The sequence below is a fragment of the Mytilus galloprovincialis genome, chromosome 11 (genome assembly GCF_965363235.1).
Source record: "Mytilus galloprovincialis chromosome 11, xbMytGall1.hap1.1, whole genome shotgun sequence".
In the NCBI taxonomy this organism is placed as follows: domain Eukaryota; kingdom Metazoa; phylum Mollusca; class Bivalvia; order Mytilida; family Mytilidae; genus Mytilus; species Mytilus galloprovincialis.
The window spans coordinates 3,814,595-3,886,683 of NC_134848.1; the positions used below are offsets into that span (position 1 = coordinate 3,814,595).

The 72,089-nt window shown below is 33.5% G+C and overlaps 1 protein-coding gene across 1 annotated transcript; it reads right to left on the minus strand.

Moving 5' to 3' along the window:
- Positions 1-6,354: 6,354 nt before the first annotated feature.
- LOC143052013 (uncharacterized) lies at positions 6,355-56,105 on the minus strand. The gene is made up of 7 exons (XM_076224987.1): positions 55,989-56,105; positions 52,556-52,631; positions 29,882-29,998; positions 27,301-27,417; positions 23,613-23,741; positions 20,520-21,686; positions 6,355-11,025 (listed from the first exon to the last, which is right to left on the minus strand). Exons 1-7 carry the CDS (start codon positions 56,103-56,105, stop codon positions 10,508-10,510), a joined length of 2,241 nt encoding a protein of 746 aa, XP_076081102.1. The 3' UTR covers positions 6,355-10,507.
- Between the last annotated feature and the right edge of the window lie 15,984 nt (positions 56,106-72,089).

The window sequence follows — 72,089 nt, forward strand, 5'->3', positions numbered from 1 at the left end:
GACATGGACATCTGGTAGTTAAATGATATCTTGTCATTCACTGGCTGTCGACAACAAAGACTTGTTTTATTTAAAAGTCATCCCAACTCACCCAAGCAGAAAGTATTGATCTATTTTCGATATTTATATGCTCAAATGTACTGGTAATTTTAAAAGTATTTGTTTTGCTTTTCATACTTATATACTCATGTGGATTGATAATTTTCTTTATATTGTTGACACTGTTATTATTTATACTGAACGACTTTAGAAACGCAACACTCATTTTGTTAATTTTTTTTTACCAAATCTTGTTTGATTCTCTTATAACTTATTTATATGCTTATCATACTTCTTTCTCCTTACAAAAAATCAAATCTGACTTACCTGTGGTTATTGAACATACCGAATTTTTGAAGTCGCACGAATTTCTTAAAGCGAAATTTTGGACCCATGAAAGATTGTTTCAGGTTTTTTTGCTTTGTGAAACAGTTCTTTTAATCCTTTGCCTCACTTAATTCAGTTTTAAAATGTTGCATCTTCATTTTCCCAAGACTGAGAAATAAAAAAAATGAATTAGCCCTTAAGAATACTGCAATAATGAAAACATAAACGTACTGCAACCATACTTTAAGACTTCAGAAACTCGTCTTACTGTCCTTCCGACAACGATACAAGTCGACAAGATTTGTTGCTGGCCATCAATGAACAGATCAACATGTAGTGACAATAAAACGTCAACAGAATTTGAATACGCAACGTCATTTGCAAAACATGTTTACGGCCGCAACGTCAACTGCTAATCAAATTGCCGAGTGCCATTGAGTACAGATTCATGCCATAAATGTTTCCCATCAACTGAATTGCCAAAGAATCGACTGAAGGAAAACCTAAAAAGCCCTCAAGTTCCAACCGCATAATTGCCAAAACCAATTAATGGGTGAACAAATGCAAAATCAGAAGGTGTAAAACAGAACCTAAAACATGTCAGACAGAATTTGTTGACCTTTCTGACAATCATTTTGGCGTTTGTAACAGGCAGTCATCGCTTTTGACGGTGACACATTCATTCCAAAATAACACAAAAATAATCTAGTGTTGCGTTTCTAAGGTCGGTCAGTATATGTTGATGTTTTATATGATTACGGGATATTTTCTGGTGTTTCACCTCTTAATTTTTACGTGGCGAGGATCTTCAGCGGTATCCAAATTTCACAGATAGTAATAGATTATGGACCATACACCGGAAATTCACTTACGTTGCAAAATATGATTCAGCTATAATAAATGATCTTATAACAAATATATTTATTTTTATTTGATTAAGATGTATTGTAAACATATCATTACATTCATGGATATATATTTAAAAAAAAACACAGAAGAAGTGAGTACAATTTCAAATTGTAAGGGGACGACTATTCCTGATTCAGTTAAAATAAGGGAGGGGATGGCTATGCTAGAAACTTTTGAAATCAGCATGAATTAAAGAACCTTAGTGAGCACGCTCACATACCCCACGTCCCCACATTGTCATTGGAGAAATAAAATATGTGTAAGAAAAAAAAATTGAATAATAATTTCCTGTCAATATTCACATCTACATAGTATGTCCTTATTATTTACAAAGTTTCATGAAATCATGTTGTGTGGTTTCAGAGGAGTTGCGATGAAAAACTGTTGCAGAGGTACATTGAAAGATCAAAGGGGCGTAACTCCTAGAAAAAAAATTGAATCATAATTTCCTGTCGATATGCACATCTACATAGTATGTCCTTATTATCTGAAAAGGTTTCATGAAATTCTGTTGTGTGGTTTGAGAGGAGTTGCGATGACAAAAGATTGCAGTAGTACATTGGGCAAATAAGTTCAAAGGGGCGTAACTCCTGGAAAAAAATGAACGTAATTTCCTGTCGATATGCACATCTACGTAGTATGTCCTTATTATCTGAAAAGGTTTCATGAAATTCTGTTGTGTGGTTTGAGGGGAGTAGCGATGACAAACTGTTGAAGTAGTACATTAAAGTAAATAAGTTCAAAGGGGCGTAACTCCTAGAAAAAAAATTGAATCGCAATTTCCTGTCGATATGCACAACTACATAAGATGTCCTTCGTGAAATTCTGTTGTGTGGTTTGTGCTTTTAATTTACAGTGTTCTTAAAGCAACACACGCCGTCAAACACGTCCCATAAACGTCCACAGATAATATGAAGTTTGAATTATAGCTCTTCTTCTTTTATATAAGCTTTGGATTTCGAATATTTTGGCTACGAGCATCACCGAAGAGACATGTATTGTCGAAATGCGCATCTGGTGCAGGAAAATTGATACCGTTAAACAGTCATTCCCAAATAATGGGTACAACTCGAATGTAGACACTGTTAAAAAATAAATTTCAACTGAGCAGAGAGAGCGTGCTATTTTCTTCTGTGTCTATATCTAGTTTGTCACTTTTTTAATTTTTACTTACACCATTTTAGTTGTTTTCAAGTTTTAGCATTTTTTGTAAGACAAGGTAAGTCTGAAGGTATCGGAGGTTAGTGTTGTATAAAATCACCTCAAAAATTGCATTAGAGAAAAACACAAGATGTAAATCAAGGATCATGTGAAATGGGTTACATTTACCACCATAACAAAATGATTTATATGTATTATTCTGTAAATATTGAAAGCAAATACCAATTTTAAGGTCTGAATTAATATAGCGTTTAATAAATATTCAAATTAGTAGTTTTCACAACTTATTAAGTAATGAATTTAAACTAATGAAATGTTATGTTGTATAATATTCTAGTTTCATAATACAGCTTTCCAGGAAAAAACCTATTATATATGTTTTGAATCACTGGTATGTATTTGTTTATGCCTGTAAATCCACACCCCCATCTTTGTCACGGAGGTTAGTATCAAACCAGTATCTAAATGCTGATACATAGTTACACTCAACTCTTTAATGCTTTTTTCTAAACAGTTTATTGACAATACAAACTAAAAATATGTTTTCTATCAAGTTATATGTTTCTTTTAGTCAAATGGACTTGTTGTTGTCAAAATCTCCCAAACGATTCATGAACTTTCTTTCAGAAATATTTTTTACCTAAACCGAATAATGTTTACCTTAATTTTATATTACAAGTTACCAAAAAGTAAAAAGTATTTACTATATTAGAAATACAATATAATTGTTCACTGCCATTATATTATGCTCGACTATGAAGTTTTGGAGTCAATAAGTTTCATTTCGAAAATTTCTATCCTCCGTAACGACATTTAAAACCTCCATAACGGACAATTCCAGTTCTTACCAACAATAAACATATAAATGAATGTAAATATTGGAATTAAATGACATACAAGACAACAGAATTAAAAAAATTCTTAGTAAATCCTTAACGAAGAAGAGTAAAGTCCTGTTAGAGAAAAAAACTTTTTTCAATTAAATTTCTATCCTACGTAACGTAAATCAATGATGTCGTCTATGATTGACATCACCTTTTGATATTTATTAGTGATAATTGATGGACTGATTTGGTATCTCTAACAATGTACAAGGATTTTAACTGTAATGATCGTGTTTACATGCATGTTTGGAATTTTTTATTTGCATAACCTGCGTTACATTGATGAGTCCTAAATAATCTTGAAAATGTGTGCTATACACCGCTGTTAAAGTTATGATTGTCGTCGTATTTACACAAGTTGTGCTGTAGACTATTTTATATATACGAAAATGGGTAATTAAACGTTAAAATGTTGCTCACATAATAGGGAAAAAATAAGTTAACCTACCTTTCTCAAAACAATATTTTTTTTCTCAATATCTGTATTTTGTTTGTCTGTTTCCTTTATAATAAATGCTGTCTGCTAAAAAAAATTGACTTTCGGCAATGTCAGTAGCCGCTGATACTAATAAAAAAAAAGTCTGACAACGTAACTGTAAATAACTGTGTCACGAAGGTTATTTAAACGGAGGCTAGTTTTATTTACATTATACATGGAAATATGTAACAATATTGTTGTGTTGCTTTCTCAAAACTGATTATTGAGAAGCTTTATGGGGGCTTTCAATGTAATAATCACCATTTTGAGTTGTCCTTGGTTAGTACGTTCCAGAATACGCGTTACGTATGTTAGATTCTTAGATGCGACAATCGAAAAAAAGAGAAAAAGAATAATTTTTTTGATTTTTCGTTTCATTGCAATAAAAGTTAAAGGCAGGATTTTAAAATATGAAGTATCAACTTTGCTTAAAGTCACTTTGGGCATGTTTTTCAATCATATATTTATGTTTTGACTGTACCTAATGATACGTTACGGTGGGTTATACGTTTATCGGCGACATTGGTTAAATGGGTAAATCAAAGTGTATATTATAACTTTTGATTCTAAAATATTTTTGTGGTTAAATATCAATATAGTGTCAAACAAGAGGCTGTCACAACGACAGCAAACCGGATTTATTAACATTTATTTGTGTCCTGGCAATATCACAAGAACCATAACTGATGAATGCTGAAAGTGAAAATTGTCAATATCAAATTTGACCTCCATTTTGTAGTCAGTATCAACATATTAAAATTTGAAAAGCTTAGATTGAATGGTTCATTAGTAAATGCAACAACGTGAATAGAAACGCCATCTTTCAAGAACCATAACTCCTGAACGGTAAAAGTCAAAATCGTCATTATTGAACTTGACCTCCATTTTGTCATCAGTAGCAATATATTAAAATTTGGGAAGCTTTGGTAGAACAGTTCATGCGTAAATGCACGGACACGACTGGAAACTCCATTTTTCAATCTTTCAAGAACCATAACTCCTGAACCGTAAAAGTCAAAATCGTCATTATTGAACTTGACCTCCATTTTGTCATCGGTAACAATATATTAAAATTTGGGAAGCTTTGGTAGAATAGTTCATGCGTAAATGCACGGACACGACTGGAAACTCCATTTTTCAATCTTTCAAGAATCATAACTCCTGAACCGTAAAAGTCAAAATCGTCATTATTGAACTTGACCTCCATTTTGTCATCGGTAACAACATATTAAAATTCGGGAAGCTTTGGTAGAACAGTTCATGCGTAAATGCACGGACACGACTGGAAACTCCATTTTTCAATCTTTCAAGAACCATAACTCCTGAACGGTAAAAGTCAAAATCGCCATTATTGAACATGACCTTCATTTAGTTGTCAGTAACAACATATTAAAATTTTAAAAGCTTTGGTTGAACGGTCCATGAGTTAATGCACGGACAACATTTGATTGCCACCCGCCCGCCCGCCGTACATCCCCAAATCAATAACCGACATTTTTGTCACAAAAATCCGATTAATAAAAAGCGTAAATCTAATCACGATTCAGATGAAATTAAGTATTTTAATTCACACCGATATTTGAAGTTTTTCTTGGCGACATTCGGAATTCGTGTGATTTCCGTATTTGGAATAGAAAATCACACAAATATATTTACGATTTGCATCACAAAAGAATATGATTGTACTTAAGTATACATATTAATCACTTAAAACACGAAAAAGATTATCTGTTACATATATTCTGCTTGCATTTTGTGATTATTTGACGGCGACACTAATTTTGTAATTGTACCCATTTTTTTGGGAACGACTGTAATGTTATTACATGCATAAATCGAGTTGACACATGTTTATACAATATGAAATCACAAATCAGTATCTTTAGGGTGTTTTTTTTATGAAAGTCTGACAAAGTTGGCAATAAAAAAAACATCAACCAAAGAAACAAATGTATACTATCTGTCAAAATTCTCGTCCTGAATATGCATGAAGTATTTGTTAACAGTTCAGTTTTTATATTTCTGACAATATTAACGGTATCGTTTTAAAATTGAAGGGAAAACAATACTCATTAAGCACCGGTGATATCTTCAACTTTTGATGTGTAGTCGTTCGCATTAAACGTGCATCAAGAAATTGTTGAGCAGAGCCTTATACTCATACCGGGTAAATTCTACTGTTTATTGACTTCAAGTTGAGACTTTTGACAAGAACAAATACAAGACAGTATATTATATCAATGAAAATCAACATGTAATGGTATAATTGTAAAATCCATATATCTCACTTGTCATCTGTAACTCTCCTATTTAATATATCTACAGTAAGTAACAATATTCCATAATTATTTTGACTTTTCGTTCGAAACCACCAGTGAAATACTTGGTATCTATACAGTTCGAGTACATATCTTTTCACTGATATATAAAATAAGTCATTTCTTTGTCAAGTTAAAACTTAAGTAAATTGATGCATACGACAGAAGAATGTTTCTTAACGAAGGGAAATCGTGTAAGGTACAACAAACACAACATGGAAAAATAAAGACTTAGGAATAAGAAATAAATGTATCACTTTAATCACCAATCATAATCTACATTATTCACAATAAATACAAGAAACTGAATGTAAATTTAAATTGGATTTGTAAGCGTCTAACACTAGATTATAAGCTTGTTTTAAATGTTAACAATACTATATTAAAATTGTAACATATTACAAAGTACCTTACTATGAAAACTATAAGACTTACAAGTTATTAATTATATATAACAAGACAATCGTTTATAGGGATAATTGTTACTACATCTTAGACGAATCCATTAGTCTGGACAAAATGTACCTGCACATAAAATAATATAGCTGTTTGTTAAGTAATAAATGAAGATTTAATTTTGGATAGAAATATACAGAACGCTGACAACTTTTTTTTTATTTCCTGGCGAATATTAATTAGTAAAATTAATTATTTTTATTTAAATGATAAATGCACTTCAATAACTTTAATTTACCAAATTCACAAAGTATTAATGCTGACAACATTATAGTATCCACATTATGTACTCATTTCAAAATAACAGGAAAAAGAAAAAGCAGGTTCCAAACAAGAATGTGTCTTCAGTACACGAATGCCCCACTGCACTTTCATTTTCTATGTTCAGTGGACCGTGACATTGGGATAAAAACTCTAATTTGGCATTAAAATTAGAAAGATCATATCATAGGGAACATGTGTACTAAGATTGAAGTTGATTGGACTTCAACTTCATCAAATAAAATTGAGAATGGAAATGGGGAATGTGTCAAAGAGACAACAACCCGACCAAATAAAAAACAACAGCAGAGGGCCACCAACAGGTCTTCAATGTAGCGAGAAATTCTAGCACCCGGAGGCGTCCTTCAGCTGGCCCCTAAACAAATATATACTAGTCCAGTGATAATGAACGCCATACTAATTTCCAAATTGTACACAAGAAACCAAAATTAAAATAATACAAGACTAACAAAGGCCAGAGGCTCCTGACTTGGGACAGGCGCAAAAATGCGGCGGGGTTAAACATGTTTGTGAGATCTCAACCCTCCCCCTATACCTCTAACCAATGTAGAAAAGTAAACGCATAACAATACGCACATTAAAATTCAGTTCAAGAGAAGTCCGAGTCTGATGTCAGAAGATGTAACCAAAGAAAATAAACAAAATGACAATAATACATAAATAACAACAGACTACTAGCAGTTAACTGACATGCCAGCTCCAGACTTCAATTAAACTGACTGAAAGATTATGATTTCATCATATGAACATCAGGCACAATCCTTCCCGTTAGGGGTTTAGTATCATACCATCATAACATATATGAGAAGAACATAACCCGTGTCATGCCAACAACTGTTTTTAGAATAAATGTGTTTAGTTCCGATGCAAAGACCTTATCAGTGACTCAATATTAACGCCAAAATATGCAATCTTTAAAAAACTACCTTGACCAAAAACTTTAACCTGCAGCGGGACAGACGGACGAACGGACGCACAGACCAGAAAACATAATGCCCCTCTACTATCGTAGGTGGGGCATAAAAACTAACTTTAGATTAGACACATTTGTTTTAATTACAAATCCTACCCATTATTTATAATACAAACAAATATAGAAATGTAATGTTTTTAAATTTAATGGTTTAAGTCTTCGAATAAACATGATGAAGAAACCAAAACCAAACAAACAAACAAGTTTAACCAAAAAATGTGACCGTGGCTGTTTCGGTTCTTATGCATCCTTGGCTCTCAAATATTAGGCTTTGACCTTTCTTAATGAAGATAAACCTAGAAAAGCGCTTCGGATGCATGCAATTTTTAACGTGTTCTTTTCATTTCTTATCAGGTTTAAAGTTCTAAACATAAACTTTTCTGAAACCATTATGTTGAAACATTGCTAAAATAATTAAAAAAATACTTAGTTTAAGTAGTAACATCATAACTTTATCTATTATTTAATTCATTGAAAAATACCACAAATAAACAAAAACACAATTGTTAAAACATAGTATGCATAGTAAAAAAACATAGTATGCATAGTAAAAAAACATAGTATGCATAGTAAAAAAACATAGTATGCATAGTAAAAAAGCATAGTATGCAGAGTAAAAAAAACATAGTATGCAGAGTAAAAAAAACATAGTATGCATAGTAAAAAAAACATATTATGCATAGTAAAAAAACATAGTATGCATAGTAAAAAAGCATAGTATGCAGAGTAAAAAAAACATAGTATGCATAGTAAAAAAAAAACCATAGCATGCATAGTAAAAAAAAATACCAAGCGATAAAGGCATGAAAGCATGTCACTTTAAACTGAAGTAGAGGATACAATTCTTAATCATTTAATTATATATATAATTTTATTAATATCATATAAACTGCACACACAAGTTACAAGTTTAGTTATTGCAAGATGGTTAAATGTGGTGTTGAGCTTGTGTAGTATCGACACATCCGAATTCTTTGCTAGCTCATATAAAGTAGCACAAATAACCAAATCATATTCGTCATGATTATTCCTAAGTTATGTACATTTATTGAAGACATCTAATTGGACTAATGCAAAAACTTTCTTTCGATTTCAAAACAGAGATTGTTCCATTTCCTTTTCAAATACAGTGTTGACAAAAGAGACTAAAAGACATTTTATGTTTATATTAAAGCAGTCATAGGAAGTTTTACTGATCATCGATTCAAAGAAGTCTAGACGCATTGATGGAATGGACAATTGTTTGAACAGTTAATTTTATAATGTGTGATTTAAGTGATCGACATTTTCAGTTATTTAAGTCTTGCATGACTTTGTGGGTCTTTTTCATTAATAAATGTTTATTTTGAACTATTTTTTATTTCAAGTCGATTTAATTTGTTTATTCTTGGAAGATTCACATTAAACATGAGAAAGCCCGGAGGCTTTATGATAGATAACGGTCCTTCATCCAAACATCACGGATTTGACGGATGTGGGTCATTATTTAAATAAGCCGTAAGTTTTTGAGGTGTTAATTTCCCTCTCATAGCCCACCTACATTTAAACGCACAAATCATGTGCAATTACTACATTTTAACTCATAAATCATGTGCAATTACTACAATGAAATTTCCTCTTTTTAAAGCGCATGGAGATAGATGTATCGGCTTATATACCACTTTACCAATCACCGCTGCATGAAAACTTTTATTGCTTTAAATAGCAAAGACACGTGGCTAGTTTGTTGACAAATATCCGGAACATGAGATGTAAGTTTACAAGTAAGAATATTGTTGACGGCTAGCTCGAGTTAGGTGGAGGAGTACCAATTTGAAATTATAAACATTACATAGCTTTTTTGAATAAGGTTCTTTTCAAATATATTAACGATATTTTAGTAATGAAGAGTTGTAAACAAGTTTAGGTTTACTTTACTTCGCAATACACATTTTACGTGGTGTTTATTTCAAGCTTTAAGCACTAGATAAATGAAAATTTTGTGTGCAAATCAAAACTTGTAGATCCGCAACTAAGAGAATATATGTTAATGTCCAACCCTTATATTTCATTTCGGATTGACTGTTCAAATTAAACAAATAAAAAGCAACGGCAAGTGCCTTTTCCGTTAATATATATGGCTTTTTTCCTCAATAGATAGAAACAAATTTATTTAATTTGCAAACACATTAGCCTTTAACTATACCTTAACGCTGATAAATATGGTAAACAAATATTTCTTAGAGAGTCCTCTTACCCAACCCAAACCTTCAATTTAGTAAGACTAATTAGATATTTACAAATGATTTGTTGATCAATCAATATTTTGTTTTCCGTATTGTATGAATGTTATCGATTACTAGTATATGTAATAGCCAAGATTATAAGAACTTTATTATTCTTGTTTCCAAACTTAAGCAAATAGTATAGTATAGTATGTGATGTTCTTGTCAAAAGCATTGTTGTCTCTATAAGATTCATTCTTAGCTCTATGCTTTATGTCTGAACGAAGCGGATATACCCATTTAAGTTGACCAATAAAGGTTTTCAGACTTGCTTTCGAAAAAATGTAAAAATCAAAAGTTGAGGATGTTTATATTTGTATCTAGTTTATATGATGTATATTTCATGGCTTATTATTTGAACAACGTGAATTTTGTATTATTCAGTTCTATTCAAAATAGTGTATGATTCAATTATACTATTTTATATCCAAATGAAAAGTTTTCAGTATATCTTTCATTGGCGTTACAATAGCTCCACCATCGATACCTGGATGATTTGCAATAGCCATTCCAATACAGCCGTACCTTTCCAGTGAATTGTCACAAACATAGATACAAGTTCCGGAATCCCCTGGTTGAAAAGGAATATGGGTTACCGCTATCTGATTATACATGCGACGAGAGAGTCTGTATCGTGTGCGTTCCTTGTCTACTTTCCTTAAACGAGTCTCTTGTAAATGGGCATCGTTACTAAACACCGGAGCGTTGCTGCTAAAAGTGGAAACGTTTTCTGATTGTACGATCCTATTATATGTTTCAATTACTGTTTCCATGTCAATATCGAATCCTTCAACTTTTTCTTTTGTCGAATGCGTGTTAACAGAAATACCTGACACTGCTCCAACAGTGACATTGATAAACTGTAGAGCCGATTTTCCATCGAATATCTTCTCATGATCTAACCAGTTCTCATTGAGAAAAGGTGATTTCATACCTGTTATAAAGAAATATGTGTTTAGAATTGAGAAAGTTGACAAATAAATTAGAAATATGCTAGTCTTTCTTTTATCAATTCAATCTTATATTTACTTTATCGTGTTTTATCATACAAGAATTAGTCTCTAACACGGAAACGTTTGTTGATTTTTTTATTTCACCTTTTAGTACTTCTTCTTGTATACAAACATGCAACATGCAACAAAAATATGAACACATTAAAAATATGTTCAATCAAGTTATACAGCTAAACCAAAGACAGTATTTTATTGTGCTAAAGTATTTGCTGTAAACTTATTTAAATTTGAAATGAAAAACGTGGAATACGGTGTTTTTTTTAAATGTCTACCATTTTCATTTCAAATTGTGAACAGCAAATAAGTTATAATCAAAGAGCTGAATAGCTCTGAGCGGAAAGATGGCCCTTGTCTCTTCTTTTTTTGGGGGAAAGGGGGGAAAGGGGGTATCTTTTGATAGTCTTCATATAAAGAATGAAAAAAGAACAGCTAAAACATGTACAAAAGTTGACAATCTTGAATTCAATTGTTGTTTCATCTAATTTTGTTTTTTACTTTCATGACTTTAGGATTCAATTGGGACCAAGAGATCTGCATCTTCTAAATCTAAACATTCGATTAAAGTTGATAGTTAATTATGTAAAATTCAACTGATTTCTGTCATTTAACAACAACTACAATGTTTTCTGAAATCTTAATTGTGTACCACTGATCTGCAGGCTAGGCTATTTTCCCATTTTTTGTGACAGTACTCTAAGATTTTTTAATTTTTTTCTTAAGAAAGTTAGGACTGAAAAATCCATTTAATTTTAAATTTCCATTGATAAAGTTCCCAGTTACAACTCTCATCACAGGGATACAGGTACTAATAAAAAATAATATGATTGATGTAAACTGTGTGAAGCTTGTTTCCAGATACTACATTTTGAAATATTTGTTAATTTCATGAATAACTAAGTTTAAATTATAAAATGCATTTTTTTTTAAATTTTATTTTTTTACCATTACAATGATTTACTTGTTGGTACACACAATTTAAAGTTTTAATGGAAGACTACTAATCATGCTAATTGTATACTAAATGTCACATTTTCAAGTTTTATTTTAGTGGATAATTACTCATCAATTGATGTGCTCCTGATTTGGAGGAAGATTCACAAAACAGAATTTTACAGAAAAAATGAAAAAAATCGTTTCTCTCCCCAATCTCATGTATCTCCACGAACTTTTACTTTGAAAGTTGTTGACCTACAAATTAAAGTATTGCATGTTGATGATTGAATCATCTACATCAAACATAATTATGTTTACATTTAAAAAATAACCATTTATCATTTGTGCACAAACTCTGAGAGTGATTTAAATAACCAGTGAAGGATATCCCTGCTTCTGCATAGTTTGGCATTCCAACAATGACGTCATTATAAAACATAATGTAGGTTGGATATATTTAGAATATCTCGTCATACTGATTTTTCCGGATTGTAAAAGAAACGTAAATAGTGTAAAAGACAGCTCAAAATAGGATAATTTCGCTAGAAACAGAAGGGAAATGTGTAGAAAAGTGTTTAAAGTCAATCTATTCATTTGTGTGTTTCCTTCTCATCAATTTCAGTAAGATTTTCGGGGGTTTTCCACGCTATAAAAACAAAATGAATGATGTGAGGGAATGTCACTCTGGTCAACCCCATAGGGGATTGACGGCTTGAAGCCGTCTTTCCCCAAAAAACAGCCGGAAGATACCAAAGGGACAATCGGAATTAATTTGTCTTAGAGAAACCGAAAAACCTTATGGCAACTAGATGTGTCAAAGCGACATGAATGGCCCCGTCTCAAAAAGTTGAAAAATCTGCAATTTTAATAACACATGTGGACACACACATGATGGTAGTCTCACATATCAAAAATCAGCTCAAAATCTGAAGGCGTATAGAAAAATGTCCGTATAACTGTGATTTTCAAAAATTTTCAAAGTTGTAAACCCTAAATTTTGGCAAAAATTAGCGGAGCGGAACAAAACTTAAACTTAAACTTGATCTGTAACTCATCATGGTTAGCTTACATACCAAAAATTAGCCCAATATCTGAAAGCATTTAGAAAAAAGGTCCGTATAACTGTGATTTTCAAAAATTTATCAACGTCCAAAGCCTGAAATTACAGAAAAAAATTAGCGGAGCGGAACGAAACTTTAACTTGATCTGTAACTCATCATGAGTAACTCACATACCAAAAATCAGCCCAATAAATGAAAGCGTTAAGAAAAAAAGTCCGTATAACTGTGATTTTCAACAATTTATCAAAGTCCATAGCCCGTAATTTCGGTAAAAATTAGCCGAGTGAAACAAACTTAAACTTGATCTGTAACTCATCTTGGTTAACTCACATGCCAAAAATCAGCCCAATATCTGAAAGCGTTTAGAACCAGGTGCTCCGCAGGGAGCAGCTTTATACGACCGCAGAGGTCGATCCCTGAACAGTTGGGGCAGGTATGGACAAAACATTTAAGCGTGATACAGCTCTGAATTTGGATTGTGATCAAATTTTTGACATTATATGGGTTTTTTGCACCAAACAAATGTCAAGATTTTACAAATCAATTAAAGATTTGTTCTTCAAACTTATTTAAATCTAAAATTAAATAGTTGACACAGCATAGGTTTCTAACACAGAATGAATGTGGTCTAATGAACTTAAATTTTTTTGGCCTTTGAGCAATTCACTATGCTGTTGAATATTAATCCTGTCAAAAAAATGTTTGAAGAAATTTTCTTTTTATTTATGAAATCTGAAATGAGAACAAGTATGGACACAATTTTTAAGCTAAAAAAAACTTCATCAGCAACATTTTATATTGGCAAATTTCCAATGAAGTTATTTACATAAAGTTATTGGCAAATAAAAATAGAAAATGACATCATAGTCATGTCTGGCAAATTTCCAACATATATTATCAACTACTATTCTATACAAAGAAAGATAACTCCAATTGAAAATTAATTGCTATTTCACAATATTGTGCAATTAGATATTTCTTGCTTTTGTGCAATACTGTGCAATTGAAAATTTCTTGCTATTGCACAATACTTGATATGGAATCCTGATTTGGACCAACTTGAAAACTGGGCCCATAATCAAAAATCAAAGTACATGTTTAGATAAAGCATATCAAATAAGCCCAATAATTTAATTTTTGTTAAAATCAAACTTAGTTTAATTTTGGACCCTTTGGACCTTAATGTAGACCAATTTGAAAACTGGACCAAAAATTAAGAATCTACATACACAGTTAGATTTGGCATATCAAAGAACCCATTTATTCAATTGTTGATGAAATCAAACAAAGTTTAATTTTGGACCCCCATTTGGACCAACTTGAAAATTAGGCCAATAATTAAAAATCTACGTACATTTTAAAATTTAGCATATTAAAGAACCCCAAGGATTCAATTTTTGTTAAAATCAAACTAAGTTTAATTTTGGACCCTTTGGACCTTAATGTAGACCAATTTGAAAACGGGACCAAAAATTAAGAATCTACATACATAGTTAGATTCGGCATATCAATGAACCCCAATTATTCAATTTTTGATGAAATCACACAAAGTTCAATGTTGGACCCTTTGGGCCCCTTATTCCTAAACTGTTGGGACCAAAACTCCCAAAATCAAACCCAACCTTCCTTTTATGGTCATAAACCTTGTGTTTAAATTTCATAGATTTCTATTTACTTATACTAAAGTTATGGTGCAAAAACCAACAATAATGCTTATTTGGGCCCCTTTTTGGCCCCTAATTCATAAACTGTTGTGACTTCAACTCAACAAAAATCAATCCCAACCGTCCTTTTGTGGTCATAAACCTTGTGTTTAAATTTCATTGATTTCTATTTACTTCTACTAAAGTTATTGTGCGAAAACCAAGAATAATGCTTATTTGGGCCCTTTTTTGGCCCTTAATTCCTAACCTGTTGTTACCAAAACTCCCAAAATCAATCCCAACCGTCCTATTGTGGTCATAAACCTTGTGTCAAAATTTCATAGATTTCTATTCGCTTAAACTAAAGTTATAGTGCGAAAACCAAGACAATGCTTATTTGGGCCCTTTTTGGCCCCTAATTCCAAAAATGTTTGGACCAAAACTCCCAAAATCAATCCAAACCTTCCTTTTGTGGTCACAAACCTTGTATTAAAATTTCATTGATTTCTATTCACTTTTACTAAAGTTAGAGTGCGAAAACTAAAAGTATTCGGACGACGACGACGACGACGCAGGACGACGACGCCAACGTGATAGCAATATACGACCAACAAATTAAAATTTTTGCGGTCGTATAAAAAAAGTCCGTATAACTGAACTGTGATTTTCAACAATTCATCAAAGTCCATAGCCCGTAATTTCGGCAAAAAATGGTGGAGCGGAACGAAACTTAAACTTGATTTGTAACTCATCATGGTTAACTCACATACCAGAAATCAGCCCAAAATCTGAAGTCGTTTAGAAAAAAAACACTCCGTATAATGGTTTGTTGCGGGATGACGGAATGACGGAATTACGGAATCACATGTGCAGCAGGATCTGCTTACCCTTCCGGAGCACCCGAGATTACCCCCAGGTTCGTGTTGCTCATTTCCGAGTTTTCAATGTTGTGTTTTGTGTACTATTGTTTGTCTCATGGTCTTTTTTTTCTTTTTATCCATGTCAGTTTATTTTCGACTTATTAGTTTGAATGTCCCTCTACATGACACTACACTAAGAACTAAGAATAGAGCAAGAGAGTGGTCGTAGATATTCTGGAAGAATACAGAACCATGGGTAGATATTTTTTTTCAATAAATTTACATATAATCAGCAAAACAGACTTAAAACTGTAATCTTCAATGCGACACACCATACCTTAATTATTAAAAAAATCGAATATATAAGAAAAAAAATTCTTTTGTATTCTTGTCCTTTATTTTTGCGTATGTGCGTTGTGTATATACCTTTTTGTGTTTTTACATATTTGTTTGTTTTTATAGTGATAAAGATTATAACACACTGTTGACTGCTGTACCAAATTTTTGACATTTTTACCTAATATGTCTGTTTGTTTTGTTCACACAAGATTGTCAATATAATGGAATTGTATCCGACTGTCATACAGGTGGGAGGTTTAGCTAGTTATAAAACCAGGTTTAATCCACCATTTTCTACTTTAGAAAATGCCTGTACCAAGTCAGGAATATGACAGTTGTTATCCATTCATTTGATGTGTTTGAGCTTCAGATTTCGGTATTTTTGTTATTTTACTTTTTTCCAACTTAACATATAAAAAAGAAGATGTGGTATGATTGCCAATGAGACAACTCTCTACAAGAGACCACAGTGACACTGAAATCAACAACTACATGTCACCGTACGGCCTTCAACAAAGAACAAAGCCCATACCGCATAGTCAGCTATAAAAGGCCCCCGAAATGACAATGTAAAACAATTTAAACGAGAAAACTAACGGCCTTATTTATATATAAATAAATGAACGAAAAAAAATAATATGTAATACATATACAAACGACAACTACTGAATTACAGGTTCCTGACTTAGGACACATACATAAATAATGTGGCGGGGTTGAACATGCTAACGGGACCCCAACCCTCCCCCTAACCTGGGACAGTGGTATAACAGTACAACATAAGAATGAACTATTAAAATTAGTTGAAAAAGGCTTAACTCATCAGATGGACAAAAGAAAACAAGTGGATGTCCTTGTCATATGTATCTGTTTACAAAGTTTTGTGCTTTTATTTCCAAATTTATACATTGTAGCGTATAGTAAGGTATAACAGGCCGCGACATGACAAAATGTAAAACCGTTCAAAAGGAACAACCACACTTAGTTCAGCCACATATGCTTACCCCTCCCCAAACTAAGATATTTGAGTTACGGCACAACATATGAAGAAATAGTAAAATCAGTTGGTAAGTGGTTGACTCATCACATCAACACGAAGCACAAAAAAAAAAAAAAAAGACAAAAAACACAAAGTACCGATCTAAGTGTACTGAATAAAAAGCTTTATAATTTCATGTATCCGAAGCGCTATTCTGGAGTTATGTTTATTAAGAACGCACAACACCAAATATTTGAAAGCCAAAAAATTATCAGTACCGAAACACAAGTGCTATATGACCAAAATAGACCTGAAATAGTATCAAAATCTATTTTAGGTCAAATTTGCGAGGGAAAATGTTAACCTTAGTTTCTTAATAATTTCTTAATTTATAAATTGACAATTCAAGAGATATAGAAATAAGTATATGTGGTATAATTGCCAATGAAATAACTGTCTCATTAAAGTACAGCTGCATTAATTACTGAACTGATGACACCCTTGGAGACTTATCATCTACCGGCAAAACCTAGTTCAAAGCCAATTACAACTACAAAATTAATCTTTTTTTATCCAGAATACAATATCAATCCGGATTTAATTTAATGACGTCATAAACAGCCCGAGAATAGCGTGACTGTGTCCATTGCAAAAATGTAAGTGCTCATACCTAAATAGCAACACATATTTATTAATGATTTAATCTGTTGATAAAACACTCTCTAGTAGTACGTGTGAAAATTGTACTCCATGATCTTCCTTTAGCAGTGCATTGATAATCTTCAGGAATAAATATATTGAAAGGTTAAATCAGTTTACATGGATAGTATTTACATTTACGAGCTGCAAAACAGGATTACCGTATCAATAAGCCAATAATATCACGTGTAAAAGGATTCTATATGAGTTGCAGCAAATTACTTTGCATTCAGAGTTTGCAAACGGCAATATAAATAAATATGCAAAATTTCTAAATTATTCCAAGATTTGCATACACATGTAAAAACACCAGATTTTAAAAACAAGATAAGCCATTCTTGCATTTACAACCCTGTAAGTTTTACTTGAGCCACAGTAGGACCAAGGTTGGAGAATCGCATATGATATTGTAATCAAAAGTTGACTGCAGCTCACTAAAATCTCAAATTGGATGATATTTATTTTCCTGTAGAGAGAGAAAGTCAATAAAATATTTTGATTTAAACAAAATGCATGTTCATAATGCTAATGGGCTGTATATTTTCCATGGCCAAAAGATCCAGATTACTAAGAAACCGTTTATAGTCATACCAAGGTGAAAAACGGGATGTACTAGTGAGCAAGAAAGATCTATTAAGACATTTTGAGACTAAATCAGATCAAACCTAAAAAGTAACGTTCAAATTTGTCAGATCGTTCAGATCGTTCAGTAATCCAGTATGATACAACGAGTTGCATCATTCTGCTTGATGATACATTTTAGAAGAACAAAATACATATATATTCTAGAATTAAAACCGTAACTTTAGAATAATTAAAAAATGAATAATTCGTGTACACATTTAATAGAATAAGAATTAATTAAGTAATCTAACAATAACAAAAATAAAAAAATAACAAAGGAGTATTTTGTTTTCATTATTCGAAAGTACGTTTTTAATTCTAGCACATATATTTACTTTTTTAATCTAAAATGTATCAGTAGTAGTGTTTATATTTTAATTTTATGAAAATACAAGGGTTTCTTTACTTTAACTAAATTAATATAATCTGAATTTTGATATTACTGTACAAAACGTGAAGCAAACCGGTCTATAACTATGCATTCATAGACTGTAGTCACATTTTTTTGTTTTCCTCATTATGCTGATGTCTTCAATCAGACAAAGTTGTACATGTACTCAGTTTAGGATTAGGTTTCACCTATTTTCAGAACTGTCAGAATAATTTTTTAAATAAAAACAGTCAGTGTCAAGGAATTAATTGCCCAAAAATATTTTAAAGTAGAACTGTCAAATGTGCAGACCAGTTCTAAAAATCGTAAATTAGAGCTAACAGTTAATTACAATTTTGGGTAGAATAGAAAGAAACTAAAACAACCAAAACTAGAGGCTCTCAAGAGCCTGTGTCGCTCACCTTGGTCTTTGTGCATATTAAACAATATATGGACACAGATAAATTCACGACAAAATTGTGTTTTGGTGATGGTGACGTGTATGGTGATCTTACTGTACTGAACATTCTTGTTGCTACAATCATCTCTATTTATAATGATAATGGCCCAGTAATTACAGTGGAAATGTTTTTTTTTAAATTTACCAAAATTAATGAAAAATGTTAAAAATTGACTATAAAGGGCAATAACTCCTTAAGGGGTCAATTGACAATTTTGGTCATGTTGTCTTATTTGTAGATCTTATTTTGCTGAACATTATTGCTGTTTACAGTTTATCTCTATCTATATAAATATTCAAGATAATAACCAAAAACGGCAAAATTTCCTTAAAATTACCAATTCAGGGGCAGCAACCCAACAACGGGTTGTCCGATTCATCTGAAAATTTCATGGCAGATAGATCTTTACCTGATAAACAATTTTATTGGTGTCAGATTTGCTCTAAATGCTTTGGTTTTTGAGTTATAAGCCAAAAACTGTATTTTACACCTATGTTCTATTTTTAGCCACGGCGGCCATGTTTTTTGATGAAATGGGAATTAAAACACAAACTTTATTCTAGATACCCTAGGAATCAATCAGATGAAGTTTGGTTTGAATTGGTTCAGTAGTTTCAGAGGAGAAGATCTTTGAAATAGTTGACGACGACGACGACGGACGGACGACGACGACGGACGGACGGACGACGACGGACGCCAAGTGATGGCAAAAGCTCACATTTCCTTTTAGGAAATGTGAGCTAATAACACTTTTATAATCTGTAACAGGGTAGAACTATGAAACACAGCTCTGGGTAGAATTTCTACTGTCATGAAATGTTATAAGACAGTCTGGATATTTGTTCTGCAGACAGTTCTGATACAATTAACTTGAAAGTTTTCGACATATTTTAAGGGAGGTTAGGATTGATCTCAACTGTACATAAGAATGGCTGTTTCTTTTATATACATATGTGACACATCTTTGTTGATTAAGAAGTGGCTTTGCCAAAAAACAAACTGTAAATGTAAAATATGATAATTTTCAGCGTTATTTGACAGCCATCTAATATAACAAATATGAATGTAAATAAACGTACAAATCAAAGCCAATTTATTTAAAGTAAAGTATATTATTCTTCCCTGAAACCACTTACTCAATCGGGTCTCAACAATCGTATACTATCATCCCACTCTATTTTATACGTTTATTTACATTAATATTTGTTATATTAGATTGCTGTCAAGTAACGCTGAAAAACTGCAATTATTATATTTTGCATTTACAGTTTTTTTGTTTGTTAAGGGTTAGAGCTTTACTGATAGGTATGTTGACATACCTATTAGTAAAGCTCTAACCTAAACAGAGTAATGATATTCATACCAAACCATTCGAACTGTTTTTGTTTCAAGACAAGGAAATCAAACTCAAAACTTATTAAAATAATAATAAAAAAAGGTACATACCAAGGCACTGCAAATTATGTTTATTATTGATTTTGTTCGCAATGAAGTCATCCTCATCAATCTCTATACCCTTTCTTAGTTTAATCAGCGCGGCATCGATGCTTGTTTCGCCTGGACTGTCTGTTTTGAATTCAATGTATCGTACTTCACCGCAACATTTAGTTTGGGAATTATGCGAATTTGGTAAAGTTTGTACATAGTCGATATTAATAGCTTCATTGCTTGGAATGGTCAGATTATGTCCACTGAGATTATCTTTATTTACTACAACATGTGCACAAGTTAAAAATGTGATTTTACCAAGAACTTTCACAAATCCTCCAAGTGTACCACTAAAATGTTTAGAGGTGATTTGTTCACCAACACGTAATCGTCCTGCCAAAAGAGATTCACCTTCCAAAACATCTGTTTTAACATTATTTATGAATTTTGGAAAGTGGTTTTCCTCAACAGGTATTAAACCTTTACCTCTGCAAAATAACTGAACACACGGACGATAGTTTTTTATACCATCTTTCAATGTGTACACTGACTTACAGATTAATGTCAAATTACTGTGGTCTTTAAATAATTTTGAGGCACATTTTCCATCTATATTGAAATTTTCTGGGAAACAAACTTCTACAGATGCACTTCCTGTGAACTTAGTATTTCTGTACACGTGGTCCTTTACTTCCTTTTTCATTTCTATTCCAGCTTGAGACAAATACTTTATTTCTATGTTCCAGAATTGTATTGGAAATACCTGAGAAGTTTGTTCCGTCTCAATCAAAATGACTAGATCTTGTGAACAGAAGTTAAAGTCTTTACAATTTATGTTTTTACAAACAACTGCTGGCCAAATATCAAGAAGAGAGTTAATGTCAAATGAAAAAGATTTTAAAAGTTCTTTGATGATAAACCAAGATATAATCTTTGTGATATATTTGTCACCTTTTCCAATAGCCATTTTCAATGCAGGTATGATTACATTTTTTTTCTCTTTTTTAGCTCCTGTCAAATAAGCTAATATCATGTAGCATGCCATGTTTTGTTGATGTTGAACTGCAGGCAAGAGCCAGTCTTCGGGACCGATCAGGTTTCTCTTAAATAATGTAGAAAACATCAACAATATCTCGAATTCTTTCTCTTTTAAGGCTAGCAACGAGTTCATGTACCTCGATATTTCTACAGTTAAATAAATATATTTACAAGAGTTATTGGTTACATGATGTAATAACGGCAAAAGTAAAATCACAAAAATACTATGGTCAAGTGAACGTTTACTATAAATACGTATTTGTGTTTATGTTTAATATGATTAAAACCGTTTAGTTACAGCCTCCTCAGAGGAGCAAATTCGCTTTACTCTGAGAGCTTGACTGTACGGGATACTTTTTGTACAGTGTTTAGGGTGACAGCTTTTGGGAGAAAGGTACTGATATTTATCTGTAGGTTCACAGTAGAGGTCTTTTGATATGACACGGTCCTTTATAGACGTAGTTGTGTCTAAGAAAGATATTGTAGAGTTGGAAATTTCCTACGTCAATTTAATTGACTGGTGGACGTTGTTTGCACGTCTGATAAAATCATCCAATTTTTGATGGGATTCAATCCATTTCATGTCAACATATATATATATATCTATCAATGTCAACAATTTTATCTACACGATGTAATGTAATGAAATATATCCTTTAATAAAAATATAGATTATTATATAATGAAAATGATATTGGCAAAATTTCTGTTCAAAGGGAAATAACTCAATCATCTAATAAGTATAACTTTTGGCTACAAAAAAGTCGACAACTCAACAACGAAAAAAACTAAAATCGTGAAAATTGAACATGACCTTCATTTAGTCACAGGAAACAACATATATAAACTTGAAGAAAAAAAATCGTTAAAGCGTTTGCATGTTTATGAACGGACACTGTTTGGAAGATGTCCGACAGAAACGCCTAACATCCCCAAATCAATAACCAATTTTTTTCCTTCGAAAATCCAGTTAATAAAAAACGGTATGTCGATTTGTTTTTTTCGTCGTTTGGTGCTGTATGAATTACATATACTCACATTTATGTTTTATGCATACGGCATTTTGTGATTTTTTTTATTGGAATGTTAAGTCCGTGGTAGCGTTTTCCGAACAAGTATGGGAATTCTTGGATTCAAGTCCCGACAGTGACTACGCCACACAAAAAACTTTAAAAATAGGTTTATACTTTTTTTTCCAAAACTGTGAATTTCTCTACTCATATGTTCGTACCCACCATTGTATTTTATTGTTTGTATATATGTTAATTTTGAATTCCTCTAGATCTTGTTACACGCATGAAATGTGTCTTACAGGGTAAATGAACTCTTAGCTTGTTGATATGTAATTTAGGTATTAAGCATTTCATTTGTTTGACATGATATTGAAATATCAATCAAAACAGTTATGTGTGGGGCACAGTAATTTGTTGAAAATAACAATAACGAATAGCTGTGTATATAAAGGATAACAGTTACATGTGCATTGTACTTTAAAGAGCAGATTCAAAACAGGTGCGATGTAATGTTAATGTTAAGACTTTGTTTTAATTCCCTATGTGGTTATATTGAAATTGATACTATAGTTTTAAAGACTGTATAACTAGTTTTACAAAACCTTAATATGTGTAATCCAAAGGTTGCTAGTATTGCCAATATCTAAATATATACAATAAGAGCAGAAGAAATAATTCGTCAGTCAAAAAACCTTAATTTTTATTTTTTGTAAGAAGATGTTTAAGTAATTCATTTTAACATTTCCATTTTACAAATCATCCAGGACAAAATGCAGGAAAGACATGACAGTTCCAGAATTGCTAAATCTCTTCAAATAAAGGCAACAGTAGTATACCGGTGTACAAAAGTCATAAATCGATAGCGGGAAAACAACTCAACTCGACGCACCGTGGCCTAAAGGAATTCAATGTTACAACAAAAATTTTCAAATGAGATCTGCAATTATGATTTCTTTTAGTGTCCTTATTTATCTTACTTAAACGAAATGTTCCTAACATTTGTGATGTAAAAGAAAATGGACATTTTTTATAAATAATTCATGAAATTAACAAAACATACCATTCTGTCCTTTTGACATAACATCAAGTAACCATTTGCCGTTGTTGCTGCATGTTCGAATGCTTTCACATGAATCAATATTCACCATGTTTCCATCACAACTAAAAACAAGTTTATAAAACCACGACCCTTTAAAAAAAATAAAACGTAATAGTAACATGTGATGTGTTAATAGTAATGTGGTAAAATAACCTGACATATTGCATTAGTTAAATTAGATTAAGATAAAAAGTTTTGATAAGATTTTTATAAGTATGTCCTAGTGGCTTTTGAACTAGGATTCAAGTAGTTGAATAAAAGCCTGCTGGACCTTAAAAATACCAAGATACCGCGCCAATGTGTTGCCTCATAAAGTATATCTATCTAAAACATGTAAGACAATTACTTTCGAAACCAAGAAAATACTTATATTATTAAGACGTTTTATTAAACGGAGTGGCTATTTGTCCGGCTAGCCGGACGAATAGTGCCAGGGCTATTTGTCCCGCCATTGCAATGCGCATGTCATTTTATGTGCGTTCGAAAGTGTGTGTAATATTATCTTCTGTAACACCAGGGGACGCGTGTAATCTGATCCCTGATTTTCAATTTAAAGATCATGGCTGAAAACGGTAATATCAATATTTGTGGTAAATTTAGCATTTTTCGGAATTTGACAGTGGAAATACGATAGAATGAACTTCAAAGAAAAATCTCCAAACTCTCACTCAAAATATGGATAACTTTTGTCAAGGGGTCTATAATTTTCTTTGGCAGCTACAGACATAATAATTTTGTACCTTTTTTCAGCTAGACAAACTCCTCAACTCTAACTTAAAATGCACGAGCCAAACACGCGTACGACCCGAGTTTATTTTACAACTTAATTTCTAATTTGAAGTAATACGTATGGAATATATATATGATTTTTTGTCTAATTATAATTCATTATCCACTTTGGACAATATACTAATTTGAAGAAAACAACAATTTAAATTACCAGTAACAAGATTTGGCCCTAACAATAAAGATTACAAACATTTGCTACCCCCTGGTGCTGCTGAAGATAATATTACACGCACACAAAAACAGTGACATGCGCATTGTATTGGCCGGACAAATAGTCCTAGTACTATTCGTCCGGCTAGCCGGACAAATAGCAACTGCCTTAATTAAACTAATGATATGAATCACACAACAACAGTTCAAATGGTAATCAATAAACTTTAAGAATTACTAAGGCTGAAATTCTAAAACAATTAATTGTATAAAATTAACCTGCAAAACAGAGAGTCATCGTAATACTAAAAATGCACATGTATGGTATAAACAGCTTTAGCTAACAAAAAAGCCAACCTAGCGAACATAAAAGATATGATTAAAATATAATCAACCCCCTAAAAACTAGTCTTAGACATTCTTGATCTATCACCATCTAAATCAGTAGCCAATATTCATATTTTGTTATCACTTTTACATCCCTATTCACATATTTATAAAGAACAATTATTCTATTTAAAAAGAATACTGTTCAAAATATAAACAATCTTATTAACTTATTCGAAATTTTCCTCAATATATTCGTATAAGGCATTTTTTTTTAAATGTCGTGTCTGTGCTCAAATATAACTACAATCACATGCATATTTAATGTTGAATTAGTGTAATTAGAAACAAACATACAACAAAACAGCATAAAAACATATAAATCAGTAAATTTGGTAACTCAGATGCATTATATAATATAAAGATAGCAATAATGATACACAGTGACTTCAACTTTTATCGGCTTGAATTAAGGGTGCCAACATTTCTTCTTTTATACATAATACTGAACTGCCATTTAAAATTAGTAGTTTTGTTAACTCAAGATGGTTTGTGTAAAAAAATCAACCCTGTTCATATTTGTACTTTTTAATGAAAATTATATGGCGGTACATGTATCATAAATTAGCAAATTTGGTAACTCTTGATGGATTTTATTATGTAAATAACAGCAATATTGATGCACAATCACTAAAAAGTGTTGTCGACATTTATTTAGATTGTCAACATTTCCTCTTTTTATTCAAAATAATGAACGGTCATTACAACAAAAAATAAAAATCTCAGGACCGTCAAAAATATTGGCCAGCATCAGGGATGGGGTAATCGTAATCTGTAATGGTAATCGATTGTAATTGATTACATTTTTTGAAGTAATCGACAGTAATCTGTAATCGAGGACATTTTCGATTACAGCAAAAATTTGGATGTAATCATCGATTACTTTTCGATTACATTTCGATTACTTTAGTAAAATAGTTTGATGAAAAATAACCTATTTCAGAGGAAAATATGTATGTTATCACTTTGTAAAATTATGCATCAACAATACTTGAGAGTTAAGCAACTGCCTTATTTCTATCTATTGTCTCAAGCTGCATTATAAGTAACCAGATCCCCTACCTAAATTAACTTCATATCTAGCCTTTGAAACAAATGGATGAATGTGCTTGTCAATAATTCAAGAGCTTTAAAATTTAAATAAGAAAATAGATTTGAAATAATAAAATAGATCTTAAATAAGTAATGTGTCTGTCTTTCGTTAAGTTCTGTACTACATTTTTAAAACTAGTAAGCTTATTTGTTTTATATTTCCTGAAAACATTATTTTCATTAAGAGTTGAAATTAAAGCTTAGAATAGATAAACAGTTGATTTTTTTAAATGTTATGATATACATGAATATAAATTAAATTAAAAAAAGAGCAAAAAATCCTTTTAACAATGAACCAAAGGCAATGCATAGCAATTCTTTTTAGAAATGGATAAATGTATCCCTTTGACACTAAAATATATTTTGTGTATAATTTGATTGAAGAAGTTACAAATTTCTTCTTGCCTTTACTAATGAGATGATCAAAATCTTCTGATCAATAACAACCATACTTTGTTTCTATTTCAATTATCTTATGTCTAATTAAGAAGGAAATTTACAATATGTAGCCGCAGGTTATAAATTGTACTCCAGTGGCAGTTAAATAATCTGTAATTAGGGTGGTTATCCAAACAAAAGGTTTAAATCATGCATGTCATTATAAAAATAAATTTTGATCTTAAAAATAAGCTGAACTAATTAATTATTCTACTTTTTTTATATTTCCTTAAACATTATGATTAACTATGCTAAAATATTTTTTTTTATAAAGAGTAAAAACAAAAAAGCTAACGCAAGTCAGTAAGAAAGCTAAATTTTTGAAAAACAATAAGTTATGAATAAAGTGATTATTGCAATGCTATGTCAGACATCTTACATTTATGTTGAAAGTCAAAATTTCAAGATTTTTTAAATATTTCTAATCTTCATCAAGAGATTTGATCAGAAAGCAGCTATTAACTTATAATTTAGAAACAATGCTTTGAATGATGCATTTTGTAAAGATCTTAATTTCTTCTATACAAATGTTGAGCAATATAATTGTGTTTTACTCATGTTATTTTTTGTTGAAATGTTGATGTATGTAATTGACAGTAATCGAAAAGTAATGTAATTACTTTTGATAAAGTAATCGATTGTAATCGATTACATACTAATATTTGAGTAATCGATTATTAATCGATTGCACAAAAATCCTTCATGTATCGTGCCCATCCCTGGCCAGCATCAACCAACACTGTGCATTCCTCTTTTATACACAATAAGGTCTAGCAGATACACAATATTATACCTTTTAACTGACTAGTCTGTTCTATTTCAGATTTGTTCTTGTTTTTCAACAATGCTGACTTAATATCAGGGGTACCACTTTGTTTAGCCATCTGAGGTTTCATTGGATCTTGCCTGTCTAATTAATGAAGTGAGAAATATATTACCATCAGATTTGTTCTACGTTTAAGTGTCATACTAGACTTAAAGATTCTTCCATAAGGACTTCTCAGTGTAGTAATATACATTTGACAAGTTAGGGATGTTCTCCACTCGTTAAAAGAAAGTTGGCAACATACTAAGTTTAACTTTTTTTATAAACGACATTTTCTATTTTATTAAGCAGACCTCATTGTATAACTTCGCAGATGACAACACATTATCGTTCTATAGTCCTGTCAGTATTTCAATATGTCATTGTGTTGATGTTTGAGTCTGGTGATATGTTAATCTGTAAGTGTGTCAAATTTCTTGTCTGTGCTCAAATATATCTACAATCACATGTATATTTAATGTTGAATTAGTGTAATTAGAAACAAACATAAAACAAAACAGCATAAAAACATATAAATCAGTAAATTTGGTAACTCAGATGCATTATATAATATAAAGATAGCAATAATGATACACAGTGACTTCAACTTTTATCGGCTTGAATTAAGGGTGCCAACATTTCTTCTTTTATACATAATACTGAACTGCCATTTAAAATTAGTAGTTTTGTTAACTCAAGATGGTTTGTGTAAAAAAATCAACCCTGTTCATATTTGTACTTTTTAATGAAAATTATATGGCGGTACATGTATCATAAATTAGCAAATTTGGTAACTCTTGATGGATTTTATTATGTAAATAACAGCAATATTGATGCACAATCACTAAAAAGTGTTGTCGACATTTATTTAGATTGTCAACATTTCCTCTTTTTATTCAAAATAATGAACGGTCATTACAACAAAAAATAAAAATCTCAGGACCGTCAAAAATATTGGCCAGCATCAGGGATGGGGTAATCGTAATCTGTAATGGTAATCGATTGTAATTGATAACATTTTTTGAAGTAATCGACAGTAATCTGTAATCGAGGACATTTTCGATTACAGCAAAAATTTGGATGTAATCATCGATTACTTTTCGATTACATTTCGATTACTTTAGTAAAATAGTTTGATGAAAAATAACCTATTTCAGAGGAAAATATGTATGTTATCACTTTGTAAAATTATGCATCAACAATACTTGAGAGTTAAGCAACTGCCTTATTTCTATCTATTGTCTCAAGCTGCATTATAAGTAACCAGATCCCCTACCTAAATTAACTTCATATCTAGCCTTTGAAACAAATGGATGAATGTGCTTGTCAATAATTCAAGAGCTTTAAAATTTAAATAAGAAAATAGATTTGAAATAATAAAATAGATCTTAAATAAGTAATGTGTCTGTCTTTCGTTAAGTTCTGTACTACATTTTTAAAACTAGTAAGCTTATTTGTTTTATATTTCCTGAAAACATTATTTTCATTAAGAGTTGAAATTAAAGCTTAGAATAGATAAACAGTTGATTTTTTTAAATGTTATGATATACATGAATATAAATTAAATTAAAAAAAGAGCAAAAAATCCTTTTAACAATGAACCAAAGGCAATGCATAGCAATTCTTTTTAGAAATGGATAAATGTATCCCTTTGACACTAAAATATATTTTGTGTATAATTTGATTGAAGAAGTTACAAATTTCTTCTTGCCTTTACTAATGAGATGATCAAAATCTTCTAATCAATAACAACCATACTTTGTTTCTATTTCAATTATCTTATGTCTAATTAAGAAGGAAATTTACAATATGTAGCCGCAGGTTATAAATTGTACTCCAGTGGCAGTTAAATAATCTGTAATTAGGGTGGTTATCCAAACAAAAGGTTTAAATCATGCATGTCATTATAAAAATAAATTTTGATCTTAAAAATAAGCTGAACTAATTAATTATTCTACTTTTTTTATATTTCCTTAAACATTATGATTAACTATGCTAAAATATTTTTTTTTATAAAGAGTAAAAACAAAAAAGCTAACGCAAGTCAGTAAGAAAGCTAAATTTTTGAAAAACAATAAGTTATGAATAAAGTGATTATTGCAATGCTATGTCAGACATCTTACATTTATGTTGAAAGTCAAAATTTCAAGATTTTTTAAATATTTCTAATCTTCATCAAGAGATTTGATCAGAAAGCAGCTATTAACTTATAATTTAGAAACAATGCTTTGAATGATGCATTTTGTAAAGATCTTAATTTCTTCTATACAAATGTTGAGCAATATAATTGTGTTTTACTCATGTTATTTTTTGTTGAAATGTTGATGTATGTAATTGACAGTAATCGAAAAGTAATGTAATTACTTTTGATAAAGTAATCGATTGTAATCGATTACATACTAATATTTGAGTAATCGATTATTAATCGATTGCACAAAAATCCTTCATGTAATCGATTATTAATCGATTACATTTGTCAGTAATCGTGCCCATCCCTGGCCAGCATCAACCAACACTGTGCATTCCTCTTTTATACACAATAAGGTCTAGCAGATACACAATATTATACCTTTTAACTGACTAGTCTGTTCTATTTCAGATTTGTTCTTGTTTTTCAACAATGCTGACTTAATATCAGGGGTACCACTTTGTTTAGCCATCTGAGGTTTCATTGGATCTTGCCTGTCTAATTAATGAAGTGAGAAATATATTACCATCAGATTTGTTCTACGTTTAAGTGTCATACTAGACTTAAAGGTTCTTCCATAAGGACTTCTCAGTGTAGTAATATACATTTGACAAGTTAGGGATGTTCTCCACTCGTTAAAAGAAAGTTGGCAACATACTAAGTTTAACTTTTTTTATAAACGACATTTTCTATTTTATTAAGCAGACCTCATTGTATAACTTCGCAGATGACAACACATTATCGTTCTATAGTCCTGTCAGTATTTCAATATGTCATTGTGTTGATGTTTGAGTCTGGTGATATGTTAATCTGTAAGTGTGTCAAATTTCTTGTCTGTGCTCAAATATAACTACAATCACATGTATATTTAATGTTGAATTAGTGTAATTAGAAACAAACATACAACAAAACAGCATAAAAACATATAAATCAGTAAATTTGGTAACTCAGATGCATTATATAATATAAAGATAGCAATAATGATACACAGTGACTTCAACTTTTATCGGCTTGAATTAAGGGTGCCAACATTTCTTCTTTTATACATAATACTGAACTGCCATTTAAAATTAGTAGTTTTGTTAACTCAAGATAGTTTGTGTAAAAAAAATCAACCCTGTCCATATTTGTACTTTTTAATGAAAATTATATGGCGGTACATGTATCATAAATTAGCAAATTTTGTAACTCTTGATGGATTTTATTATGTAAATAACAGCAATATTGATGCACAATCACTTAAAAGGGTTGTCGACATTTATTAAGATTGTCAACATTTCCTCTTTTTATTCAAAATAATGAACGGTCATTGCAACAAAAAATAAAAATCTCAGGACCGTCAAAAATATTGGCCAGCATCAGGGATGGGGTAATCGTAATCTGTAATGGTAATCGATTGTAATTGATTACATTTTTTGAAGTAATCGACAGTAATCTGTAATCGAGGACATTTTCGATTACATGTAATCGTAATTTAATCCTCATTAAATGATATTAGTGGATTCAACTACTATTCTGGACAAAGAAAGATAACTCCAATTGAAAATTTCTTGCTATACAATATTGTGCAATTAGATATTTCTTGCTATTGCGCAATACTGTGCAATTGAAAATATTTGCTACTGCACAATACTGTGCAATTGAAGACTTCTTGCTATTGTGCAATACTGTGCAATTGAAAATTTCTTGCTATTGCACAATACTGTGCAATTGAAGATTCCTTGCTATTGCTGAATACTGTGCAATTGAAAATTTCTTGCTTTTGCACAATACTTAATATAATAATTTTGGATCCTGATTTGAATCAACTTGAAAACTGGGCCCATAATAAAAAATCGAACTACATGTTTAGATTCAGCATATCAAAAAAGCCGAAGAATTCAATTTTTGTTAAAATCAAACTTAGTTTAATTTTGGACCCTTTGGACTTTAATGTAGACCAATTTGAAAACGGGACCAAAAATTAAGAATCTACATACACAGTTAGATTTGGCATATCGAAGAACCCCAATTATTCAATTTTTTATGAAATCAAACAAAAGTTTAATTTTGGACCCGATTTGGACCAACTTGAAAACTGGGCCAATAATCAAAAATCTAAGTACATTTTTAGATTCAGCATATCAAAGAACCCCAAGGATTCAATTATTGTTAAAATCAAACTAAATTTAATTTTGGACCCTTTGGGCCCCTTATTCCTAAACTGTTGGGACCAAAACTCCCCAAATCAATCCCAACCTTCCTTTTATGGTCATAAACCTTGTGTTTAAATTTCATAGATTTCTATTTACATATACTAAAGTTATGGTGCGAAAACCAAGAATAATGCTTATTTGTGCCCCTTTTTGGCCCCTTATTACTAAACAGTTGGGACCTCAACTCCCAAAATCAATTCCAACCTTTCTTTTGTGGTGATAAACCTTGTGTTAAAATTTCATTGATTTCTATTTACTTATACTAAAGTTATTGTGCGAAAACCAAGAATAATGCTTATTTGGGCCCTTTTTTGGCCCCTAATTCCTAAACTGTTGGAAACAAAACTCCCAAAATCAATCCCAACCTTCTTTTTGTGGTCATAAACCTTGTGTCCAACTTTCATAGATTTCTATTTACTTAAACTAAAGTTATAGTGCGAAAACCAAGAAAATGCTTATTTGGGCCCTTTCTGGCCCCTAATTCCTAAAATATTGGGACCAAAACTCCCAAAATCAATCCCAACCTTCCTTTTGTGGTCATAAACCTTGTGTTAAAATTTCATAGATTTCTATTATTCACTTTTACTAAAGTTAGAGTGCGAAAACTAAAAGCATTCGGACGACGACGTATAAAAATGATATTGATGTCACATGTCTTAAGAAGGAACAAGTAAGAATGATATTGACGTCACATGCCTTGTGAGGGGAACACAATTATATTGACTTCACATGACTTGTGAGGGGGACAAGTAAGAATGATATTGATGTCACATGCCTTGTGAGGGGAACAAGTAAGAATGATATTGACGTCACATGCTATGTAAGAGGAACAAGTTAGAATGATATTGACGTCACATGCCTTATGAGGGGAACAAGTTAGAATGATTTTGATGTCACATGCCTTGTGAGAGGAACAAGTAAGAATGATATTGATGTCACATGCCTTGTGACAGCAACAAGTAAGAATGATATTGACGTCACATGCCTTTTGAGGGGAACAAGTAAGAATGATATTGACTTCACATGACTTGTGAGGGGAACAAGTAAGAATGATATTGACGTCACATGCCTTGTGAGAGAAACAAGTACAAATGATATTAACGTCACATGCCTTGTGAGGGGAACAAGTAAGAATGCTTTTGACGTCACATGCCAGGGATGATTCCACTATATAGTTTAGGGCCGCTGGGCGGCCCTAAAATCGGCCAGCGGCCCTAAAAAATTATTTGTGAATATGAATTCCCAATTCATGAAAATGAAATAAAAATCGGTATATCCGGAAAAGTTTAGGACTTTATTCGTTATAGGTTGAAAAATATAGGCAAAGTATAGATGTTTATTCAGTGTCCTATATTTTGACTTTAGTGGATGATTTGATTATGTCATAGATATCTATGATTATGTCAACATGTGGTAAACAATTTTAGCAACCGGATTCAATTGATTAAAATTTTATAGGATTATTTGATCTCGTAAAAGTAGATCGCCCAGCAGGTTGATCAAAAACATGTCAAAATTGGTGTGAAAGCAGACCTCGGCTAAGAGCAAATTCAAATTTTGATATAATATTGATGAATCCATTTTAATGGGCGCCGATCTCGTAAAAGCAGATCGCCCAGAAGAGCTGCATGGTTATATAATTTGATAAAAATAAATTAATTTATATTTTGCTCTATTCATCAAAAGACAAAAGTTTGAGCGTTTTTAAATAATGTTGATGATTAGACCATTCATGAAATACGATATGTCACCATTTAATATGGAACTGTTTCAAAAGTTATGAAAATGATCCTTTCTACTTCTTTAGAATACCATCAACCTTTTGAGAATTACTTTCCGGCGCATGCATAAATCGCTTAAGTTAATTTCAAATATTCTTTTATTTATTTATGAAATCTACAATTTTTCCAAATAATTTTAAGGTTCACTGGTCAATTGCTTTAAATATCTTATCTATTAAGTATATAAACTTTTGTAATTGTCTTTCTGAATACGACAATGAACCAGTTCAATTTGATATCCATTTTAATCAAGGTACATTTATAAAGATGACCTGTTGAAAAAATGCCAAATGGATGATTTTTTTTCATTGGTTTATATGGCAAGCCATTTTGCTATTTAATTTAATTTCAAGATATCTTATACACTTTATAAGATATCTTGTATACTTTATAAGATATTATATGAAATATCTTACAGAATATATAAGATATCTTATAAAGTTTATGAAATTTACAATTTTTTAAATAATTTCATAAAATATTAGAGATATCTAATAATTTATACATCATATCTTATAGATTATATAAGATATCTTATAAACTATATGAGATATCTTATTAACTATATAAGATATTTTATACATTATATGTATTGTTTATAAGATATCTTATATGAAAGATATTCATAAGATATCTTAATAACTTGAGGAGATATCTTTAAAAGTATATGAGATATCTTATAAAATATATAGTTTATATGATATCTTATATAAATTTCTTTGTAAGATATTCCATAAACTATATAAGATATCTTTAAGATATCTTAGAAACTCTTAAAGATATCTTATAAACTATATAAGATATCTAATCTGAAATATATTCATAAGAGATCTTTAAAACTTTAGGAGATCTCTTATAAAGTATATAAGATATCTTGTAAAATATATAGTTTATAAGATTTCTTATATAATTTTCTTGATTAGATATCCCATAAACTATATAAGATATCTTAAAGATATTTGAACAGCTATCTTATAAACTATATAAGATATCTTATAAACTATCTTATAAACTTGATAAGATATCTTAAAAATATCTTATAAACTATATTATAAGATATCTAATCTGAAATATATTCACAAGATATCTTAATAACTTTAGGAGATATCTTATCAAGTATATAAGATATGTTATAAAATATATAGTTTATAAGATATCTTATATAATTTTCTTTATAAGATATCCCATAAACTATATAAGATATCATAGAAACTATATGAGATGTCTTATCAGCTATATAAGATATCTTGTAAATTATAAAAGATATTTATAAGATATCTCGTATACTTTTTGAGATCTCTAATAAACTTATGAAATATTTTATATAATATATAAGATATCTCATATAATATAAGACATCTTATGTAAATGAAACTATAGAAGATATCTTACATATTAAATGAGATATCTTATATATTACATGAGATATCTTGACATTCGATTAAATAGTAAAACGGCTTGCTATAGTTTTATGTTTGCTGGTATATATGTTTATGTATATGTAATATGCCTAGGTTACTTCGAAGTAATGCGTCAAAGAAAACAAAATATAATAGCCTTTCAAGACGTCATAATTATTTGGACTAGTGCATCATGTGCAATGATATTCATTTCCCTGGTCTCAATCCAATAACTTTCAAGTAATCTGGTGATCATACCTATGAGATCAGAATCATATATATCATAATCAGTAGCCCATCCATAATTATTCAAAATGTTACAACTTCTTAAATCAGTGTAGAGGTTAAACTTAATATACATTTTCCGTTTTTACTTTAAAATCATATGAATTCGTCTTAGATTTTATGCATAAAAAATTCCCAAATTGGGATAAAATATTCCTAATTTGATGTTCAAGGGACCCATTTGAAAACACCTGGAATCATCCCTGCATGCCTTGTGAGGCGAACAAGTAAGAATGATATTGACATCACATGCCTTGTGACAGCAACAAATAAGAATGATATTGATGTCACATGCCTTGTGAGGGGAACAAGTAAGAATGATATTGATGCACATGTCGTGTGAGGAGAACAAGTAAGAATGATATTGACGTCACATGACTTGTGAGGGGAATAAGTAAGAGTGATATTGACTTCACATGCCTTGTGAGAGGAACAAGTAAGAATGATATTGACGTCACATGACTTGTGAGGGGAACAAGTAAGAATGAAATTGACTTCACATGCCTTGTGACAGCAACAAGTAAGAATGATATTGACTTCAAATGAGGAGAAGTTAGCAAAGTTAGCAAATATGATGAACAAATTGTGAAAAATTGTCATTAAAGGACAATAACCCCTGAAGGGGTCAATTGACAATTTTGGTCAGATTAACTTATTTGTAGTTCTTACTTTGCTGATCATTTTTGCTGTTTACAGTTTATCTTTATCTATAATAATATTCAAGATAATGACCAAAAACTGCAAAATTTCCTTAAAATTACCAATTAAGTGGCAGCAACTCAACAATGGGATGTTTGGTTCATCTGACAATTTCAGGGCTGATAGATCTTGACCTAATGACCATTTTTCCCATGTCAGATTTGCTCTAAATGCTTTCGTTTTTGAGATATAAGCCAAAAACTGCATATAACCCCTATGTTCTATTTTAAGTAACGGCGGCCAAGTTTTTTGACGGATCAAAAATCGAAGCACAAACTTTGTGCAGGATAATCTAAGTAACAATCATGCTAAGTTTCATCCAAATCCATTCAGTAGTTTCAGAGGAGAAGATCTTTGAAAAATTGTTAACGACGACAGACGACGACGACGACGGACGCCAAGTGATGAGAAAACCTCACATTTCCTTTTAGGAAAGGTGAGCTAAAAATGATATTGCTGTCGCATGTCTTAAGAAGGAACAAGTAAGAATGATATTGACGCCACATGCCTTGGGAGGGGAACACGTAAGAATGATATTGATGTCACATGCCTTGTGTGAGAAACAAGTAGGAATGATATTGATGTCACATGCCTTGTTTGATGAACAAGTAAGAATCATATTGACGTCACATGCCTTGTGAGGGGAACAATTAAGAATGATATTGACGTCACATGCCTTGTGAGAGAAACAAGTAAGAATGATATTGACGTCACATGCCTTGTGACAGCAACAAGTAAGAATGATATTGATGTCATATGCCTTGTGAGGGGAACAAGTAAGAATGATATTGACGTCACATGCCTTGTAAGAGAAACAAGTAAGAATGATATTGATGTCATTTTTATGCCTTGTGAGGGGAGCAAGTAAGAATGATACTGATTTCACATGCCTTGTGAGGGGAACAAGTAAGAATGACATTGACGTCACATGCCTTGTGAGGGGAACAGAATTATATTGACTTCACATGACTTGTGAGGGGAAGAAGTAAGAATGATATTGACGTCACATGCCTTGTGAGAGAAACAACTAAGAATTATATTGACGTCACATGCCTTGTGAGAGGAACAAGTAAGAATGATACTATGTCACATGACTTGTGAGGGGAACAAGTAAGAATGATATTGATGTCACATGACTTGTGAGTGGAAAAAGTAAGAAAGATATTGACGTCACATGCCTTGTGAGGGGATTAAAATACAATGATACTGATATCACATGCCTTTTGAGGGGAACAAGTAAGACTGATATTGACTTCACATGCCTTGTGACAGCAACAAGTAAGATTGATGTTGATGTCAGTTGACTTGTGAGGGGAACAAGTAAGAATGATATTGACGTCACATCCCTTGGGAGGGGAACTAGCAACAAGAGGCTCTCAAGAGCCTGAATCGCTCACCTTAATTCTTTTGGTTAAATCTCTCATCAATGATTATTTTGGCTTTTCAATTTATTTAAATGTTTTTTGGATCGTCCTATTTTCTTCAAAAGCCAAAAAAAAAAATCATTTTCTCCTATGTTCTATTTTAGCCATAGTAGTTATGTTTCTTGACATACAAGGAAATAAAATATAAAATTTATACTAAATACTCTGAAACTCATTTAGCCTAAGTTTGGCTGAAATTGATACAGCAGTTTCAAAGGAGAAGATTTTTTTAAAGTAAGTCAACATGATGAACAAATTGCGAAAAAAAGTCCTTAAAGGGCAATAACTCCTTAAGGGGTCAATTGACAATTTTGGTCAAATTGACTTAATTGAAGATCTTACTTTGCTGAACATCATTGCTGTTTACAGTTTATTTCTATCTATAATTATATTCAAGATAATAAACAAAAACAGCAAAATTTCCTTAAAATTATCAATTCAGGGGCAGCAACCCAACAACAGGTTGTCTGATTCATCTGAAAATTTCAGGGCAGATACATTGTAGATCTTGACCTGATAAACATTACAACCCCAGGTCAGATTTTCTCTAAATGCTTTGGTTTTTGAGTTATAAGCCAAAAACTGCATTTGACCCCTATGTTCTATTTTTAGTAATGGCGACCATGTTTGTTGATAGATCATAACTTCGGATACAATTTACAAACTAGATACCCTAAGGAACATTCAGTTAAAGTTTGGAAGTATTTGGCCCAGTAGTTTCAGAGGAGAAGAATTTTGTAAAAGATTTTTAAGATTTACGAAAAATGGTTAAAAATTGACTATAAAGGGCAATAACTCCTAAAGGGGTCAACTGACCATTTCCGTCATTTGACTTATTTGTAAATCTTACTTTGCTGAACATTATTGCTGTTTACAGTTTATCTCTATCTATAATAATATTCAAGATAATAACCAAAAACAGCAAAATTTCCTTTAAATTATCAATTCAGGGGCAGCAACCCAACAACAGGTTGTCTGATTCATCTGAAAATTTCAGGGCAGATAGATCTTGACCTGATAAACAATATAGCCCCAGGTCAGATTTGCTCTAAATGCTTTGGTTTTTGAGTTATAAGCCAAAAACTGCATTTAACCACTATGTTCTATTTTTAGCAATGGCGACCATGTTTGTTGATAGATCATAACTTCGGATACAATTTACAAACTAGATACCCGAAGGATCATTCAGTTGAAGTTTGAAAGTATTTTGCCCAGTAGTTTCAGAGGAGAAGATTTTTGTAAAAGATTACTAAGATTTACGAAAAATGGTTAAAAATTGACTATAAAGGGCAATAACTCCTAAAGGGGTCAACTGACTATTTCCGTCATGTTGACTTATTTGTAAATCTTACTTTGCTGAACATTATTCCTGTTTACAGTTTATCTCTATCTATAATAATATTCAAGATAATAACCAAAAACAGCAAAATTTCCTTAAAATTACCAATTCAGGGGCAGCAACCCAACAACGGGTTGTCTGATTCATCTGAAAATTTCAGGGCAGATAGATCTTGACCTGATAAACAATATTACCCCATGTCAGATTTGCTCTAAATGCTTTGGTTTTTGAGTTATAAGCCAAAAACTGCATTTGACCCCTATGTTCTATTTTTAGCAATGGCGACCATGTTTGTTGATAGATCTAAACTTCGGATACAATTTATAAATTAGATTCCCTAAGAAACATTCAGTTAAAGTTTGAAAGTATTTGGCCCAGTAGTTTCAGAGGAGAAGATTCTTGAAATAGTTTACGACGACAGACGACGGACGACGGACGACAGACGACAGACGACAGACGACGGACGACGACGGACGCCAAGTGATGGCATAAGCTCACTTGTCCCTTCGGGACAGGTGAGCTAAAAATGATATTGACTTCAAATGCCTTGTGAGGGGAACAAGTAAGAATGATATTGACTTCACATGACTTGTGAGGGGAACAAGTAAGAATGATATTGACCTGACATGCCTTGTGAGAGAAACAAGTACAAATGATATTAACGTTACATGCCTTGTGAGGGGAACAAGTAAGAATGATTTTGACGTCACATGCCTTGTGAGGCGAACAAGTAAGAATGATATTGACATGACATGCCTTGTGACAGCAACAAGTAAGAATGATATTGACGTCACATGCCTTGTGAGGGGAACAAGTAAGAATGATATTGATGCACATGTCTTGTGAGGGGAACAAGTAAGAATGATATTGACGTCACATGACTTGTGAGGGGAACAAGTAAGAGTGATATTGACTTCACATGCCTTGTGAGAGGAACAAGTAAGAATGATATTGACGTCACATGACTTGTGAGGGGAACAAGAAAGAATGAAATTGACTTCACATGTCTTGTGAAAGCAACAAGTAAGAATGATATTGACGTCACATTCCTTTTGAGGAAAACAAGTTAGAATGACATTGACGTCACATGCCTTGTGAGGGGAACAAGTAAGAATGATATTGACGTCACATGCCTTGTGAGGGGAACAAGTAAGAATGATATTGACTTCACATGCCTTGTGAGGGGAACAAGTAAGAATGATATTGATGTCACATGCCTTGTGAAGGGAACAAGTAAGAATTTTATTGACTTCACATGCCTTGTGACTGCATTAAGTAAGAATGATACTGATGTCACATGCCTTGTGAGGGGAACAAGTAAGAATGATATTGACTTCACATGCCTTGTGACAGCAACAAGTAAGAATGATATTGACGTCACATGCCTTGTGAGGGGAACAAGTAAGAATGATATTGACTTCACATGCCTTGTGACAGCAACAAGTAAGAATGATATTGAGGTCACATGACTTGTGAGGGGAACAAGTAAGAATGAAATTGATTTCACATGCCTTGTGACAGCAATAAGTAAGAATGATATTGACTTCAAATGCTTTGTGAGGGAAACAAGTAAGAATGATATTGATGGCACATGCCTTGTGAGAGGAACTAGTAAGAATGATATTGACTTCACATGCCTTGTGACAGCAACAAGTAAGAATGCTATTGACTTCACATGCATTGTGAGGGGAACAAGTAAGAATGATATTGATGTCACAAGTTATGTGAGAGGAACTAGTAAGAATGATATTGACGTCACATGCCTTGTGAGAGGAACAAGTAAGAATGATACTGATGTCACATGACTTGTGAGGGGAACAAGTAAGAATGATATTGATGTCACATGACTTGTGAGTGGAACAAGTAAGAATGATATTGACGTTACATGCCTTGTGAGGGGATTAAGTTACAATGATACTGATATCACATGCCTTTTGAGGGGAACAAGTAAGAATGATATTGACTTCACATGCCTTGTGACAGCAACAAGTAAGATTGATGTTGAGGTCACATGACTTGTGAGGGGAACAAGTAAGAATGATGTTGACGTCGCATGCCTTGGGAGGGGAACTAGCAAGAATGATATTGATGTCACATGCCGTGTGAGGGGAACAAGTAAAAATGGTATTGACGTCACATGCCTTGTGACAGCAATAAGTAAGAATTATATTGACTTCACATGCCTTGTGAGGGGAACAAGTAAGAATGATATTGACTTCACATGACTTGTGAGGGGAACAAGTAAGAATGATATTGACGTCACATGCCTTGTGAGAGAAACAAGTACAAATGATATTAACGTCACATGCCTTGTGAGTGGAACAAGTAAGAATGATTTTGACGTCACATGCCTTGTGAGGCGAACAAGTAAGAATGATATTGACATCACCTGCCTTGTGACAGCAACACATAAGAATGATATTGACGTTACATGCCTTGTGAGGGGAACAAGTAAGAATGATATTGATGCACATGTCTTGTGAGGGGAACAAGTAAGAATGATATTGACGTCACATGACTTGTGAGGGGAACAAGTAAGAATGATATTGATGCACATGTCTTGTGAGGGGAACAAGTAAGAATGATATTGACGTCACATGACTTGTGAGGGGAACAAGTAAGAGAGTTATTGACTTCACATGCCTTGTGAGAGGAACAAGTAAGAATGATATTGACGTCACATGACTTGTGAGGGGAACAAGAAAGAATGAAATTGACTTCACATGTCTTGTGAAAGCAACAAGTAAGAATGATATTGACTTCACATGCCTTGTGACAGCAACAGGTAAGAATGATATTGAGGTCAAATGACTTGTGAGGGGAACAAGTAAGAATGAAATTGATTTCACATGCCTTGTGAGGGGAACAAGTAAGAGTGATATTGACTTCACATGCCTTGTGAGAGGAACAAGTAAGAATGATATTGACGTCACATGACTTGTGAGGGGAACAAGAAAGAATGAAATTGACTTCACATGTCTCGTGAAAGCAACAAGTAAGAATGATATTGACGTCACATTCCTTTTGAGGAAAACAAGTTAGAATGACATTGACGTCACATGCCTTGTGAGGGGAACAAGTAAGAATGATATTGACGTCACATGCCTTGTGAGGGGAACAAGTAAGAATGATATTGACTTCAAATGCCTTGTGAGGGGAACAAGTAAGAATGATATTGATGTCACATGCCTTGTGAAGGGAACAAGTAAGAATTTTATTGACTTCACATGCCTTGTGACTGCATTAAGTAAGAATGATACTGATGTCACATGCCTTGTGAGGGGAACAAGTAAGAATGATATTGACTTCACATGCCTTGTGACAGCAACAAGTAAGAATGATATTGACGTCACATGCCTTGTGAGGGGAACAAGTAAGAATGATATTGACTTCACATGCCTTGTGACAGCAACAAGTAAGAATGATATTGAGGTCACATGACTTGTGAGGGGAACAAGTAAGAATGAAATTGATTTTTCACATGCCTTGTGACAGCAATAAGTAAGAATGATATTGACTTCAAATGCCTTGTGAGGGAAACAAGTAAGAATGATATTGATGGCACATGCCTTGTGAGAGGAACTAGTAAGAATGATATTGACTTCACATGCCTTGTGACAGCAACAAGTAAGAATGCTATTGAAATCACATGCATTGTGAGGGGAACAAGTAAGAATGATATTGATGTCACAAGTTATGTGAGAGGAACTAGTAAGAATGATATTGACGTCAAGTGCCTTGTGAGAGGAACAAGTAAGAATGATACTGATGTCACATGACTTGTGAGGGGAACAAGTAAGAATGATATTGATGTCACATGACTTGTGAGTGGAACAAGTAAGAATGATATTGACGTTACATGCCTTGTGAGGGGATTAAGTTACAATGATACTGATATCACATGCCTTTTGAGGGGAACAAGTAAGAATGATATTGACTTCACATGCCTTGTGACAGCAACAAGTAAGATTGATGTTGAGGTCACATGACTTGTGAGGGGAACAAGTAAGAATGATATTGACGTCGCATGCCTTGGGAGGGGAACTAGCAAGAATGATATTGATGTCACATGCCGTGTGAGGGGAACAAGTAAAAATGGTATTGACGTCACATGCCTTGTGACAGCAATAAGTAAGAATTATATTGACTTCACATGCCTTGTGAGGGGAACAAGTAAGAATGATATTGACTTCACATGACTTGTGAGGGGAACAAGTAAGAATGATATTGATGTCACATGCCTTGTGAGAGAAACAAGTACAAATGATATTAACGTCACATGCCTTGTGAGGGGAACAAGTAAGAATGATTTTGACGTCACATGCCTTGTGAGGCGAACAAGTAAGAATGATATTGACATCACCTGCCTTGTGACAGCAACACATAAGAATGATATTGACGTTACATGCCTTGTGAGGGGAACAAGTAAGAATGATATTGATGCACATGTCTTGTGAGGGGAACAAGTAAGAATGATATTGACGTCACATGACTTGTGAGGGGAACAAGTAAGAGTGATATTGACTTCACATGCCTTGTGAGAGGAACAAGTAAGAATGATATTGACGTCACATGACTTGTGAGGGGAACAAGAAAGAATGAAATTGACTTCACATGTCTTGTGAAAGCAACAAGTAAGAATGATATTGACGTCACATTCCTTTTGAGGAAAACAAGTTAGAATGACATTGACGTCACATGCCTTGTGAGGGGAACAAGTAAGAATGATATTGACGTCACATGCCTTGTGAGGGGAACAAGTAAGAATGATATTGACTTCAAATGCCTTGTGAGGGGAACAAGTAAGAATGATATTGACTTCACATGCCTTGTGACTGCATTAAGTAAGAATGATACTGATGTCACATGCCTTGTGAGGGGAACAAGTAAGAATGATATTGACTTCACATGCCTTGTGACAGCAACAAGTAAGAATGATATTGACGTCACATGCCTTGTGAGGGGAACAAGTAAGAATGATATTGACTTCACATGCCTTGTGACAGCAACAAGTAAGAATGATATTGAGGTCACATGACTTGTGAGGGGAACAAGTAAGAATGAAATTGATTTCACATGCCTTGTGACAGCAATAAGTAAGAATGATATTGACTTCAAATGCCTTGTGAGGGAAACAAGTAAGAATGAAATTGATGGCACATGCCTTGTGAGAGGAACTAGTAAGAATGATATTGACTTCACATGCCTTGTGACAGCAACAAGTAAGAATGCTATTGACTTCACATGCATTGTGAGGGGAACAAGTAAGAATGATATTGATGTCACAAGTTATGTGAGAGGAACTAGTAAGAATGATATTGACGTCACATGCCTTGTGAGAGGAACAAGTAAGAATGATACTGATGTCACATGACTTGAGAGGGGAACAAGTAAGAATGATATTGATGTCACATGACTTGTGAGTGGAACAAGTAAGAATGATATTGACGTTACATGCCTTGTGAGGGGATTAAGTTACAATGATACTGATATCACATGCCTTTTGAGGGGAACAAGTAAGAATGATATTGACTTCACATGCCTTGTGACAGCAACAAGTAAGATTGATGTTGAGGTCACATGACTTGTGAGGGGAACAAGTAAGAATGATATTGACGTCGCATGCCTTGGGAGTGGAACTAGCAAGAATGATATTGATGTCACATGCCGTGTGAGGGGAACAAGTAAAAATGGTATTGACGTCACATGCCTTGTGACAGCAATAAGTAAGAATTATATTGACTTCACATGCCTTGTGAGGGGAACAAGTAAGAATGATATTGACTTCACATGACTTGTGAGGGGAACAAATAAGAATGATATTGACGTCACATGCCTTGTGAGAGAAACAAGTACAAATGATATTAACGTCACATGCCTTGTGAGGGGAACAAGTAAGAATGATTTTGACGTCACATGCCTTGTGAGGCGAACAAGTAAGAATGATATTGACATCACCTGCCTTGTGACAGCAACACATAAGAATGATATTGACGTTACATGCCTTGTGAGGGGAACAAGTAAGAATGATATTGATGCACATGTCTTGTGAGGGGAACAAGTAAGAATGATATTGACGTCACATGACTTGTGAGGGGAACAAGTAAGAGTGATATTGACTTCACATGCCTTGTGAGAGGAACGAGTAAGAATGATATTGACGTCACATGACTTGTGAGGGGAACAAGAAAGAATGAAATTGACTTCACATGTCTTGTGAAAGCAACAAGTAAGAATGATATTGACGTCACATTCCTTTTGAGGAAAACAAGTTAGAATGACATTGACGTCACATGCCTTGTGAGGGGAACAAGTAAGAATGATATTGACGTCACATGCCTTGTGAGGGGAACAAGTAAGAATGATATTGACTTCAAATGCCTTGTGAGGGGAACAAGTAAGATTGATATTGATGTCACATGCCTTGTGAAGGGAACAAGTAAGAATTTTATTGACTTCACATGCCTTGTGACTGCATTAAGTAAGAATGATACTGATGTCACATGCCTTTTGAGGGGAACAAGTAAGAATGATATTGACTTCACATGCCTTGTGACAGCAACAAGTAAGAATGATATTGACGTCACATGCCTTGTGAGGGGAACAAGTAAGAATGATATTGACTTCACATGCCTTGTGACAGCAACAAGTAAAAATGATATTGAGGTCACATGACTTGTGAGGGGAACAAGTAAGAATGAAATTGATTTCACATGCCTTGTGACAGCAATAAGTAAGAATGATATTGACTTCAAATGCCTTGTGAGGGAAACAAGTAAGAATGATATTGATGGCACATGCCTTGTGAGAGGAACTAGTAAGAATGATATTGACTTCACATGCCTTGTGACAGCAACAAGTAAGAATGCTATTGACTTCACATGCATTGTGAGGGGAACAAGTAAGACTGATATTGATGTCACAAGTTATGTGAGAGGAACTAGTAAGAATGATATTGACGTCACATGCCTTGTGAGAGGAACAAGTAAGAATGATACTGATGTCACATGACTTGTGAGGGGAACAAGTAAGAATGATATTGATGTCACATGACTTGTGAGTGGAACAAGTAAGAATGATATTGACGTTACATGCCTTGTGAGGGGATTAAGTTACAATGATACTGATATCACATGCCTTTTGAGGGGAACAAGTAAGAATGATATTGACTTCACATGCCTTGTGACAGCAACAAGTTAGATTGATGTTGAGGTCACATGACTTGTGAGGGGAACAAGTAAGAATGATATTGACGTCGCATGCCTTGGGAGGGGAACTAGCAAGAATGATATTGATGTCACATGCCGTGTGAGGGGAACAAGTAAAAATGGTATTGACGTCACATGCCTTGTGACAGCAATAAGTAAGAATTATATTGACTTCACATGCCTTGTGAGGGGAACAAGTAAGAATGATATTGACTTCACATGACTTGTGAGGGGAACAAGTAAGAATGATATTGACGTCACATGCCTTGTGAGAGAAACAAGTACAAATGATATTAACGTCACATGCCTTGTGAGGGGAACAAGTAAGAATGATTTTGACGTCACATGCCTTGTGAGGCGAACAAGTAAGAATGATATTGACATCACCTGCCTTGTGACAGCAACACATAAGAATGATATTGACGTTACATGCCTTGTGAGGGAAACAAGTAAGAATGATATTGATGCACATGTCTTGTGAGGGGAACAAGTAAGAATGATATTGACGTCACATGACTTATGAGGGGAACAAGTAAGAGTGATATTGACTTCACATGCCTTGTGAGAGGAACAAGTAAGAATGATATTGACGTCACATGACTTGTGAGGGGAACAAGTAAGAATGAAATTGACTCCATATGCCTTGTGACAGCAACAAGTAAGAATGATATTGACTTCAAATGCCTTGTGAGGGGAACAAGTAAGAATGATATTGATGTCACATGCCTTGTGAGGGGAACAAGTAAGAATGATATTGACTTCAAATGCCTTGTGAGGGGAACAAGTAAGTGTGATATTGATGTCACATGCCTTGTGAGGGGAACAAGTAAGAATTTTATTGACTTCACATGCCTTGTGACTGCAACAAGTAAGAATGATACTGATGTTACATGCCTTGTGAGGGGAACAAGTAAGAATGATATTGACTTCACATGCCTTGTGACAGCAACAAGTAAGAATGATATTGACGTCACATGCCTTATGAGGGGAACAAGTAAGAATGATATTGACTTCACATGCCTTGTGACAGCAACAAGTAAGAATGATATTGAGGTCACATGACTTGTGAGGGGAACAAGTAAGAATGAAATTGACTTCACATGCCTTGTGACAGCAACAAGTAAGAATGATATTGACTTCAAATGCCTTGTAAGGGGAACAAGTAAGAATGATATTGATGCACATGCCTTGTGAGAGGAACTAGTAAGAATGATATTGACGTCACATGCCTTATGAGGGGAACAAGTAAGAATGATATTGACTTCACATGCCTTGTGACAGCAACAAGTAAGAATGATATTGACGTCACATGCCTTGTGAGGGGAACAAGTAAGAATGATATTGACTTCACATGCCTTGTGACAGCAACAAGTAAGAATGATATTGACGTCACATGCCTTGTGAGGGGAACAAGTAAGAATGATATTGACTTCACATGCATTATGAGGGGAACAGGTAAGAATGATATTGATGTCACATGTTATGTGAGAGGAACTAGTAAGAATGATATTGACTTCACATGCCTTGTGACAGCAACAAGTAAGAATGATATTGACATCACATTCCTTTTGAGGAGAACAAGTTAGAATGACATTGACGTCACATGCCTTGTGAGGGGAACAAGTAAGAATGATATTGACATCACATGCCTTGTGAGGGGAACACGTAAGAATGATATTGACTTCAAATGCCTTGTGAGGGGAACAAGTAAGAATGATATTGATGTCACATGCCTTGTGAGGGGAACAAGTAAGAATTTTATTGACTTCACATGCCTTGTGACTGCAACAAGTAAGAATGATACTGATGTCACATGCCTTGTAAGGGGAACAAGTAAGAATGAAATTGACTTCACATGCCTTGTGACAGCAACAAGTAAGAATGATATTGACGTCACATGCCTTATGAGGGGAACACGTGAGAATGATATTGACTTCACATGCCTTGTGACAGCAACAAGTAAGAATGATATTGAGGTCACATGACTTGTGAGGGGAACAAGTAAGAATGAAACTGACTTCACATGCCTTTTGACAGCAACAAGTAAGAATGATATTGACGTCACATGACTTATGAGGGGAACAAGTAAGAATGATATTGACTTCACATGCCTTGTGACAGCAACAAGTAAGAATGATATTGAGGTCACACGACTTGTGAGGGGAACAAGTAAGAATGAAATTGACTTCACATGCCTTGTGACAGCAACAAGTAAGAATGATATTGACTTCAAATGCCTTGTGAGGGGAACAAGTAAGAATGATATTGATGTCACATGCCTTGTGAGAGGAACTAGTAAGAATGATATTGACGTCACATGCCTTGTGAGGGGAACAAGTAAGAATGATATTGACGTCACATGCCTTGTGAGGGGAACAAGAAAGAATGATATTGACTTCACATGCATTGTGAGGGGAACAAGTAAGAATGATATTGATGTCACATGTTATGTGAGAGGTACTAGTTAGAATGATATTGACTTCACATGCCTTGTGACAGCAACAAGTAAGAATGATATTGACGTCACATTCCTTTTGAGGAGAACAAGTTAGAATGACATTGACGTCACATGCCTTGTGAGGGTAACAAGTAAGAATGATATTGACGTCACATGCCTTGTGAGGGGAACAAGTAAGAATGATATTGACTTCAAATGCCTTGTGAGGGGAACAAGTAAGAATGATATTGATGTCACATGCCTTGTGAGGGGAACAAGTAAGAATTTTATTGACTTCACATGCCTTTTGACTGCAACAAGTAAGAATGATACTGATGTCACATGCCTTGTGAGGGGAACAAGTAAGAATGATATTGACTTCACATGCCTTGTGACAGTAACAAGTAAGAATGATATTGACGTCACATGCCTTATGAGGGGAACAAGTAAGAATGATATTGACTTCACATGCCTTGTGACAGCAACAAGTAAGAATGATATTGAGGTCACATGACTTGTGAGGGGAACAAGTAAGAATGAAATTGACTTCACATGCCTTGTGACAGCAACAAGTAAGAATGATATTGACTTCAAATGCCTTGTGAGGGAAACTAGTAAGAATGATATTGATGTCACATGCCTTATGAGAGGAACTAGTAAGAATGATATTGACTTCACATGCCTTGTGACAGCAACAAGTAAGAATGATATTGACGTCACATTCCATGTGAGGGGAACAAGTAAGAATGATATTGACTTCACATGCATTGTGAGGGGAACAAGTAAGAATGATATTGATGTCACATGTTATGTGAGAGGAACTAGTAAGAATGATATTGACTTCACATGCCTTGTGACAGCAACAAGTAAGAATGATATTGATGTCACATGCCTTTTGAGGGGAACAAGTTAGAATGACATTGACGTCACATGCCTTGTGAGGGGAACAAGTAAGAATGATATTGACGTCACATGCCTTGTGAGGGGAACAATAAGAATGATATTGACTTCAAATGCCTTGTGAGGGGAACTAGTAAGAATGATATTGATGTCAAATGCCTTGTGAGGGGAACAAGTGAAATTGATATTGACTTCACTTGCCTTGTTACTGCAACAAGTAAGAATGATATTGACATCAAATGCCTTGTGAGGGGAACAAGTAAGAATGATATTGACGTCACATGCCTTGTGAAGGGAACAAGTAAGAATGATATTGACATCACATGCATTGTGAGGGGAACAAGTAAGAATGATATGACTTCACATGCCTTGTGAAAGGAACAAGTAAGAATGATATTGACGTCACATGTTTAGTGACAGCAACACGTAAGAATGATATTGAGGTCACATGCCTTGTGAGGGGAACAAGTAAGAATGATATTGATGTCACATGTCTTGTGAGAGGAACAAGTAAGAATGATATTGATTTCACATGTCTTGTGAGAGGAACAAGTAAGAATGATATTGATGTCACATGCCTTGTGTGAGGAACAAGTAAGAATGATATTGACGTCACATGCCTTGTGACAGGAACAAGTAAGAATGATATTTACCTCACATGCCTTGTAAGGGGAACAAGTAAGAATGATATTGACGTCACATGCCTTGTGAGGGGAACAAGTAAGAAATATATTGACTTCACATGCCTTGTGAGAGGAAAAAGTAAGAATTATATTGATGTCACATGACTTGTGTGAGGAACAAGAAGGAATGATATTGATGTCACATGCCTTGTGACAGCAACAAGTAAGAATGATATTGACGTCACATGCCTTGTGACAGGAACAAGTAAGAATTATATTAACCTCACATGCCTTGTGAGGGGAACAAGTAAGAATGATATTGACGTCACATTCCTTGTGAGGGGAACAAGTAAGAAATATATTGACTTCACATGCCTTGTGAGAGGAAAAAGTAAGAATTATATTGACTTCACATGCCTTGTGAGGGGAACAAGAAAGAATGATATTGACGTCACATGCCTTGTGAGGGGAATAAGTAAGAATGATATTGACGTCACATGCCTTGTGACAGCAACAAGTAAGAATGATATTGACGTCACATGCCTTGTGAGGGGAACAAGTAAGAATGATATTGACGTCACATGCCTTGTGAGGGGAACAGTAGGAATGATATTTACTTCACGACTTGCGAGGGGAACAAGTAAGAAGGATATTGACGTCACATGCCTTGTGAGAGGAACAAGTAATCAAAGAGCAGATTGCTCTGAGGGATACGATTGCCGTTGTTTCATTGACACCTGTATACATGTAGCTGGATAATATTATTTTGAAAAATAATTCAACTGCACATGTAAAATAGTTACAAAATAGCCAATCCCGAATAAAAGTGTAACAACAATGTAATTAGGACTATTGTGTTTTATTTTTGTACTTTTTTCTACTATCAATTCCAAGTTTACTTTCCACAGCTGTCACTGAGACTCAGAGTGAGAGAAAGTATTCCACTTCGTATCTTATCACCTTTTTTCCTACGAGGCTACGTTAATTCTAGGAGGAATCCCATTCCTAACTCTTTAAATATTTAATTTCCTTTGAGTCAGTGATCATGACTCCTTTCCGTACACATTTATCGGTTTAATTTGCGATCGTTTTTAATATAATACGACGTTTATTGACAGAACGAGCTAATAGTAATACTCGACGTGTTTGGTTTAGCATACACGTAATTTTTATTCGGAAGGGAGACAACTCGAAACGATAATATGGAAGACTCCATTTCGCCTGAAGGGGTGTTCTACAATGATGAATACATTTATTTTAATTTAAATGATGCATATGATTTAAAGATATGCAACAGCAATAACCCTCAATAGCAGACATACACAGAAAAGATCCCATGAGTTATAAATTAATTAATTGCGTGGGGAATCCAGAGCAACCATTCAATCTAAAACCCCTTGAAGTCGAGAAATCAAAAACTGCAAAATTTCCTAAAAATTAACAATTTTAGGGCAGCAACCCAACAATGGGTTGCAGGATTCATCTAAAAATTTGTGAGGGGATAGATCTTATTCTGATGGACATTTAAAAGATGAAAGATTTGCCCTAAATGTCTTAGTTTCAAAGATAGAAAGTAAAAACTGCATTTTACCACTATGTTCTAATTTTAGCCATGTCGGCCATTTTGTTTGGTAGGTGAGATCATCGGACACATTTTTTAAACTATATACCACAATTATGATTGTGGCCAAGTTAGTTTGAATTTGGCTCAGTAGTTTCAGAGAAGAAGATTTTTGTATAAGTTACAAAAAATGACGAAAAAGTTGTTAAAATTGACTATAGGGGCAATAACTCCTTAAGGGGTTGACTGACAATTTGGTCATGTTAACTTATTTGTAGGTCTTATTTTGCTGAACATTATTGCTGTTTACAGTTTATCTCTATCTATAATAGTATTCAAGATAATAACCAAAAACTGCAAAATTTCCTTAAAATTACCAATTTAGGGACAGCAACCTAACAACAGGTTGTCCGATTCGTCTGAAAATTTCAGGGCAGATAGATCTTGACCTGATAAACAATTTTACCTATGACAGATTAGCTCTAAATGCTTTGGTTTTAAAGATATAGGCCAAAATATACATTTTACACATGTGTTCTATTTTTAGCCATGGCGGCCATCTTGGTGTGATGGCCAAGTCATCGGACACATTTTTTAAACTAGATACCCCAAGGATGGTTGTGGCCAAGTTTGGTTAAATTTGGCCCAGTAGTTTCAGAGGAGAAGATTTTTGTAAAAGTTTACGGACGACGGACGACGGACGCCAAGTGATGAGAAAAGCTCACTTGCAGGTGAGCTAAAAATGATATTGATATCACATGTCTTTAAAAGGAACAAGTAAGAATGATATTGATGTCACATGCCTTGGGAGGGGAACAAGTAAGAATGATATTGACTTCACATGCCTTGTGACAGCAACAAGTAAGAATGATATTGATGTCACATGTCTTGTGAGAGGAACAAGTAAGAATGATATTGAAGTCACATGCCTTGTGAGAGGAACTAGTAAGAATATGATTATCAAAAATATTTCAACACGTTGAGGAAAGTATAAATTAGATGAGAATGATTTTAAAGTTAATGTGATATGTAATCAATTAATCTTCATCAATAGCCTTCTTCACTTTTCCTATCAATTTGTTGGGTTTTTTCATCTTTTTTCATTATAACATTATAAGCTGATATCAAGGTTTTCGTGTATAAGGAACAAGTAATTATAAATCATTTCAGCCGGTATCTGAATAATTAACATTAGATGATTACCTTCAACAACTGCTGCTGCAGGTTCCTGTGAATGAGTGTCAGAAGAAACTTCTGGGGATGTCTTTGACATGACAGTCTACAAAAGAAAAATATGCTATAAACTATCATGACCCATGTGAAAACTTGTCAAATAATTTAATACATATATTTTTAAGGTCCATTTTTGTCAATGAAAATAATGATTTTTAGAAAAAAATCAAATTTGCCCATAATTGCTCTTCAACTTTGTACTTGTTTTGGCTTTCAAACTTTTTTGATCTGAGCGTCACTGATGAGTCTTATGTAGACGAATCACGCGTCTGGCATATAAAATTATAAGCCTGGTACCTTTGATAACTATTTACACCACTGGGTCGATGCCACTGCTGGTGGATGTTTTATCCCCGAGGGTATCACCAGCCCATAAGTCAGCACTTCAGTGTTGACATGAGTATCAATTATTTGGTCATTTTTATAAATTTACTGGTTGCAAAAGTTTAAATTATTCGAAATACTAAGGATTTTCTTATCCCAGGCATAGATAACCTTAGACGTATTTGGAACAACTTTTTGGAATTTTGGGTCCTCAGTGCTCTTCAACTTTGTACTTGTTTTGGCTTTCAAACTTGTTTGATCTGAGCTTCACTGATGAGTCTTATGTAGACGAAATGCGTGTCTGGCGTATAAAATTATAAGCCTGGTACCTTTGATAACTATTTGCACATAATGTTTGGAAAATGCATATAACAATATTTTACTTATGATTTGTAATGTGATGTCCTTTTTCAAATAATTTATATATTATTTTTTTTTCAGAAGCAGTTATTGCCAAGTTCGAAAACACTTATACACCATACTCATAATGGAGAAAATGCTTCATTTCTTAAAGTATGTTTTATTTCTCCCATTGTTTAATTGCAAGAAAATAGCACATATTCAGGTTTTCAGGTTTTAGGCTCCAATCTGGCAATATGTGTTGTAATGCATGTAATGTGGCTACCTTTATTTGAAATGATCAGTTAAGAAAACTAGAGGCTCTAAAGAGCCTGTGTCGCTCACCTTGGTCTATGAGCATATCATAAACGAAGGACACACATATGGATTCATGACAAAATTGTGTTTTGGTGAACATTCTTGCTGCTCACAATTATCTCTATCTATAATGATCTTGGCCCAGTAGTTTCAGTGGAAAATGTTAGTAAAAATTTACAAATTTTATGAAAATTGTTAAAATTGACTATAAAGGACAATAACTCTTAAAAGGTTCAATTGACCTGATAAACACATTAACCCCATGTCAGATTTGCTCTAACTGCTTTGGTTTTTGAGTTATAAGCCAAAAACTGCATTTTACCCATATGTTCTATATTTAGCCGTGGCGGCCATCTTGGTTGTATGGCCGGGTCGCCAAGTTTGGTTAAATTTGGCCCAGTAGTTTCAGAGGACCAGGTGAGCTAAAAAATCAATTGTTTTCTGATTTTTGTGATTCACCGTTTTTTGCTTTAAAGGTGTCAGACAAAATCGCTACCTATTCCAACAAATTTTTCAATTGTCACAGCTTTCTTAATTTTTTACCTAAGTATAACTTCATACAAAGCAGGTATATCCTAAAATGTACATGTATCACCTTTCTATCTGCCATTTTTTTATCCACTTTTAATGTTTTCACTTGTAGTAAAATACCAACGGTCAGAAGGTAACTACTAAACATAGCCCCTGATTTTTCTGGAAATCTTAAATAAATATAGTATGGAGCGCATTAATCCTAAATTTTCAATGCAAACTCATGAGCAAGTAAATTATGTCTAAAAATGGTTTAAATATGTTTCTCTTTCACTAAAAGTTTCATTTCTGCAAATTTTTTGGTTAGTTTAAATTAATTTACTAATTTTAAGTAAACAATGACATCAAAAACACAATATATTTTTTTGGAAAGGACTACTTTAATATAGAAATTAACATTCTAAATTGGAGTGAGGGAATTGGTGATCTGACATCTTTACCACTATGCCATATATCACTGGAGTAAAATTTACCACACACTGCTTATTTAATGATGATGTTATTTATTTGTTTTGTATGTAATTCAAAGAGGTTTTGCAGGAAAGTTAACGATACTGAGTTTACTAATTTCATAGAGGTTTTATCTATGTAAGTGGCTTTGTCTACCTGCTACATACTGAAAGGTTTAAAATCTATACACAAGTTGACAGCATACTTAATAGTTTGTAAATATGTGCTTTTCGTTTTAATATATGATTATTACACAATTGCATAAACATGTAAATCAACCTTTCTGCGCAGAAATATGCATTATATATACATGAAAGGAAATGATGTGATGTATATACATAGGAGATACCAAGCTGATGACACAATAAACAGCTGCGCCATGAGCGAATGATACGCCTGACGTCTTGTGTGGAAGTTTTATGCAATAATCATAAATAGTTTCTGCAATAGTTTTAAGCAATAACCATTTATTTTTTTTGAGACACAGCGGGACATGTGAAACACCACACCCCCCCCCCTCACCCTGTTTTTTTTTTTTTACAAATAACTAAATATCACTAAAATAAAAATTTTAATCAAACCAAAAAGTATACAGATCTTAAGATTAATATAACAAAGAAGTGTGTACAGTTACAAGCAATAATCATAAATTGGTTTTGGGATACCCCGACATGTAAAAAAATCCCTCCCCTTTTTTTACAAAATGCTCAATAACTCAAAAATAAAATTTTGAGTCATCACCAAAAGGCATACATATCTTTAGATTAATATAACAAAGAGGTGTGTAAAGTTTTAAGCAATAATCATAAATTATTTTTGAGATACGGCGCAACATGTTAAAAAAAATCCCCCTTTTTTACAAAATACTCAATAACTTAAAATTGAAATTTTGAATCATCACCAAAAAGTATACAGATATTAGGATTAATGTAACTAAGAAGTGTGTAAAGTTTTGAGCAATAATCAAGAATCGTTTTTGAAATACGGTGCGACATGGGAAAAAAGATCACCCCACTGTTTTAGTTACAAAGTACCGTAACTCAAAAAGTTTAAATCTTATTTTTACCAAAAAGTATACAGATCATTTAACCGTCATAAGAAACAACTATATTAAGTTTCATGAAATTTAGATAAGGCGTTCTCAAGTCATGGTGCGACATGTTTACGCCGGACAGACGGACGGACACCGGACATTTGTATACCATAATATGTCACGTCAAAATTTTGACTGGCGTATAAAAAATAAAAGACATCCAACAGATGAGAACACAGATTTTAAACATTTGTCTTTTGTTAACTTTGTTAACATTGTTAACTGACAACAAATACTACAAAGACATTGAAAACTACAGGCAACCATTTATTGTAATTTCTTTGTACCAAGTCTGTTTTGTCTCTTATAATCTGTGAATATCTTTTAAAGTAAGACAAGACTATTTACCTTAAGGAAGTCCATCACTTCTTCCTTCTTCCTTTTTCTCTCTTCACTATCATAGCTTTTTATTTCTACCAGATCATAAGGAGTCTTACCCTGAAATACAATCAAATAATCTTTCATTAATTATACACATATATATCTTTTATTTCAAAAAACTGTAAAACATTAAGTAATAGGTAACTGTTGCATTAATTTTACCTATGTAATGCAGAATGTTGTCTTATTTACATATACTTCAAATAAAAACCAGTGAACCTAAACCAACAACAAATATGAAGTGTCATTATTTGTGTGTTTTAAAGAGATCATTGAATAATATTTGAGATTTTGCTGTTAAAGAAATTATTGAATGATTACAAGGTGTAGGGTGTGTTGGTAAAATGTGATAAGATGGTAGTCATAGTAGTTGTGATGGTAGTGTAAGATGTGTTGGTGGAGAATGATTAAATGGTAGTTTTGCTAATAGTGTATGATTGGTGTAAGATGTGTTGGTGGAATGTGATTAGATGGTAGTTTTGTCAGTAGTGTATGATTGGTGTAGGGTGTGTTGGTAGAATGTGATTAGATGGTAGTTTTGTTAATAGTGTATGATTGGTGTAAGGTGTGTTGGTGGAATGTGATTAGATGGTAGTTTTGCTAATAGTGTATGATTGGTGTGAGGTGTGTTGGTGGAATGTGATTAAATGGTAGTTGTGTCAGTAGTGTATGATTGGTGTAGGGTGTGTTGGTAGAATGTGATTAGATGGTAGTTTTGTTAATAGTGTATGATTGGTGTAGGGTGTGTTGGTAGAATGTGATTAGATGGTAGTTTTGTTAATAGTGTATGATTGGTGTAAGGTGTGTTGGTGGAATGTGATTAGATGGTAGTTTTGCTAATAGTGTATGATTGGTGTAAGGTGTGTTGGTGGAATGTGATTAGATGGTAGTTTTGCTAATAGTGTATGATTGGTGTAAGGTGTGTTGGTGGAATGTGATTAGATGGTAGTTGTGTCAGTAGTGTATGATTGGTGTAGGGTGTGTTGGTAGAATGTGATTAGATGGTAGTTTTGTTAATAGTGTATGATTGGTGTAAGGTGTGTTGGTGGAATGTGATTAGATGGTAGTTTTGCTAATAGTGTATGATTGGTGTAAGGTGTGTTGGTGGAATGTGATTAGATGGTAGTTTTGCTAATAGTGTATGATTGGTGTAAGGTGTGTTGGTGGAATGTGATTATATGGTAGTTTTGCTAATAGTGTATGATTGGTGTAAGGTGTGTTGGTGGAATGTGATTAAATGGTAGTTGTGTCAGTAGTGTATGATTGGTGTAGGGTGTGTTGGTAGAATGTGATTAGATGGTAGTTTTGTTAATAGTGTATGATTGGTGTAAGGTGTGTTGGTGGAATGTGATTAGATGGTAGTTTTGCTAATAGTGTATGATTGGTGTAAGGTGTGTTGGTGGAATGTGATTAGATGGTAGTTTTGCTAATAGTGTATGATTGGTGTAAGGTGTGTTGGTGGAATGTGATTAGATGGTAGTTTTGCTAATAGTGTATGATTGGTGTAAGGTGTGTTGGTGGAATGTGATTAAATGGTTGTTGTGTCAGTAGTGTATGATTGGTGTAGGGTGTGTTGGTAGAATGTGATTAGATGGTAGTTTTGTTAATAGTGTATGATTGGTGTAAGGTGTGTTGGTGGAATGTGATTAGATGGTAGTTTTGCTAATAGTGTATGATTCGTGTAAGGTGTGTTGGTGGAATGTGATTAGATGGTAGTTTTGCTAATAGTGTATGATTGGTGTAAGGTGTGTTGGTGGAATGTGATTAGATGGTAGTTTTGCTAATAGTGTATGATTGGTGTAAGGTGTGATGGTGGAATGTGATTAAATGGTAGTTTTGCTAATAGTGTATGATTGGTGTAAGGTGTGTTGGTGGAATGTGATTAGATGGTAGTTTTGCTAATAGTGTATGATTGGTGTAAGGTGTGTTGTTGGAATGTGATTAAATGGTAGTTTTGCCAATAGTGTATGGTTGGTGTAAGGTGTGTTGGTGGAATGTGATTAGATGGTAGTTTTGCTAATAGTGTATGATTGGTTTAAGGTGTGTTGGTGGAATGTGATTAGATGGTAGTTTTGCTAATAGTGTATGATTGGTTTAAGGTGTGTTGGTAGAATGTGATTAGATGGTAGTTTTGCTAATAGTGTATGATTGGTGTAAGGTGTGTTGGTGGAATGTGATTAGATGGTAGTTTTGCTAATAGTGTATGATTTGTGTAAGGTGTGTTGGTGGAATGTGATTAGATGGTAGTTGTGTCAGTAGTGTATGATTGGTGTAGGGTGTGTTGGTAGAATGTGATTAGATGGTAGTTTTGTTAATAGTGTATGATTGGTGTAAGGTGTGTTGGTGGAATGTGATTAGATGGTAGTTTTGCTAATAGTGTATGATTGGTGTAAGGTGTGTTGGTGGAATGTGATTAGATGGTAGTTTTGCTAATAGTGTATGATTGGTGTAAGGTGTGTTGGTGGAATGTGATTAGATGGTAGTTTTGCTAATAGTGTATGATTGGTGTAAGGTGTGTTGGTGGAATGTGATTAGATGGTAGTTTTGCTAATAGTGTATGATTGGTGTAAGGTGTGTTGGTGGAATGTGATTAGATGGTAGTTGTGTCAGTAGTGTATGATTGGTGTAGGGTGTGTTGGTAGAATGTGATTAGATGGTAGTTTTGTTAATAGTGTATGATTGGTGTAAGGTGTGTTGGTGGAATGTGATTAGATGGTAGTTTTGCTAATAGTGTATGATTGGTGTAAGGTGTGTTGGTGGAATGTGATTAGATGGTAGTTTTGCTAATAGTGTATTATTGGTGTAAGGTGTGTTGGTGGAATGTGATTAGATGGTAGTTTTGCTAATAGTGTATGATTGGTGTAAGGTGTGTTGGTGGAATGTGATTAGATGGTAGTTTTGCTAATAGTGTATGATTGGTGTAAGATGTGTTGGTGGAATGTAATTAGACGGTAGTAAGATGTGTTGCTGGAGTATGATTAGATGGTAGTTTTGTCCAAGTAAAATGAAAACGAGTATTCCACATGGCTGAGGTGTTAATTGACTTTTTAATTAATGACTTAATAGTATTATACTATGTACACGAATTGAGAACCCGCTTATCTATCTAATTTATTCTTCCCGTTAAGTGGACAACCTTAGCGTGAATACAAGTACTTCTTTGTGACAATTACAGCTAATTTCTTTCTTCATGCAGGGTAAGATTTTGGTAAGTTTGATTTCTTTGTTTGTATATTGACAATTGGGATTGGGATAACTTTCAATCAAATTTTAATATATACAAGTCGATCTTTATAATAAGGTAAGGTATATATACAAACAAAGCAAGCAAGCCCACTAAAGTTTTACTCCACAAGCATTAGGAAATTAGCTGTAATGGTACAATTAAAACCAGGAGTATTTGAGATTGTAAATAAATTACTGCAACCCAAAACACAGCCGTAGTCCGTTTTAAAATCTTTTAATGTGTCATTGTAAATAACGTTGTCTTGTCAATATACTTTTTATTTTTTTTTATTTAAATGATTCTCATATTGCTTGTACATGTGAACGCAAACACTTAATCGGGTGAGTGTGTGTCCATGTCTGCATGGTCACTGCTTATCAATCATAAGCCTCAACAATTTTGATGAACTTTCGGGAATTGTCGCTTGATTTAATAGTTCAGATTTTTAGATTAGATATGCGCCGTTAAATGTGAAACTTACTTGAAAAGTACATGATTCCGTCTTTTCCGTTTTACTAAACATACAGTTTTTCAGTAATTACTGTCAAACATCACTATACTGCATATAAGATATATACCCCCCCCCCCCCCCCCCCAAAAAAAAAGAAAAAAAAACCCAACAACCAACCAGTACACCATTAGAACCCCAAATTATTCATCGTGGAAATATTGCGCTTAAAAAGAGGGGCAAAAGATAGCAGATATCAGAGGTACATTCAAACTCACAAATCGAAAATAAACTTACATCGCCATGGATAAAAAAGAAATAGATAAACAGACAAAAAATAGTTCACAGAACACAACATAGGAAACAAGGACTGAGCAACACAAACCCCACCAAAAACTTGGGTGATCTCAAGCGTTCAGGAAGGGTAAGCATATCCTGTTCCACATGTGGCACCCGTTGTGTTCTCATATTACCCATAATTCCAATTTGATTTGATAGCTTTGTTTTATTTTGTGTTTCAGACGCAAATTATTCAGTTTTTGGTTAAAATGCACTTAATTGTTTTTGAGTATAATAAAATTATGAACCTGTATGCATAAATTCTTAAAACATAGAAAACATATAGACAATAACTGCATGAACTGTTCAGTGTCTTTAAATATCAGCTGTATTTGTATGAGGCTAAGATACAGGTGTAATGTGAGCTTTACCGAGCTATTACTCCTGTTTCGCGCCGAGTATTTAAAGACACTAAACAGTTATTGTCTTTATCCTGCATTTAATTCTGTATTTTGTTCGTGTTTTGAAAGACACAAAACTTCACATTTTTTTGGCATTTATTTTCGATTTGAAATCCCTTGCATCCCGCATATCTATACTATTAAACGAGAAGACCTCATTTTGTGTGTCGCTTCTCTTCCTTCCACAATAAATCAATCATCATGCCTCTATGTCCTACAGGTAACATGCATAGTCGCATTTGTCATCCATGCTTATGATTATCCAGATAGAGTTATTTTGGGAGAAAAACGACAAAAAAGGAGTCCAGATATGATTCCGTCATCAGACTGAATTTTAGTCATAGATAAGACTGCCGGTTTGAAACATGCACAAATTCAATCAATCGTATGATAGATAACAAAAATGAAAAATAAATAAGCCATTCAGAGCGTTCTCAATATCATGGTGTTTAGATCGCAAAAACCACAACTATTATACCTCCTTATAGGGGACAATTATTTTTCGCATTTATCCACATGTAAACTACGATTATACTACTTTAATACATAGAGACTCTCTGTATTCTGTCTACTGTTTTCTTTGAAATGTTAACGTTTACTATTTAAGGGGTCATAACGGTGGCATATATATTAAAATAAGTAAAACATGTGACACAAGTACAACCAATCGTATGATAGTTAAACAAAAATGAAAAATAAATAAGCCATTCAGAGCGTTCTCCATATCATGGTGTTTAGATCGCAAAAATCACAACTATTAAATGTAAACTACGATTATACTACTTTAATATATAGAGACTCTCTGTATTCTGTCAGGGACTTTATATGTTAGTATAGAAAGTCCCTGATTCTGTCTACTGTTTTCTTTGAAATGTTTACTATTCAAGGGGTCATACCACTTGCATATATATTAAGGCAAAATAAAAATATATGTGTGGTTCCAGTTACATACTTTTAAAAAATAGGGTCGGTAGGTCAGCAAATTTTTTTTTTTTTAATTTTAATTTTTGAATGTCAAAATCCGGAAAAAAATCGTGTGTTTACCGAAATTGTTTCCGGTATTATACACGCCATAACCGGAAGTCCACCATTTTTACATGTGTTTGGTTGTAAAATAAACAGTCATGATACGTTTTTAGTTAATTGTGTTGCATTCTGTTATGAATTGTTGCATTTTAGCCATAACAGATACTTGTGATGGAAATTCAGATGACAGAAATCTATGAATTTAATTTAATATTTTAATTCACAATCCTCAAAATTTGATCGTTTGAAAATTTATTTTTCAGAAATGAAAAAAAAAGTTCTAGGGTCGGGGGTTTTTAACAAGGGTCGGTCGGGTTACTGGAACCACACATTTATTTTTATTTGGCCTAATAAGTAAAACATGCTCAACTTAATCTAAAACTACCTCGACCAAAAACTTTAACTGAAGTGGAACAGATGGGCGGATCTCCGAACGAACGAACGAACGCACGGATGCACAGACTAGAAAACACAATGCCCATAAATGGGGCATACAAATTTATAGTTAAAAGGGAAAATAGTGATTTGGCAAAACTGAAAGTAAGGTAGTGGATTAGAGGGAGACAGGACCTTTTTCGGGCGTCGGGATCGGGTGATTTTAAGCTTGGGATTTGGGAATTGATCCTTACGGAATCCGGGAATATATTTTTCCATTTCGGGATTTCCGGTTATGAATTTCTTTAAATTCTGCATCTCAGGATTTCATGATTTTAAGCCCGGGATTTCGGAATCAGGACCCCTCCGACCACCCCTCAAATTAGCCATAGTCGGTCTTATAGTCATTTATACATGATTCACATCCTACCATTGGTATGTTAATAAGGCTCTCAAAAGAAAAGGCACTGATGGATTGCTTTAGAAGCATATTGTATTAGACTAATAATGATCTATATATAAGCAGTTACATTTATTTCATGTTTGAAACGGTGCAAATTTTTAATTTGATTTGACTTTTACCAAAAGAAGCATTGTAGCAAAGGAGAAGAATAATTGTGGTCTGAGGTCAGAAACACGAAAATAATTGAATTTAACAGAAAGGAAACAAATATCAGACTTTGGAAAAAGGGAGAGAGGGCTTTTGATACCTTTAATGAAATTCTCCATACATAATATCTTTTAAGAACCAGGTGCTCCGCCGGGCGCATCTGTATACGACCCCAGTGGTCGAACCCTGAACAGTTGGGGCAAATTTGGTCACAATATTCAAGCTTGATACCTTCTGAATTTTGATTGTGATAAAATTTTTGACATAATATAGGTTTTTGCCACAAACTTAATGTGGTTCAAGATCTAACACATCTATTGCACAATACTGTGCAATTGAATATTTCTTATTGAAACTTTTCAAAATTTGAAATTTGAACCAGATGCTCCGCAGGGCGCAGCTTTATACGACCACAGAGGTTGAACCCTGAACGGTTGGGGCAAGTATGGACACAACATTCAAGCTGGATTCAGCTCTAAATTTGGATTGTGATTAAATAGTTGACACAGCATAGGTTTCTGACACAGAATGAATGTGGTCTAATGAACTTAAAAAAAATGTTTGCCTTTGAGCAATTCACTATGCTGTTGAATATTAATCCTCTCAAAAAAATGTTTGAAGAAATTTTCTTTTTATTTATGAAATCTGAAATGAAAAAAATTGACCCTCCAATTTTTTTTTCACACCCCCCTTTCCCTTATTTCAAAACTGATCTTAATTCAAATTTCTAATGAAGTTTGCAACAATAACTACTCATTTAAATACATCATAAAATATTAAAATGTAAAAAAAGTGCTTGTTATCACTGAATGGTAAAGATTGTTTTAATCTATCAGTTGGTAGTAAAAGTGAATATACATTGTATATTGTATAAAACAATGAATTAAGTTGATTCAAATACTATTCTGGACAAAGAAAGATAACTCCAATTGAAATCCAATTCGAATTTCTTGCTATTGCACAATATTGTGCAATTAGAAATTTCTTGCTATTGTGGAATACTGTGCAATTGAAAATATTTGCTATTGCACAATACTGTGCAATTGAAGATTTCTTGCTATTGCTGAATACTGTGCAATTGAAAATTTCTTGCTATTGCACAATACTTAATATAATAATTTTGGATCCCGATTTGGACCAACTTGAAAACTGGGCCCATAATCAAAAATCTAAGTAAAATTGAGAAAGGAAATGGTGAATATGTCAAAGCGACAACCTGTTTAGATTCAGCATATCAAAGAGGCCCAATAATTCAATTTTTGTTAAAATCAAACTTAGTTTAATTTTGGACCCTTTGGACGTTAATGTAGACCAATTTGAAAACGGGACCAAAAATTAAGAATCTACATACACAGTTAGATTCGGCATATCAAAGAACCCCAATTATTCAATTTTTGATAAAATCAAACAAAGTTTAAATCTGGACCCTTTGGGCCCTTTATTCCTAAACTGTTGGGACCAAAACTCCCAAAATCAATACCAACCTTCCTTTTATGGTCATAAACCTTGTGTTTAAATTTCATAGTTTTCTATTTACTTATACTAAAGTTATGGTGCGAAAACCAAGAAAAATGCTTATTTAGGTCCCTTTTTGGCCCCTAATTCCTAAACTGTTGGGACCTAAACTCCCAAAATCAATACCAACCTTCCTTTTGTGGTCATAAACATTGTGTTTAAATTTCATTGATTTCTATTTACTTAAACTAAAGTTATTGTGTGAAAACCAAGAATAATGCTTATTTGGGCCCTTTGTTGGCCCCTAATTCCTAAACTGTTTGAACCAAAACTCCCAAAATCAATCCCAACCTTTATTTTGTGGTCATAAACCTTATGTCAAAATTTCATAGATTTCTATTTACTTAAACTAAAGTTATAGTGCGAAAACCAAGAAAATGCTTATTTGGGCCCTTTTTGGCCCCTAATTCCTAAAATGTTGGGATTAAAACTCCCAAAATCAATCCCAACCTTCCTTTTGTGGTCATAAACATTGTGTTAAAATTTCATAGATTTCTATTCACTTTTACTTAAGTTAGAGTGCTAAAACTAAAAGTATTCGGACGACGACGACGACGACGCCAACGTGATAGCAATATACGACGAAAAATTTTTCAAATTTTGCTGTCGTATAAAAATGTTGAATAAAAAAAAAAATCCCTTAAAAAAATGGTTAACTGAGATAATCACATTCCACCAACACAACCTACACCAACCATACACTACCAACACAACTATCATCTAATCACTACCAATAAAATTGCCATTTAATGACATTCCACCAACACACCTTACACCAACCATACCAATACAACTACCATCTAATCACATTCCACCAACACATCCTACACCAACCATACACTACCAACACAACTATCATCTAATCACATTCTACCAACACACCTTATACCAATCATACACTACCAACACAACTACCATTTAATGGCATTCCACCAACACACCTTACACCAACCATACCAACACAACTACCATCTAATCACATTCCACCAACACACCCTACACCAACCATACACTACCACCACAACTATCATCTAATCACATTCTACCAACACCTTACACCGATCATACCTTACCATCACAACTACCATCTATTTTCTTTCTCTGTTGACTTGTATTTAGTTTTTAGAGAATAAAACATCTATCTATCTAATAAGAATAAAACTGAATGTTACCTCCAATGTTTTCACCCAAGGACTGCATCCTTTATCTATGAACCATTTTGTTACATCAATCCGTCCAAACGGAGCAGCAAAATGTAAAGCTGTTTCTCCATACTATAACAATATAAAAATATAAACATGTTAATGGTGTGTGATAACAAAATCATGAGAGGAGTCAAACAATTTACCAAATGTAAGAAATATAACATCTGTTAAAAAAATATCCAATTATATTTGTGTATAAACTATTAAATGGTAGATTAAGATATAAGTTCACTTTTTCTGATTCAGTGAAGAAAAAAAGGTAAAAAAAAAAGTAAACTCTTGATTATATAAGTGTAACAAGTCAAATAATAGCAACCCTCCCTTTATACAAGTCTTACAAGTATTTGTTGCCCATTTAACATGTATGATCAACAACATGATTTTATGTTGATTCAGTAGAATGATCAAATTTGAAAAAAAACTTTTTTCAAGAAACATTCAAACGAGTTATATTTTCTGATTCAGTACGAAGAGACAAGAAAAATGAGACCCCACTTTATATAATTCTGTCAAGTATTTGTTACTTTTAAAAGATGTTTTACATTAAATCTGTAGAATTAACATTATCTGACTAAAGATGTTAACACAACTTTTTCTCATCAACTTCTCATTAAAATCAGATGTTTACAAAATAATTTTTTGTCAAGAAACAAAATAAAACCTTTACTATCTGATTCAGTTCTGTGTTACGAATAAAATGAGACCCCACTTCATATAATTCTAACAAATATTTGTTGTCCATTAAACCTGTCTGATTAACAACATGATTTTGTGTAGATTCTGTATAAAATGGTGTTTAGTCAGAGTAAGTTGATTATATCTATCATTACCTTGGATGTAACTTCTAACTGACTTCCGTGAGTGACTAGGAAAGTCACCACCTCCAGGTGTCCGTACGCAGCCGCCCACATTAATGGTGTCTGTCCAGCCTGTAATATCAACATATAACAGACATCAAAACTTGTGTCATAAACTGGACAATGTTGTGTAATAAATATAAACAAAATATATATCACATGAATCAGTGGTCAAAACTGAATAAAATGACCAGTCACACTTGTATTTATATTCTACATAAACAACAAATAAACAACATGTTTTATTGTGAGATGCCAGAACTTCCATCAGAACTGTCAGGTTAAAAAAAAAACTTTTTTCAAAAAACATTAAAACGAGTTATATTTTCTGATTCAGTACGAAGAGATAAGAAAAATAAGACCACACTTTATATAATTCTGTCAAGTATTTGTTATTTTTAAAAGACATTTTACATTAAATCTGTAGAATTAACATTATCTGACTAAAGATGTTAACACAACTTTTTCTCATCAACTTCTCATTAAAATCAGATGTTTACAAAATAATTTTTCATCAGGAAACAAAATAAAACCTTAACTATCTGATTCAGTTCTGTGTTACGAATAAAATGAGGCCCCACTTTATATAATTCTAACAAATATTTGTTGTCCATTAAACCTGTCTGATTAACAGTATTTTGTGTAGATTCTGTATAAACTGGTGTTTGGTCAGAGTAAGTTGATTAATCTATCATTACCAGGTCTGTGACTTCTAACTGACTTCCGTGACTGACTAGGAAAGTCACCACCTCCAGGTATCCTTCCCAAGCCGCCGACATTAATGGTGTCATTCCATTCTGTAATATCAACATATAACAGACATCAAAACTTGTGTCATAAACTGGACAATGTTGTGTAATAAATATAAACAAAATATATATCACATGAATCAGTGGTCAAAACTGAATAAAATGACCAGTCACACTTGTATTTATATTCTACATAAACAAAAAATAAACAACATGTTTTATTGTGAGATGTCAGAACTTCCATCAGAACTGTCAGGTTAAAAACACAAGTTTTTTCTAGAAACATAAACAATATTTATATCAATGGACTCAGCTGGACAAGACAATTAAAATGAGACCCCACTTTATATAATTCTATCAAATATTTGTTGTCCATTAAATCTGTCTGATTAACAATGATTACATAGAATGAACAAAAGTTAAAAAAAAAAAAAATTTCAAGAAACATTAAAACGAGTTATAATTTCTGATTCAGTATGAAGAGACAAGAAAATTAAGACCCCACTTTATATAATTCTGTCAAGTATTTGTTATTTTTAAAAGATGTTTTACATTAGATCTGTAGAATTAACATTATCTGACTAAAGATGTTAACACAACTTGTTGTCTTTAACTTCTCATTAAAATCAAATGTTTACAAAATAATTTTTCGTCAGGAAACAAAATAAAACCTTTACTATCTGATTCAGTTCTATGTTACAAATAAAATGAGACCCCACTTTATATAATTCTAACAAATATTTGTTGTCCATTAAACCTGTCTGATTAACAGTATTTTGTGTCTTTTCAAAATAATGATCAAAGCTTAGAAAATATTTAGTGGTATTTCCATATAAAATGTTGGGTGTCAGCTGCTTCATATCATATGAGTTGTTGTATATAAGAGTAATATAACAATGGTGTATGTGTGTGGTGAGTATAAGGGTAATATAGCAATGGTGTATGTGTGTGGTGAGTATAAGGGTAATATAGCAATGGTGTATGTTTGTGGTGAGTATAAGGGTAATATAGCAATGGTGTATGTTTGTGGTGAGTATAAGGGTAATATAGCAATGGTGTATGTTTGTGGTGAGTATAAGGGTGATATAGCAATGGTGTATGTTTGTGGTGAGTATAAGGGTAATATAGCAATGGTGTATGTTTGTGGTGAGTATAAGGGTAATATAGCAATGGTGTATGTTTGTGGTGAGTATAAGAGTAATATAACAATGGTGTATGTTTGTGGTGAGTATAAGGGTAATATAGCAATGGTGTATGTTTGTGGTGAGTATAAGGGTAATATAGCAATGGTGTATGTTTGTGGTGAGTATAAGGGTAATATAGCAATGACGTATGTTTGTGGTGAGTGTAAGGGTAATATAGCAATGGTGTATGTTTGTGGTGAGTATAAGGGTAATATAGCAATGACGTATGTTTGTGGTGAGTGTAAGGGTAATATAGCAATGGTGTATGTTTGTGGTGAGTATAAGGGTAATATAGCAATGGTGTATGTTTGTGGTGAGTGTAAGGGTAATATAGCAATGGCGTATGTTTGTGGTGAGTATAAGTAAAGCACTGCAATAAGCCAAGTTTATTTTTTTCAAGTTTGCATTACCTATAAGTGTGATCTGTCACTTGTTTGTGATGAGTGTAATAATGGCATTGCTATGTCACATGTTGGTGTTGAGGTAAAGAGTTTCATTGCTATGTCACATGTTGGTGTTGAGAATAAGAGTGCCATTGCTATGTCACATGTTGGTGTTGAGTATAAGGGTGTCATTGCTATGTCACATGTTGGTGTTGAGTATAAGAGTGTCATTGCTATGTCACATGTTGGTGTTGAGTATAATAGTGTCACTGCTATGTCACATACATATGTGTGTTGAGTATAAGAGTGTCACTGCTACGTCACATACATATGTGTGTTGAGTATAAGAGTGTCACTGCTATGTGACATGTTGATGTTGAGGTAAAGAGTGGTACTGCTACGCCACATGCTGGTGTTGAGTATAAGAATGTCATTGCTATGTCACCTGTTGGTGTTGAGTATAAGAGTGTCATTGCTATGTCACATGTTGGTGTTGAGTATAATAGTGTCACTGCTATGTCACATACATATGTGTGTTGAGTATAAGAGTGTCACTGCTACATCACATACATATGTGTGTTGAGTTTAAGAGTGTCACTGCTATGTCACATGTTGATGTTGAGGTAAAGAGAGGTACTGCTACGCCACATGCTGGTGTTGAGTATAAGAATGTCATTGCTATGTCACATGTTGGTGTTGAGTATAAGAGTGTCATTGCTAACTGACATGTTGGTGTTGACTATAAGAGTGTGGTTGCTATTTCACATGTTGGTGTTGAGCATATGAGTGTCATTGCTATGTCAAATGTTAGTGTTGACTATAAGAGTGTCATTGCTAAGAGACATGTTGGTGTTGACTACAAGTGTCGTTGCTATGTCACATGTTGGTGTTGAGCATATGAGTGTCATTGCTATGTCACATGTTGGTGTTGACTATAAGAGTGTCATTGCTATGTCACATGTTGGTGTTGAGGTAGAGTGTCATTGCTATGTCACATGTTGGTGTTGAGGTAGAGTGTCATTGCTGTCACATGTTGGTGTTGAGGTAGAGTGTCATTGCTATGTCACATGTTGGTGTTGACTATCAGAGTGTCATTGCTATGTCACATGTTGGTGTTGAGGTAGAGTGTCATTGCTATGTCACATATTGGTGTTGACTATAAGAGTGTCATTGATATGTCATATGTTAGTGTTGACTATAAGAGTGTCATTGCTAAGTCACATGTTGGTGTTGACTATAAGAGTGTCATTGCTATATCACATGTTAGTGTTGACTATAAGTGTGTCATTGCTAAGTGACATGTTGGTGTTGAATATAAGAGTGTCATTGCTATGTCACATGTTGGTGTTGAGCATACGAGTGTCATTGCTATGTCACATGTTAGTGTTGACTATGAGAGTGTCATTGCTATGTCACATGTTGGTGTTGAGCTAAAGAGTGTCATTGCTATGTCACATGTTGGTGTTTAGGTAAAGAGTGTCATTGTTATGTCACATGTTGGTGTTGACTATTAGAGTGTCATTGCTATGTCACATGTTGGTGTTGACTATAAGAGTGTTATGGTATGTCACATGTTGGTGTTGAGGTAAAGAGTGTCATTGCTATGTCACATGTTGGTGTTGAGGTTAATAGTGTCATTGCTATATCACATGTTGGTGTTGACTATAAGAGTGTCATTGATGTGTCAAATGTTAGTGTTGACTATAAGAGTGTCATTGCTAAGAGACATGATGGTGTTGACTATAAGAGTGTCATTGCTATGCCACATGTTGGTGTTGATCATGAGTGTCATTGCTATGCCACATGTTGGTGTTGACTATAAGAGTGTCATTGCTATGTCACATATTGGTGTTGAGTATAAGAGTGTCATTGCTATGTCACATGTTGGTGTTGACTACAAGAGTGTCATTGCTATGTCACATGTTGGTGTTGAGGTAGAGTGTCATTGCTATGTCACATGTTGGTGTTGAGGTAGAGTGTCATTGCTGTCACATGTTGGTGTTGAGGTAGAGTGTCATTGCTATGTCACATGTTGGTGTTGGCTATCAGAGTGTCATTGCTATGTCACATGTTGGTGTTGAGGTAGAGTGTCATTGCTATGTCACATGTTGGTGTTGACTATAAGAGTGTCATTGCTATGTCACATGTTAGTGTTGACTATAAGTGTGTCATTGCTAAGTGACATGTTGGTGTTGAATATAAGAGTGTCATTGCTATGTCACATGTTGGTGTTGAGCATACGAGTGTCATTGCTATGTCACATGTTAGTGTTGACTATGAGAGTGTCATTGCTGTCACATGTTGGTGTTGACTATAAGAGTGTCATTGCTATGTCACATGTTGGTGTTGACTATAAGAGTGTCATTGATATGTCACATGTTAGTGTTGACTATAAGAGTGTCATTGCTAAGTGACATGTTGGTGTTGACTATAAGGGTGGCATTGATATGTCACAAGAGTGTCATTGCTATGTCACATGTTTATGTTGAGGTTACGAGTGTCATTGCTATGTCACATGTTAGTGTTGACTATGAGAGTGTCATTGCTATGTCACATGTTGGTGTTGACTATAAGAGTGTCATTGCTATGTCACATGTTTATGTTGAGGTAAAGAGTGTCATATGGTCATTGCTATGTCAAATGTTGGTGTTGACTATCAGAGTGTCATTGCTATGTCACATGTTGGTGTTGAGGTAAACAGTGTCATTGCTATGTCACATGTTGGTGTTGACTATCAGAGTGGCATTGCTATGTCACATGTTGGTGTTGAGCTAAAGAGTGTCATTGCTATGTCACATGTTGGTGTTGAGGTAAAGAGTGTCATTGTTATGTCACATGTTGGTGTTGACTATAAGAGTGTCATTGCTATGTCACATGTTGGTGTTGACTATAAGAGTGTTATGGTATGTCACATGTTGGTGTTGAGGTAAAGAGTGTCATTGCTATGTCACATGTTGGTGTTGAGGTAAATAGTGTCATTGCTATGTCACATGTTGGTGTTGACTATAAGAGTGTCATTGATGTGTCAAATGTTAGTGTTGACTATAAGAGTGTCATTGCTAAGAGACATGATGATGTTGACTATAAGAGTGTCATTGCTATGCCACATGTTGGTGTTGATCATGAGTGTCATTGCTATGCCACATGTTGGTGTTGACTATAAGAGTGTCATTGCTATGTCACATATTGGTGTTGAGTATAAGAGTGTCATTGCTATGTCACATGTTGGTGTTGACTATAAGAGTGTCATTGCTATGTCACATGTTAATGTTGAGTATAAGAGTGTCATTGCTAAGTGACATGTTGGTGTCGAGCATATGAGTGTCATTGCTATGTCACATGTTGGTGTTGAGCATATGAGTGTCATTGCTATGTCACATGTTGGTGTTGAGCATAAGAGTGTCATTGCTATGTCACATGTTAGTGTTGATCATATGAGTGTCATTGCTATGTCACATGTTGGTGTTGAGTATAAGAGTGGCATTGCTATGTCACATGTTGGTGTTAAGGTAAAGAGTGTCATTGCTATGTCACATGTTGGTGTTGAGGTAAAGAGTGTCATTGCTATGTCACATGTTGTTGTCGAGCATATGAGTGTCATCGCTATGTCACATGTTGGTGTTGACTATAAGAGTGTCATTGCTATGTTACATGTTGGTGTTAAGGTAAAGAGTGTCATTGCTATGTCACATGTTGGTGTTGAGTATAAGAGTGTCATTGCTATGTCACATGTTGGTGTTGATCATATGA

Coding starts and splice junctions, on each gene's coding strand:
- LOC143052013 (XM_076224987.1), bottom strand. CDS start 56,105: ATGAAAGATTATTTGATTGTATTTCAGGGTAAGACTCCTTATGATCTG. Junction 52,632..55,988: donor AAGTGATGGACTTCCTTAAG/GTAAATAGTCTT, acceptor TTTCTTTTGTAG/ACTGTCATGTCAAAGACATC. Junction 11,026..20,519: donor ACATAATTTGCAGTGCCTTG/GTATGTACCTTT, acceptor TCTTTATAACAG/GTATGAAATCACCTTTTCTC.